Source organism: Culex quinquefasciatus, chromosome 3, assembly GCF_015732765.1.
Source record: "Culex quinquefasciatus strain JHB chromosome 3, VPISU_Cqui_1.0_pri_paternal, whole genome shotgun sequence".
In the NCBI taxonomy this organism is placed as follows: domain Eukaryota; kingdom Metazoa; phylum Arthropoda; class Insecta; order Diptera; family Culicidae; genus Culex; species Culex quinquefasciatus.
In genome coordinates, this window is record NC_051863.1 from 151,203,315 (window position 1) to 151,274,882 (window position 71,568).

The window sequence follows — 71,568 nt, forward strand, 5'->3', positions numbered from 1 at the left end:
ACCATATCTCCAGCGCCTCTCGAACCACTCGCGTCACTTCACGTGTCCTCGCTCACTGTCCCTACCAGACTGATCCTCTCCCGTTCTATCTTCTTGCTCTTACCGTCGTTCCTTTCACACCGCTACACTTGTGCCAAAGGGCGGCACACTCGGAAAGGGTCAGACCCTACAATCCCCCCTTGGTTTTATTTTGAAATATGTGACCGGTATTCATCCTTTAGCAATTAAAGTTATTTTCTCCTAGATGGATTAAATTTAGGACCTAGAATAAAATATACAATCTTTTCAATCCTAAAAATTGAATAACTGCTACTCTGATCGATTATCCTTGGTCTCAAGATGATTTAGGTTTTTGTTAACTTAACTTGCATTGCGGTGACTTGAGACAAACTCATAAATATCATTTTACCGAATAAGGCTAGTACGCTGACCGGAAGGAAAGGGGTCAAGGAACAGCTTTACGAACAGCAGAACAAAAGAGAGGGAGCGACTTCTTGGGGCTTTTCTTTACCCTCTCTGGTTTGCTTACTCTGCCGCTGTTGCCCATTTGAATTTTTCTTGACCGATTCCTTCCGAAGTGCGTAGAGCGCTATACTTGGTAGAACACCAATATTTAGCTTCGATACCTCTTCCTCCCTTTTCACTTTTTTTTTTAATTCACGATTTTAACATTCGTCATGAATCTAAGCTTTGAGTCCTTTTTGTTTATGACTTAACAATCGCAAATATATCCTAATGCGTCTTGATTTTATAAGAGTTCTGTCTTGTTACCTTACTTCAATATCAATTCAATATGCTCGCCCGAATTTTAAATTCATCTTCTCAGCTTGTTGTTCTAATAAATACTAATCCTTTAACATAATCTTTAATACATAAATTACAACTAACAAAGCTTTTTTATGGTTTCTAGAGTATTTTCAAAACAACACATTAGCTGTAAGTGATTTAACTGCTATTTACATTTCAGCTACACAACAATACAGAGGAGAAGCTAGTGAAATAATAATTCATTTATATTGTAACAAACAACGACACAATTCAATGAACAGGAAATTTTGAATTTACTTAACAATATAGTCATGTCACATCGACGTTACCTCGATGTTTGAGACCTTTGTATTCCTTTTGATCTCTAAAGTGCAAATGAATGATATTTTAAATATAATTAAATAACATTTAACTTATCTCAAAACAAGCTTCCTATAAAACAGAACATTTTCATGTATTAACTGAGTCCCTTATCAATTTTGTCTATTAATTTAGCATAACATCCTGAAGCTACTACATTAATTCAAAAGTAAAAGTTTATTATTTCATTCATTTTTTTAGTTTAAGCTACGCTAGCAATCTAACAACAATAAAATAGATTTTTAAAAACACTTAAAAGCTACCATAATATTGTACTTCCAAACTACCGCGATTTTCTGCAAAATTATGTGTATTGTGAATCCACAGCGTATAGCAGCTTCACACTTACGTTTTGTAAATGGTTACTACCAAACTAAATAATGCTTTTGCCTTAATGGGACGGTACACATTAGGTTAAACTCTTACACAAATCCATTATGATTGACTCTTCTGAAAATATGGCTACCTTAAATTGTTCAAGATCGCAGATGATGTCATTCACTCTTGGAGCAATTACTGTCAATAATTCTGAATCAAGATTTTGATGTTGTCTTCTGAAAAACATGACCGCCAATTGGTCGACTTGAATTGGTACCTTTCGAAGCATTAAAATTTATCCTAAAAACTTTTCCTAATCTTTAACAATGAACGGATCTGCTAAATACCCAACTTGCAATTTCATGTGTACCTAACAATAATCACTAATATTTATCATTGCTTAACACCAGTTTTAACTTAAATCTAGGTTGTTCAAAATTTTAGTAAATTGTTAAAAAACATTACGATGCATGAAGTAACAGTAATCATTTAAACTCTCTAATTAAACCCACTAGCGTGTCTTCTAGTAGTAGGAATGACTACTGGATACTGTTGATTTCAGTTCATCTCAACTTCGAATGAATTCAATAACCAATAAATCCACCTTCTTTTTGCAAATATAATATTTCCATCAAATAAATCAATATGTATGGGATGTCTAATAGACAACCAACAATAAACTAATCCGTTCACTCTTATCAGTATAATAAGGACCACACAGTATAGTCCGATCAAATAGTTAACCTTCGAGAAGTTGAGTGTTTGGCCATTCTTACAAGAGTCCTAACAAAGTGTGTATAAAGAACACTCACACAACTGTTGGTGTGTTGATCAAGTGTAACGCAATATCGCCTAATATCAGTCCAACACTCCAAGATAAACCAACGAGAGCTCTCAAAACCTCTTAACAACAGATTCGTTTGACTAAAATGTCTTCCCAAATCTTCCACCTTACTCCAAACTAATGTAACATAACATTACATGAACATTTGTGCCACTCTACTTAAACAATAAACATTTAACAATTAATTCGCTAACTACGATAGTAATTAACTTGACCTCGAAAGAGATACACTCACATATACTCAAATAATGTAGTTGGATTATCTAGGTATGGCAGGCAGGTATGTTTGACATTCACACAGGATTCAACCATTAAAAACTATGTAACATCGTCTGAGCTAAATGATCAAATTTAAATTAAATATATTGCAAGATGTTTGACATTGCTAGAGAGCGATGACTTAATTGTGTCTCATTCCGTCTGATAAGACTACTATATACTGTTCCGCTTGTTACACTAAAATTCACTGCTCTTGCGGCAACACTCTTAACAAGAGCCAAAACAACCATATATCCATTCACCTTTTGTATCACTTGTTATGAGAAAAATATATTCATTACTTGTTAGAAGCTAATGTTCACCATCTTTTACAACAACTACAAATTCTATCTGTAACAAATCCAAGCCTCAAATTTTCATCAACAATATTAGAATTGGTAGCTTCACACACACCCGAGAACGATCTCATAATTCACCATCTCTAAAAATAATTACAGAAACATCATCCATCGAATTTGTAAACCATCATATAACTGAATACCCTCCGTATCAACAGTCAACAACCGCCCATAAAATAGTTGCAGGGACGGTTCCATTTCCATTCGTGCACGGCTAAAAAACTGAACATTAAAACCCCGAACTTCTTCTGATTACCATCTATAACGATAACAACAGGAACAATTACATCTCCATTCGTGAACAGCTAAAAAACTGAACACTTAACCCGTGATCAACTCTTGTGTTCACCACCCATAACAACAGTTATAGGGACATTTCAAATTTAATACGGGAACAGCTAGACAACTGAACACTCAACCCGTGAACATTCCTTGTGTTCACCACCCATAACAATAGTTACAGGGACAATTCAAATTTAATACGGGAACAACTAGTTAATTGAACACTTAACCCGTGAACATCTCTTATGTTTGTTCACCACCTATAACAATTGTTACAGGGACAATCATAACCCATGAACATTTGTTTTATCAATATCTACAACAATAGCTACGAGAACAATATATTTCTTTTAGTGAATAGCTAGATACATAAACATTCAACCCATGAACAATCCTTATGTTCACCACCTATAATAATCGCTATAGTAACCTGTACATTTACCTTGTGTTTAAAACCTAGAGAATAAACACTTTACCCGTGAACAACTTCTTGTTCACCACCTGTAACAACAGGGACATTAACCCGTGAACAACTTCTTGTTCACCACCTGTAACAACAGGGACAATTACCCGTGAACAACCTTTTGTTCACCACCTGTAACAACAGGGACATTAACCCGTGAACAACTTCTTGTTCACCACCTGTAACAACAGGGACAATCACCCGTGAACAACCTTTTGTTCACCACCTGTAACAACAGGGACATTAACCCGTGAACAACTTCTTGTTCACCACCTGTAACAACAGGGACAATTACCCGTGAACAACCTTTTGTTCACCACCTGTAACAACAGGGACATTAACCCGTGAACAACTTCTTGTTCACCACCTGTAACAACAGGGACAATCACCCGTGAACAACCTTTTGTTCACCACCTGTAACAACAGGGACAATCACCCGTGAACAACCTTTTGTTCACCACCTGTAACAACAGGGACATTACCCCGTGAACTACCTCTTGTTCACCACCTGTACAAACAGTGACATTTCACCCGTGAACAACCTCTTGTTCACCACCCGTAACTAGTACAGGGACATTTCACCCGTTAACAGCCTCTTGTTCACCTCCTGTAACAACAGGGACATTACCCCGTGAACTACCTCTTGTTCACCACCCGTAACTAGTACAGGGACATTTCACCCGAAGGCAACCCCTCGATCACTTCTAGCATTGACATCTGTTGGAATCTGAAATATGTTAGCAAATATTAGTAAGTTTTTAAAAGACACAAAAATAAATAAAGTTTATTTTAGGACCACGACTCAGCTCAACTTTAACAATTTAAATTAGATTTGTTCTATAGAAAAATGCAACCCAATGGTGTAGAGACGCACCATGTCTCATTATTCCTTCGTCAGATAATTATATCTATAACTTTACAGTTCATAAATCATCCTTTAACTTATATCACTAATTTTTAACCTTGTACTTAATATTTTTGGAATCATACGTCAAAATCGTTTAAAACTCAACATTCAATAATTTATTTACCACATTTTAAATTTATCCTACGTCATACGACCGAAGTCCTACGTCAACATTATTTGACTTATCGTATAGTTTGGACCACTAAACGCACCCATGTTATTGACATTTCTCTTCTCAACCGACGATCAAACGGCCGAAAGAAGAGGACAAAACAACTCCTTACCGTCTCTCTCCCCCTCCTTTTTTAGTGCACTCACACTCACACACATTTGAATACAAAAAAAAACAACGTCTTCAAACAATGGCCTGCTTAGCACTGTATTCCATCGCAAAAAAATCACTTCATTACCTGAGCTTTATCCTCGTCGCCAATTTTGTAGGGTCTCGGCGCAACGGAGGCAGCTCGGTAGCTGCCGGTCATCCTCCCGACCGCCCTCTGACCTGGTGTCCGTTGCCGAGCCTCCGCCGGTCGCTCCGGGCCATATCTCCAGCGCCTCTCGAACCACTCGCGTCACTTCACGTGTCCTCGCTCACTGTCCCTACCAGACTGATCCTCTCCCGTTCTATCTTCTTGCTCTTACCGTCGTTCCTTTCACACCGCTACACTTGTGCCAAAGGGCGGCACACTCGGAAAGGGTCAGACCCTACAAAATGAAATGAAACAAACCTTCGGATAATCGAACTTCGGTTAATCGAAACTTCGGATACTCGAGGCATTTCTGACACCACGATTATTGTTTATTACATTGTTAATTACTTCAGAAACTGGTGAATTTTAATCAGTTTCTGGTGAATTATAATCAGATTCACCTTTTTTATCCATTTTTAGGTAGAATTACCCAAATAAACGTAATATTCCACCATCCAAATTTTCAACCTTCAAAAGTTCAACTTTTTTTGTTCAGTTTTTTTAAGGTTGTTGCTGATTTAAATAAAATTGTTATTTAATTTTAGAAATGCATCGAGCACAATCGGCTCAGAAACAAAACCTCTTTCTGAAAATTTTTACCGAGAAAATGTTTAAAAATGTGCACTAGATAAAAATTCACCCGTTCCTGATAGTGATGTAATATTACACATTTTGCCTTTCTTACAAATGAAAAGGTTTATGGTTTGCTTTTGGAAAAACGCTTTTCTCAGAAATCTTTAAAAAAAATCGTGCTCGGCGGGGAATCGTCCCACAAAAAAAATCCAATTATATACTAATTTGAAGGTTTTGATGCGCTCTATCGATTGAATTTTGGCTCGAAACCCAGAACTCAAAACCTGACTTTTGAGAGCTCTTTTTCTGAAATACTTGTGCGATGTCTGTATCCACTCTTAAAAAATTGTGTCTTCCATCATTGAAAAACCGCTCGTGAAACCCACAATTTTTGTAGCCGTGGGGTCGGAGACGAACATTTTATTTTTCGATTCACAATTTTCGTCCAGTAAATGTGGCCAAAGCCATTTTTAGAGTTATTTTCGGACTATTTTACAGATAACACTATCAAATTACAAGAATTCAGTTTAAAAAAAGCCGTCCGAAAACAAGCGCCATAAATTGCTTGTGCCCAAAATTTGAAGATTTTCCAAAATTTATTTCTAGGAATATAGCCATTTAAGTGTTTTACGTCATATTTTTACCCTATTTTTCCTATTAATTATTTGGTTTTATACAGAATCATATACTGAACATCAAATTCAAAGTCCCAGCCCGTTCTCAAAGTCCCGGCTCGTTCTTGCTCGAAAGATCGACAAGTCGCCAAGCCGAAGCATAGGTGCCAGCACATTTACGCTTGCGCGTTTTACGCTGCGCGTGAAAATTCTCGCTGGCTTCTCATAATAGATCGACAAAGTGCAATATCGATACATATTTTTTAAAGTTAATAACATCAATGACTGAGTACCCTTTATTTTTTCTATTAATTTCAAACCAATATGTTTTTCCTAATTAAATATAATTATTATTGGGTCCCAATAATGTAACTCCGAAATTAAAAAAAATGTCATTCGAGGTTTAGCCTAAAAAGATTCGAAGTTTTACGCCAAATTCTCACCGGGTGTTATCATTATGTTTCTGAAGAATGTATTGCACCAATATATTTGTCGGTGTTTCATCATTTTGTAAGGAAGCCTCTAGACGGGCTTCGATCTTAAAAACTCGCCAAAAATCAAATTGAGTTCATCTCATGTAGAGACAAACAAACACTGAAAGTTTTATCCAAATCGGAACACTTCGATACGACCTGTTTTACATTGGTGAAAAACTCGCTCTTAACTATTAGTTGTAAGAATCTCCAGAACTCGGCTTTGTGCAACTAGTTAAACAAAATATATAACGATGAGTAAATACAACAAATATATTAAAATGGTTTCGATGTAATATAACAAAAACAATTTACTAAACGAAAATTAATGCTGGGATGAGTCAACTTTTTTCCGTTTTCCGCCATGCTACAAGATAAGTTACTTTGAGATGTTCTTTGGCTCCTACAAATTAAAAAAAAATCAACTCGACCTATTTCCCGCTTCCGGATGTCTCGCAATGTTTTGCTTGTAAAGTACAATGTAACGGAAAAGACTTCAAGAATAAGAAAAAAAGCCGAAAAAATTTCATCTGATAAACGCATTTACGGTCGACAAACAAACCCATAATGCACACACCCCCAGCAGGGCATCCCCTCACGCAGGTAGTTGACTAATTGCTGTTATCGTTTTAGGCTTCCTAAGTCAAGTCTCGCCGTCCGCCAGGCAGGCAGCCACCTAACAATTGCCATAACGGAGACGATCAGCTAATTGATGTCGTTGTCACGTTGTCGGTGGATGGAATCCTTCCGGAATGTTATCGAGTATCATAAAACGGAGGCAGACACGGGAGTTTTGGATCGAATCGATTTATTAGGGCTTTATACGGGGAAGAAGAAAATATAATCGAAAATATATATATTGTGTATCTTATAGTTGGGTAGCGTAAAATATGTTGGTACACGAGCTAATCCTCTCTCCTTCAATTAATCACATTGTTAATAAAATTAAAGCAACAGAATAATAATATTAAGCACGATCGCGTCGTTAAACAAGCTAGTTTTCGTCATCGACTCTACTCAAACTCCACAAAATCGATCTTTTTGCGTTGCGTTCCGCACCAGCTGTTGGAAAAACTATTGTGAGAGAATAATTTTGATAAAGGGTGTGTTTTGCATTTGCGTGAAATTTGTGACTTAAGGCACTCAAATCACAAAATTCGCGTTAGAATTACACCGGAATTTAGTAAAGTGGGAAAAGTGTGTTGGTTCGGCTAGAATATTTTCGTTACGCGCAGAAGGAACGTAGAAATGGATTGCAAACGAGTCGTCCGATGAATATAACATTTCGACTAACAAAATTCGATCTCATGTTCGTTAAATAAATAAATAGAGCTAAACGTTATTAAATATAACAGACCCGATTTTGAGATCAATTACGTGTTGGTATTGTTTTTTTCTGTTTGATGATAAACTCCCAGCTGATACGGACGGCGAACGCGGGTGGGTTGGGTTGGGACTCACACAACGAGATCACAAGATGACATTGTGAATGATTGGTTGAGCGACGAAACAAAAAAAAACGCAAAAAAATCCTGTATTGTCGAATAAAATGGTCAAAGTTCAGCACGATTGAGCTTTGTGTGTATTCTTGTTTTGTTTACACAAACGAGTTAAATTTACAATTAAACGCGCTAAAAGTTAAAGGGGATTGTACAATTCATAATGTTGTATCGTTAAGATGTTGTTTCTGTTTGTCTCCATAATATTATAACGATCGCGATCGTGATTCAACTTATCTACTAACAAAGGAAAGGGTGGAGTGGGGTGGGATAAGGAAGAAGATAAAAAAAACCAAAACAATTATTTAGAATTATCAGCGGTGGCGGCAGCCACCCACTATTGCTGACGGTCCGAGATGAGCCGGTCCAGTTTTGTGTTCTTTCGCCTCGGTTTGATCAAACCGACCGGGGGTTCGTACGACTCCGGGTCGTTCAGGCTGCGCTTGCAGCCGGTAATACTCGCGTTCTTGACGATGCGGTTGATGACGTCCAGGTCCTGGAACGGGGAAAAGGAATTTGGAAATGGAAATTTTAAATCTCACACTTTTTAGAAGAATCTTGGAATTTTGCAAATTTAAAGATTCGTTTAGGCTTTTTGTTCAATGTTATGTCGAACGTTGATAAATTATTAGATCTTCAGTTTCCACAAGGTTTTTGCCAAAATTAATTTGATTTTTGGCGAAATATTGTGTTTCAGAAACTGAACCCTATTATTTCAACCAGTGGAATAAGTATTCGCTCACCTTAATGATCATGTTGACTCAAAGTTAATCAAATACTTCTGTCATTAAAAAAATCATGTTTTGAAATCAACATTGCATTGAATGGTGCATTTCTTGCCAGATTTGGTGAAATGCTCAATTTCGTTGAATTATGTTTGGGAGACCCAAAATAGGTACTAGGCCCAAAACAGGGACAAATACCCTAGTAAGTTTTAATAACTAAATGTAAACTAGAGGTACCCAACCTTTTGCCCTTGCACCGGTCAAGAAGAATTTATGATGAAAATTAAAAAAAAATAAACCGAGTTCGTGAAGTAGTGTTAAAGAAGAAAAATATTGAAAATCTTTAAAAAAAATCATTTTATTCATTCCAATTTCGAATTGCATAAAATTAGGTATGTTGCAATTGTTTCAGTAATTCGCAATGAATTATCCTGTAACCTCTAAATCTCCACACAATATTAATACATCCTAGGTCGCCTGGAAATTTGTATAAAGTTTATATACACAAAAACTTTAAAAAAATGTCAATATGACATGGTAAAAATCCGTGCCTTGTTTAACTATTCATATGAAAGCAATTTCAATCTGATCGTGCTATCTTGACACACCCTGCAACCGATGGCTAATATTGTAGTTAAAAATAAAACTAAAAAAATACATATTTTTTAAGTTGGATACAAATTTTGCAGAAAAGTTTAATCAATTATTCCAGATATTGGGGAAGTGACTAAATGACTGTTTAGTAGCCTGTCCCATTTTGAGGTCATGTCGAGGAACTTTAGGTGCTCACATTTTAAATGATAGATTATGATGTTAGGGACAATGTTTTCTTAGACATGAAAAAATAATAAAATACTTTCTCGCACCCCTCTTCGATTTACTGAAAAAAGTCACTTTTTTGAACAAATTTTCTGAAATCGCTTAGAATCAATAAAAAACTCTTTCGATCAGGTGTGTGTTATCTTCAAACGATAGGTTTTTATCCATAGATTAAGATGAACTATCAACATTGGACCAACATTTAAGTTTTTGGACTCTCCGAGGCGGATTTATGTAGAAAACTAGCTTAATCCACCTATGTAGTTGGAACCTTCCTCACTTATTACCAACATTGGCTAATATGATGGAATTGTAGAAAAATTTCATCTATTTTTTAGATCCGGAATAAAAAAGTACATAAATATCATTTAAGTGGCCATACCTAGAGACAGGGTTGCCAGATCTTCAATGTTTTGAACTCGTTGGAAAAGTCTTTTGATAACCTAACCAACGATGGGTTGGATGGTGGATCCGGACTTAGTTTACATACATTTAAGTGAGATCATGCTTCCAAAAATATCACTTAAGTGTACATATCTCGATATCACTTAAGTGTACATATCTCGAGACAGGGTTGCCAGATCTTCAATGTTTTAGGCTCGCTGGAAAGTTCTTTTGATAACCTAAACAACGATGGGTTGGATGATGGACCCGGACATAGTTTACATACATTTAAGTGAGATCCGGATATATGTGAAAGCACATTTTTATACATAACTTTTGAACTACTTATCAAAACTTCAATCTGTATAAAACTCGATCTATGGGACCCTTAACCAAGTCGAATGCAACAGGTTCGGGTCAAATCAATTCAGCCAGTGCCGAGAAACATGAGCTAGTTTGTTGGTCATATACATACATACACACAAACATACACACAGACATTTGTCCAGTTTTCGATTCTGAGTCGATATGTATACATGAAGGTAGGTCTACGACGTTTTTATACAAAGTTCATTTCTCGGGTGAGTTATCAAGAAGCCGTAAGAGCCACCGTGACCTCCGACACTAATGTTCGTTTTTCTCCAAATTGTAGCAAAATTTCATTTATTTTTAATTTGGGGCACTTGAAAGACGTGTAAATGAACAATCTTAAGCATTTTTGAAAATAGTTTTTCGTAAGTAGGTCAAAAACCGATGCAAAAAAGGCTTTGTTTACCATTGGCTCTTACGTCTATTTGAAAACTAATCCGAGATTTTTAGAACAGGATTATAGGCTTACCTCAGTGAGGAAGGCAAAAAAACGATTTTTTTCAAACATTTTTCAGAAATGCTCATGTATTTTAGGGTAGTAGCCTATTTTTCCCAGTAATTAATTCCCGGATATTTTACAGCGAACATTTTTCTCTCTAAGAAAATGCAATTTTGATCCTCCAGAGCCGAGATATTTCAGTTTCAGTGAAAGAAAAAAAGGCCAATTTTCTAAACTTCTCAGAATTCAGAAGCATGGCCTACTCATTACACGATTTGCAAGCATATATCTTTAAGGTCAAGGTATGCTTCTATAGTAATTTTGGCCGATGAATCCGAATTTGAAATCCAATTCCGTGTAACCAGTGATGTTTTAGAGCTACGCCTTTTTGGAATGTTATTTGTGTGTTTAAATCGCTTGCAAGTTCGGTCATACTTTTCTCGTTTTCCGTTCAACTTTGATCGATATTTTACCCACAGAACTCTTAATGTTCAATGTTTATTACGTTCTGTTTATGTTAAACATTTCAGAAATCGCATATTTTTATTTGGCGAGGCTTAAGCTAATATGGATTTATAAAAAAAAGAAAACAAGAGAAATTTTTAGGAAAAGTGGCTGCATTTGGATTAATTTGTTTGGAAAATTGTATTAAAATAAGTTTTAGAATACATTTCCGAACATTTTTTTTTATAAAAATATATGTAACAACCATCAAAAAAAATTTTTTTTTCAAATCAAATATATGTAACAACCATCAAAAAAAATTTTTTTTTCAAATCAAATTTTTCTGGGGGTTCCTTGGCTAAAATAATTAGACACATATTTTATTGTTTGGCCATTAGGGTGACCTACTCCGTGTTAGGGTGGTCCGAAAAATGGCAATTTTCGTCGATTTTCACAAAAACCCCTTTTTTCAAACTTCGCTTTATTTTAACCGATTTTAGGTTTCTAGGACGCAAATGAAAGGTGACAAGTTTGGCTTTTAAGGAAAAATAGTTTGAGGACCAAAAAATCAAGCCAAACATTTGAAAAAGTCATATGAAAACTTAAAATGCCGTTTTGATGGTGAGCCTATGTCTGTAAATATTTTCAACGGATTCCTCGGAAAATTTTACCTAAATATAAAAAATTAGCGAGGTTTATTAACAGAATTCGGAGATATGATTTTTTGACAGTAAAATCTGGGTTTTTCGACGCGCAAAAACGACAAAATAACAAAAACGGCAAAAAATCAGCCTTTTCACTAAAATTGCGATAACTCCAAAATTTCAGCAATGACCTACATATGTTTAGGTACCAAAAGTTGCGTATTTTAATTACGAAAAATTTAATACCCAAACATGTACAGGTCATAGAAGAAATTTTGGAGTTATCGCAGTTTTAGTGAAAAAAGTTGTTTTTTTTTGTCGTTTTAGTTATTTTCCCGTTTTGGCGCACGGCGCGTCGAAAAACCCAGATTTTATTTTCAAAAAATCATAGCTCCGATTCCCGTTAATGAACCTCTCCCAATTTTTTATATGTTACGTAAAATTTTCCGAGGAATCCATTTTCAGACATATTACTTTTTCAAATGTTTGGCTAAATTTTTTGATCCTCAAACTATTTTTCCTTTAAAAGCCAAACTTATCAGCTTTCATTTGCGTCATAAACACCTAAAATCGGTTAAAATGGAGCGAAGCTATGATTTTTTTGAAAAAAGGGGTTTTTGTGAAAATCGACAAAAATGTCCATTTTTCGGACCACCCTAACACGGCGTAGGTCACCCTAATGGCCAAACCAAAAAAATACCGGTCTAATTATTTTGGCCAAGGAACGGACACATGATTTAGTTAGGCCTTCCTGTCACTTGTCAACATCGTCTGCCAACACAAGCATTGGAGAATTTTGTTGTTTGTTGAATTTACTTGAACAAATTTGATCAAAACTTTTTTTTTTGTTGAAAAATGTTGTAACAAGCTCACTCACCTTCGCCGGGCTCCGATCGATGAGATACGTGACCGAGTTGGGCGACTCCTTCAGGTCGGCGCACTTGCGGTCCATCGGCGTGATGTACAGCGAGATGCGGCCGTCGATCTGCTTCGGCGACTGCATCACGCTCCGGCTGGGCGTCTTCGGCGGCGGCGACAGCATCAACGAGCGCTGCCGAATGGAGTTAAGTATTAGGTTCGGTTGAGGCTTTCAGCTGTAGCGGAGACTCACCTTGTCCCCGTTGCCAAACGGGATGGCAAACTCCTGCATCAGCGGGACGTACACCTTGTTGTAGAACATGATGATGTCGCCCCGTTCCTCCGAGCCGTGCTGCATCGACACTCCGGCCAGATCGATCGGAGCGATCCCCCGGGTTACGGTGACTTCGTCACGCTGAGTCTCGCCATTTTGCTGCTGTTGCTGGTCTGCCGGAGTGGTGCGCGCGATGAAAACGCTCCGGTACACGTGGCTGTTCGATTGTGGCTGGATGCGGTAGAACTTCATGATGTCGGTGAACGTGTTCGGCAGCTTGGTGACCTTGACAAACACGTATATCGCACACATCAGCATTTGGTCCAGGTGCCGATCGCGCATCAACTCCCGCGTGCAGTGCACAATCGAGTGCTCGAAAATGGTCCAGATCTGTTTCTGCTTGTCATCGCTGGTCAGTCCGAGGTTGTTGCACAGATCCTTCATCCGAACGGCGGCCACCCCATAGAACTTTCTGAAGAACAGGTTCAACGAACTCGCTCCGGGGCGCTGCTTCGAGAGAGATCCGTTCGGCACGGGCAGCTTCAGCGGAGAGTTAAAGCCCAGCGTCGACAGAAACGGCTGGTTCAGGTTGGCACGTGGTCCAACCGGTTCTGCAAGAGGTCATACAATTGTTAGGACTCTTCAAAAATACAATTGAAAGCAAAATGTATAAAGCAGCGATATTAATTGCGATTCTACTCTAGAATGAGGTTGGTTTAAAAGTGCTGAAAAAATGCAGTTCAGATGCGTTCTGGGATTAGTAGAGATTAGTGAAGCGAACGATGCGAGCCCCCAGGCCACGATGATGGATGATGAATGTGGAAACATCAGCGACTTCACGAACCTTTCGGTGGGTCTTTCTTATCGGTTTCAGCCTCACAGCTGCTTGTGGTTGGCTTTTGATCGTCCGCGGAAGTGGACGCTTTCGGTTCATCGTCGTCCAGCTTGAACAGACGCTTTTTGGCCGAGTCCGGGTTGGACACCTTTCGGCCCTCCGCGGAGACAACCGCGGCGACCGCAGCGGATGTCGACGGGGTCGCCTCTGGCAACGCCGAGATTAAAGAATGTTCTGAATAAGGGCTAAAAATCAAAATGATCGTTACAAATCAACTCACCCAGCTTGGCTTGGCCGTTCGCCTTGGTGACGCTGTCACCGGGCTTGTGCGGTGTGATTCCGGACAGGTCGGTCGAGGACTCGACGCCGTGGCTCGCCGTTACCTCGTACTTGATGTTGTCCATCACAGTCCACAGGGGGGACGAGCTCTGCCAGCTTAGCGACTCCAGGCACTGCTCTTCGATCTGAAAGATTGGGATTTATTTTTTATATTTTTTTTTTTAGCAGTCAACATTCAGAATACTCACAATCGTCAGGTGCTTGATGAGATCGCGCGACAGCAGATCGTTGTGGTACAGAATGACCATCTCGATGATCCGGTAAAAGATGAACGGCTGCATGTCGAACATCTTCAGAATCCAGGGGAAGTTCTGCTGCAGATTGTGCGCGTAGATGACGATCTCCGCGCAGCACACCAACAGCGTCTTGTTGAACATTTCCTCGCAGCAAACCTGCCGGATGACGTTTCCCCCGCGGCGCCGAATCTCCGCCCGGATGATGTTCTCCAGCAGCCGGTAGTACAGAGCCTCGATCATGTCGAACCGGGCGGTGGTGCTCTTCTGGTTCCAGTTCTGCTCGCGCATCTGTTTGCTGAACTTCTCCCGCTCGGCCGCGATCCGTCCCGTGACGATGGCGATCGGATCCTGGGCACAGAACTTGAGCAGCTCGCGCAGCGACCCGTGCGGTTCTCCGTCGTAGCGCAGCTTCATGCGCAACTTGTTGACCGAGGCATTTGCGGTGGAAATGGGGGTGAATTTATTATTGCACTCATCTTTGCTGATCCGGCTCCGACCGCTCAGCGGCGTTTGCTGGCACAGCGGGATACGTTCCGGCGCATCCCGTTCCGATTTGATCCGGGGGTTCTCCACGATCTTCTGACCGAGCGCGATTCGCTCGTCAAACTCGCCACAGCTCAGGATGAACGTGTCGTAGCGACTGTTGAGCGACTTGAAGTTTTCATCGAAATTGGCGAGGGAAATGAGCCCGGTGAAGCTGTTGGCGTCCCCGCGGAGGACATTCGTCTGGAACAGGGTCTCGATGACGTCCTTCCAGATGGTGTTCTTCGTCACAAGCGCTTCGCTGCTGCAGTTGGCCTCGCTCAGTGCCTCGATGATGCAAAGCGGTTCCAGCGGGATCCGTCCTTCGGCGATAAAGTCCGCTGGCAGCCCCTCAAAGTCCGGATTGACAATGTCTCGGCGGCCGTCGGCGATCGCGTTCGAGTACACCAAATCCAAACAACAGAGCATCATGTTGCACGACGTGACCACGTCCGCGCTCTGCTCCGGGTACTCGTGCTTGGCGTAGATGAACAACGTCCAGCAAAACTCGTGCAGCCGGTTCGTGCTGCACGGCACCGGCTTGGACTTTTTGCTGCGCTTCTGCTCGTCCTGGTTCGGCGGCCGGAACACCAGCGTAAACAGCTCGCAGAACTTGCCGTAGATGACCATCGACACCTTGAAGCTGTGCTGCAGCGTGTTGATCGCGGTGCGGTTCTCCTCCGGCAGCGAGGCCATCTCCACCCATTGGCCGATTTTGGTGAAGAACTCGTGCAGGCTACAAAATAAAGAAAACCAAAAACGCTATCAACGTGCCCAAAAACCTTCCCACAAATAAAACCTTACTTGATTCCGCAAAGGCGCAGCAGCCGCGTCAGCGAGACGCAGTTGCCCTGCAGGACGGCGTTCCGGTTGCCGACGGTTGGCGTGACCGTTTGGCGGCACGTCACAAACACCGTGCAGCACAACCAGTGCAGCAGGTCACCCTAACAGAGTTTAAAGAGAGAACAAAAAAAGCTTGCTTTAGTGTGGGTGTCTGCGCAGGATCGACGCAATTTAAAAGGACACAAAGTGCATCCTGGCTCGGGAGGAGGAGGACGACGGAGTTAAAGGGAAAAGGGCGCAAAAACAAATTCGCGCCAAAAAAAGTTTGCCCTCGAAGAGCGAACAGGCAGCCAGACGGCGACGGCACGGCAGCAGGTACAAAAAGGTGATCTTTCCTCTATAAAAGGATCAGATTGCAAGCATCTGTTCGGAGGCTAGTGCAGCAGCGGCAGAAACGGCATGTGTGAACGGCCAGGATCAGGCATGCGTGTGTGCTACGATTTTATGGAGGAATGTGTCTCAAGATTTTTTTTTTTATTTTAGGTTTTGAAAACATCAAAGGGAAAGGTGCAAGCACGTAGTGATGTTGCTTTGAAGTCTTTAATTTGTGATCACGTAAATGCAAAAATGTTAAATGTTTAGAAATTGGAACATTTGCTCTACTCTGAAGCAATTTAAATAAAGAAATTCATTTTGGGACCATCCATAAACCACGTGGACACTTTGGGGGGGGGGGGGTATGGCGTTTGTCCACGCTCCATACAAAAAAGTTTGTTTTTGTATGGACAATTGTACACGGGGGTTACAGAATCCCAAAAAGTGTCCACGTGGTTTATGGATGGTCCCTTTACGAAAAAGTTATTTGAAAGAATCTGAGTTTTGCCTTCCTCACTTTACTGAGGAAAGGCTATTAAAATCACTCGAAAAACGAACTTTTTAGTTAAACCTCCTAGACTTACCTTCATTTGTACATATCGACTCAGAATCACCAGCTGAGCAAATGCCTGTGTGTTTGGCTGTATGTAGACATGTGTACCGAATCAATGTCACTGGAATAACTCGTCACTGACTGAACCGATTTTGGCCGAAATGGTTTTAATCGATCCGTCTTAACGTCCCCTAAGTTGCTATTTAAATCCATGCAGTTTTATCATGTATTGAAAAAGTTATGTTAAAAAAACTGTTTCATATTAAATTAAAATTATGGTAAAAAGGGTGGTTTTTTCATGAAACCCTCACATGTTTTATTTTTTTAGAAAGCATATGAGAAGACCTTTCTTGTGGATTAAGAATTTCTAAGATCTCACTTACCTATCTAAAGTTACAAGCAGTTTAAAAAATGGTCTGAATTGACATAACCTCAAATGGTCCCGTCTGATCGCCACGAAAAAAGCCTTTTAGAGGGATGCCATTTTCCTGATAGGCGGTGTCTGTATAATCTTGACAAAAAGTCTGTAGCAAGTCTGTATTTTTTTACTCGTCACTTATTTTTATAGGAGGATGGCGTCGCTATTTTTAGACCACGTTTTCCACTTTTTCTCATCGAAACCGACTACTTTATCGACTTCATTTTGCTGGGCGAGATAGGACGCCGTCTATTTTTAGACGATGATTCAGCACTTTTCCACTCTTGCGCTTAAAAAAACCAGATGGCAGCACGATGTAACGCCACGTCCCTATTATGACCTCTTAGGTGCTGCGATAACGTAAGGGGAGATCTATAAACCATGTGGACACTTTAGGGGATTATAATCACTCTATAAATGAGAGGAAGGCACCAACCAGCTAAAGGTGGATTAAGTTACGTTTTTTTTTTTTCTAAAATTACAAATAAATGATTAAAACTTTCCGGGTGGCCACTATATTTCGATTTTCAATTTCCCGGTTTTCTCCCGAAACCAGAACAAATTTTCCGGTATGTTTTTAAACCAAATTTCAATGTTTTTCAGGCTAACGTTAGTATCAACATACTTTTTGAACGCATAAATTTGTTTCAAAGTTTGAATTCCTAAAGAAAGCTTTCGAATATCTTGAGAACAAATTAAGTAAGTTGTAAACGAAGCCGTTTTTATCTGTTTCCAATCCAAACCTCCGATTTCCTTAATGATTGGGATTTTTCATCATCATGCTCTACAGATTTTACAAACTCAAATTAAAAAAAAGTTTTTATTTTTAAGAATAACATAAATTATTATTAGAAAGCAGAAAATGGAATTTACAATAAAAGATTTGCAAAAATACATTGATATCAACATTTATGTAAAGTTTCTTTGATTTTGTGAATTCAAGAAGAAAGATTCTTCCTAGAATTTTCAATTCCTGTGAATTAATTATTATTTTTTGGCTTATATTATGATATATATTATGGCTTATATTATGAGAGTACTTTCTTTTTAAAAGTCTTTTCGTACCATTAGTCCAAACAAAAATTTATGCACTTTGGCAGCAGTGCACAGTGGTCCGAAACCGAAATCTAACGTGACAAAATTGATAGCGCCTACACGTTAAGATATAGAGCTTTGGTGTCTTCGGAACAAATGATCAGGGTCAATTGGGGCATCTTTTGGTATGGTGAACATTAGGGTGGTCCAAATTTTAGGGTGGTTCAGAATTTTTATTTTGACGGGATGACGAGCGCTTTGAAGTCTTGAGAAAAGTTGTAGGAAACACAATTCTGGGCAACTTTGCTGAAGAGCACAAAGCTCTATCTTCAAACTGGAAGTTTCTAGAGCCATTTTTGTAACTTAAGTTGAAGTGTTTATGAAAAAATAGTTTTTTTTTAATTTATCAACTCAAGCTTGTTTCGTAGCGAGTTGGTGTCTTCTAGACATTTTGTAGAGCTTATCAAAACACATATTTATCTTCCAAGAAAGTGAAAATCGGACCTTTTAAACGAAAGTTATAGCCAAAATACGACAAAAAGACGCAATTTTGAAATCTGAATAACTCGAAAAGGTGGTGGAGTTTGACCTCGCTCTTAGAAGCATCTGAAAGTAAACATTTTATAGTACATTTGCTGAAAATATCGCGGAGGTCTTTTTTGTTTAACTTATTTAATCTCAATTTGAAAATGAACATTTTTAAATCGTTTTTTTGCCCATAACTTTTGATAGAATTGACCAAAATTCATTTTTCAAGGCGTCTTTATCGTCGTATTTTGGCTTTCTTGGAAGATAAATGTGTGTTTTCATAAGCTCTACAAATGTCTAGAAGACACCAACTCGCTACAACAAAAGCCTGAGTTGATAAATAAAAAAAAACTATTTTTTTCATAAACACTTCAACTTAAATTACAAAAATGGCTCTAAAAACTTCCAGTTTGAAGATAGAGCTTTGTGCTCTTCAGCAAAGTTGCTCAAAATTGTGTTTTCTACAACATTTCTCAAGACTTCAAAGCGCTATCTCGTCATCCCGTCAAAATAAAAATTCTGAACCACCCTAAAATTTGGACCACCCTAATGACCACCATACCAAAAGATGCCCCAATTGACCCTGATCATTTGTTCCGAAAACACCAAAGCTCTATATCTTAACGTGTGGCCGCTATCAATTTTGTCACGCTGGTTCTGCGATTTTTTCAACAACACATAATGCTGATACGCCCCCCCCCCCCCCCTTGAAATTTGACCCGAAAAATCAGGGGGCAAAAAAATATTTTTTCAAAAAACATCAAAATGGATGAGTTTCCGCCTTTTCGAACGCGGTTTGTCTAAGATTCGGCCTTTTGAGCATTCGATCTTTTGGGATTTGGCCTTTCGTAGGAGACCCGATTAAACTATTGTAAGGGATTACATACATGTAAATATGCAAAAATGTTAGAGGATGGTATGAGCACAAACTTAAGCTTTTTTTAAATGTGTTTTCGGGACATTAAAATATACATTTTCATCTATTAACAAGCAGTTTCAAAAAATGGGTGCCGCGATATCTCAAAACTGATTGGACTAAAATTTTGGTGATAAGTGGTCCCGTGTGCGGTTTCAAAAAGTTTACTTAGAAAAACGATTAAGATATTTTTACAGTATTCCTATAAAAAATCATCAGTTTTGGATTTTTTAAAACCAAATTTAAAGATCGGGCTTCGTCATGCACACTAAGGTACCGTAAACCGGGGTGACTTTGATAGGATTTCAATTTGTTTTTAGAATATTTTCCAACAGGTAAGGTTTTTCTCAAGATTATTATTTTTAAAACATGTACTGGGGTAGACTACACAAAGTCCATGCACTATTTTGGAAAAAAAGTTTTTTCAATAGTGTTTAGAAAAATAGTTACGTTAAAAATTCTTGGTTTTAATTCCGGGGTGACTTTGATAGTCATAGTTTTTCTTGTTAAAATCATATTTAAGATGTTCAAACTTTATTTGTACGTTAAATGTACCATCACTAAAGTAGCTGATATAGTTTGTAAGAAAAAAAATCAATGTTTATATTAAGTTAACTAAGTTTATAAGCTTTTTAACAAAATACATATAAATTTTAGGTAAAATTGTTAAAAAGTCGGAATTTTGCCTGAAATTTGTTAAAAATAGTTTTGTTTATAAAATTATTGATTTATATTGCATTTTAAAATGATTTCGAAGCACGAATCACAAGTTTTCACATTTTACATGAAATTTGTTCAACTGAATTTGCCTATAAATTTGGAGATTTTTTTTAATTGTGTTTCAAAAACACATATTATTTATTATTTACAAACTTATTTAACCTTCTCCTAGTGGAAAATTGTTCAAAGAATCCGAAAATGCATACCGTTTTCCGATTAAAAATCATGTTCATTGAGAAAATCATGACACTTTGAGAAGTTTAAAAAAATGACTTTCATCCACATTTTCTTAACTATAGTTAACTAACTTTATAAACTTTTCAAAAATTTATGAAAAGTTCATGAGGTACTTTGAACACTTCTCTACCACGGTCAGTATGTTTCTGAAACATTCCTTACGTATTTTAATTGTACTCTTCGTTTTGCGGAAAAATCGCAAACCTATCAAAGTCACCCCGGCTATCAAAGTCACCCCGTTTTACGGTAGTCCAAATCTGGGATTTCTATCACCTGAAATCATAGATTGACCCATCACCAGGCTAAATTCCAAATTTGAGCTCATTCTGACCGCGGGAACCCCTCCCCCTAATCGCTTGCTATTTATTTTTTTGTTTTGAAAATATAACGTATTGACGTTCCCCTTGTTATACTTTGTTCACGTTTTCGGCCTTGTTCTCGGCCCAGTTACTGACCAAGTACTGCACTAACAAAATCAATACATCATATAGTTTGTTTGCTGTTTTTTTTGTTTAGTATAAATAATTTTTACAATACTTTTTTATTGCGGGTCGAGGTGATATAGCCAGGATCAAGTCAGTCCAAGTCCAGTTGTGCGACGTGCCAAAACACTTTCAGATCACTCGCACTCCATAAGAAATTCACATAAAAAAATATTTTATTCAATAAAATTGTCTGGAAAGTGTCAAGTTTCTGAAAAAGTTACCAGCGCATGATTAAAGCTGAAAGAATGTAAAATTTCGAGATAAGGGTCGGAAGCTGACTTTTAAAAATATTAAAAGCACGATAAATCAATGGTTTGGTCTCAGTATGTAAACACATGCTGGAAGTTGACGTTATGATCGTTAGATCAAAGATTTCTTCTCCAATAATTTCAATTATTGAAATTTTAGCCTAAATAGATTAAAACAACCGCAATATAAACAAGAACTTAGTAGGCAGCACTAAAGACCACAAACTTCACAACTCATGCCTGAAATTTTGGAAGGTTAGTAAATCAAACAACTCATAAAAGATGATTACTAAAAATCAAACAAATATGTTTTTCAACAGCAGAGATGGAACGGCCCCCGACCGGCTGCTGCACGCCGAAGCGCACGACCTGGTCGCTGGCTCTGCTGCTGCTGGTGGCCATTCTGGTCGCGCTGCTCCTGCTGGGAATCTTCGGCATCGACGCGTCCAAACAACTGGAGCGACGGCTGAAGGCGATCGAGCGGGCAAAATCGCACCAAGTGTGATGAACTTTTAAGTAATTAAAGCATTTTAAGACCAGACGATCGAGTTTCGATGCAGGTTGTGCAATTGCAACGCGCGGGTGTTGCCGGTACCAAGTGGGGGTCGTCATGTACTAAACACACCGCATTATCTCGATGATGATGATACAAGTTGCGACTTTGTATCTCTTAGTATTGGTGGTGACTCTTCGTGTAAACCTCGTAAATCCACGATACGACGACGCCGCTGAGAATCGATCCGAGTTGCATCTCTCTGAGCATAAGGCCGGCCCTCCGGATGATGCAACCTAGAACTTTGACGTCACCGATGGAGCTCGACACAATCCGCTCGAAACAGAGGAGAGGTCGAGCAGTGGCCGAATTGAGTTCGACTACGGAATGGAAAGCTCCGAACAATAGTCAACACCGGGCACAGGGTAGTCCGGAATGCGGACAAGGAGTTCCCATCACTGGGAAGATACTTACGTCCAGGTTGTACGTGTTCCGGATGTCCCGGAACGAGGCCCAGGACTGCTCCTCCGTCGCGGCATCGATGTTGAGCTGCTCGCAGATGCGCCGGTGCTCGGCCCGGGGCGACTCCACGTCGCTGGCGTTTGTCATCTTACTAGGAGCGTAGAACCGGTTTCTTGGCACTGTTTCCGGCCCAAAAAGAGTTCACTAATCACTGGGGTGCAACACAGAACAGCTTCACTTCACTTCTTGCTCGCTGAGTCGCTGGATGGGACAAAGAAAAGTCCCAACACCGAGGACTGATGACCTGGGTAGCTGGTTTAGACACGGACACACTCCCGCGGCCACGACTTCGTACGAACTGGTGCGTGTTTCTGGCGCTTCTCGGAGGGTGTTTCTTCCAAGTTTGACAGCTGAAGTTGGTGGGGTGTTGTGGACAGTGTGTGAAGAGGGAAGGGGAGGAGGACGGTGTGCTAGAAGTAAAATTTTTGCAAGAAAAAATAGTTCTTGAAAAAAATAAAAATATATTTTTTTTGCTGACATTAATGTCAAAACTTATAGTTGTTATATTCAAATAAATAGTAAAAACTTTTTTTGTTCATGAACATTTTCATAAAATTGGTTGAGGAAACAAACCAAGAAAAAAAATCTCCAAAATAAAATTCTGGAGTTTTTTTTTTAAAAGGTCCAATAAACCAAATTTTCATTTTTAGCTTTTTGGGTGTTTTTTAATACCCCTGAATCAAGGCGGTTTCAAAAACACCCAAAAAGCAAAAACTTGAAATTTGGTTTATTGGACCATTTAAAAAAAACTCCAGAATTGGGTACTAAAGCCCTATGCCAATTTTTATGTACAACGGTAAAAAACACGATTAAAAACCATTTCTGATCACTTTTTTTTATTTAAATACAAAATTTTTTTTGACAGGACAACATTTTTACGGTGGATCAACTATGGTCCCCTTGGAACGACCTGTCAAATAGGAGTTTTTCTGTCAAGAAGGACCGCGAGGTTAATTTTTCAAAATTGATTTAAAAATCCATTTTAAGCTCTTTATGGTCGTACAAAGGGTCATTGTACTCAGAAAAATAAGCTTTATCGCTGTGAACAATAATATCAGCAATCTAAGCTTCATTTTAGGACCCAATTGAAGTATCAGGATAGTTTATGAAAACTAGAGTAAATATTTGAACGACCTATCAGTCATGGGTCCTATGCAGATAGGATCTATACATTTTTATTTTTATTTTTGTCAGACTGTATTAATTTTTCACAATTTATGAGAATTTCTATAAAATTCTGGAAGAAATGCAATTAAAAAAATTAAAGCTTGCAGAATTTAGAACCAAATGGCGCGCTAATGTGCGTACGCGAAACGTCATAAAGCTCTAATGGGAAGTGAGCAAGCAAGTTTGGCCCAAAAATTTTGTCAAATAAATATAACAATAGTAGAAATAATCGAATTAGAGGGAATACGACTCTAATCTATTGCTATTACAGAGAATAATGTCTCAAGCCAACCCATGATTTCTAAGCAGAGTGCGGACATTTTTCTCTGAATCGGCTATAATGTTGACGGCGCAATGTCTAATAACAAAAAAGTACAGAAAATACGTTTCAAATTAATAAAAAAAACTTTTTCCTGCCTAAACCCGAATTCTGGAGTTTTTTTTTTAAAAAAAAAGGTCCAATAAACCAAATTTTTCAGTTTTTGCTTTTTGGGTGTTTTTGAGACCGCCTTGAGCCATGGGTATTAAAAAACACATAAAAAGCAAAAACTGGAAATTTGGTTTATTGGACCTTTAAAAAAACTCCAGAATTCAACCCACCGCGGTCTCAGCTAAAAAATAAAAACAACACACCCTCACACGCACGATGAGGGCGAGGTAGAACGAAAAGAAGGGGCAAAAAGGAAAACGCACACAAACAAACAAACGTGAAACGTCATCCGCGCCACTTTCGGCGGGAAAATCTCGGCGTCCCCAGTTTCGACGCCGAGTGCACTGAGGTTGGCTTGGGACGTTCTGAGACGGGACGTACCTTGTTGGAAGACGGCAAATGGTGGCTCCCAAAGCTGGAACGTATCTTATCAGAGGCAGCAAGATAAGGAATTTGGTGGAGGCGTAAAAGTTTTATTTCGTGGAGGGGGTGGCTTGTTCTGAGAGGGTGTGGAGGAACTGTGATTGGCGCGAGAAAGCATTTTTGACAGCGGCGTCGTTGACGATGTTTTTGAGGGGTAGGAAACTTAAAACTGTTGGGTACAGAAAATTTAGAGACATCAGTGCAGACATTTTGGGACAAGATTTTCCTCTGTGAAATTCGACACGAAATCGACAGATATCATTGTTTTATGTTTTAAAATTAAATATGTATCTAGGGAAGGATTTTTTGATCGATTGGATGTCTTCGGCAAAGTTGTAGGTATAACCATTGTTCCGACAACACTGCCACCAGGTCGACATAAGTCACGGCGGCACAGACACGGTCGCAGCAACGCCGCAAATCGTGTCAACGCAACGCGTTGACAACTGTCACGAGAGAGAGATAGGGAGAAAGAGTGAGAGAGAGCGAGGAGAAAGAGCGCAAAAAGCGATGTAAACAAACAAGCACAAGTAGTAGGAAAAAAAGTGAAAAACGTTTACGAGCAGCTAGACGCGCGTGAATAGGGGTTAAAAGGTGCGCTTTTGTGCAGTTTCGCGAGTTTGGTGCATTTTGTGCGTGCAACGAGAAGGTTGACGATCACGTACAGGTAGAAGCTACGATCACGAACAGGTAGGCGAGTAAAACTGCATGCAGACGAAAACAAGAGACTAAAATATGTCCTAACCCTAATAGTACGGTCGCAAGCGGTTGATTAGACGTTCCGACGGGACGTAGAAGGCCAGTTGACCTCGAACAGCACAAGAACGACACAGTACAGGACAGAATTGGATTCCGGCGGAGTCAGCAGGGAATTTCAATTGAACTTGTAAGTTACACTGAACAAAAAGTGCACGATAGATTTAAAACATTAAAATGATGAATTTCGATAGGATTGTGGATAGGACGGTTACAAGGAGCAGGAAAAGATTTCTGGAAAGGATCAAACTAAAAAATGTAAGGAAACACACACACACACACATGTACATTTACAAACATACTAAAAACTGTTCTTAAATACATTCAACAGTTTGATCTGCTGCGAAGCGGCTGATTCACAAAATTTCGTTGGATTATTTCTACACCGTCCGAACAAAATCAAAATTTTTTAAACCGGATTCGGAAATGGTTTCCCGTATGAAGGAAACGAAGTGCATGTTCTGCAAAAAGGCAGACAAGCATGAGCATGGTTGGGAGGAGTGTTCTAAGTGCGGTTCGTGGGCTCATACAAAGTGCTCGGGCGTGGATGAAAAGTCGGAAGAAGAGTGGATCTGTCCGAAGTGTGTCGACTCCGAATTTCTGCTGAAAGTTCCGGGGAATAAGACGAAGAAGTCAGGCGCCATCAGCGATTCGGGAACCGTCCCAGGCGCTAGTTCTGTTGCAGTTCCAACTGAAGAGGAGTTGGCTGAGGAACAGCGTGCCGAGCGGGAGGCTTTCGTGAAGCAAATTGAGCTGCGCAAGAAACGCCTGGCGGAAAAGCTGGCCTGGAGCGAGCAGAGGATGAAGGAGGAGGCGGAGATGCAGGCGCTTGAGTTGAAAACTCAGCGCGAGATCGAGCAGAAGCAGCTGGCGCACGATCAGGAGATGCTGCAGCGTCAGCTGTCTGTAGAGAAGGAGTTTTTAAAGAAACGGTCAGCTCTGAAGAAGCAGATCGATGCTAGCAAGGCCAAGGTCGAAGCGCTGAAAGCCGAGAAGTCCACTGAGCAGAAAGTGACCGACTGGTTGAAGGGCGGCGAAAACTCTGAACTGGAGGGAAACCGAAGCCAAAGCCGAAACCGGCAGTCACTCCGGAGAGCAGCGATCATGAGGACTCTGGAGAAGATAGCGATTCGGTGAAGTCCTCAAAAAGTGGCGTCAAGAACATACTGAAGAAGGGTGGCGGATCGTTTGGCAACACTACTCGCATCACGCGAGAGCAGTTGGCCGCGCGAAAGGTGGTGTCGCATGCCTTGCCGAAGTTCAAGGGCGAACCGGAAGTCTGGCCGCTGTTCATCAGTTGCTTCGAGCACACCACGGCAGCGTGTGGCTTCTCCAACATCGAAAATCTCCACGACTCGTGGAGGCACTTCATGGCGAGGCGCTGGAGAACGTGCGAAGCAGTCTAGTTTTCCCAAGTGCGGTGCCGGGCATCATCCAAGATCTCCGAAACATGTTCGGGAGACCAGAGAAGCTACTAAAGGCGTTGCTGGAGAAGGTGAGGCAGGCGCCGGCACCGCATGCCGATCGTTTGGGTACCTTCATCAACTTCGGGATGGTGGTGAAGCAGTTGTGCGACCACCTTGAAGCTGCAGGTCTGCACGACCACCTGAACAATCCCATGCTGGTGCAGGAGCTGATCGAGAAGTTGCCGCCTAGCTACCAGATGGATTGGGTCAGGTTCAAGCGGGGCAAAAGGAGAATCCACTGCGAAGGTTTGCGAATTTCATGAAAGGGATCGTGGACGACGCTTCGGAGGTGGCGGATTTCTCGCCACAGAATATGAGCGACCACAACAAGCCAGAAAGAGGAAAGCCGCAGGGCAGAGCGTTCGTTCATGTCCATGAAACGGAGCTGAAGCAGGTCGAAGCGCCGCGCATCGAGAGACCCAGCAGGCCCTGCTGGTTCTGCAAGCGGGCGGATCACTTCATCCGATCCTGCGAGGAGTTCAAGCGGATGAACGTCGCGGAACGGCTGAGGGAAGTGGAGAGACTGCAATTGTGTGGCCGGTGTCTGAACAATCACGGATCTAGACCGTGCAACTTCAGGGGCCGGTGTACGGTGCCGAACTGCGTCGGCGACCATCATCCCCTCCTACACCGCGCGGAAGAGACGGTGCAGCTGCAGAAAGCGGAGAACTCAAGTCGCTCGGTGATCTTCCGCATGATGCCAGTAACACTGCACGCCGGAAAGAGACAGTACGACACTGTAGCGTTCCTGGACGAAGGATCGTCGGCGACGCTGGTGGATGACGCCGTGGCCAAGCAGTTGAAGGCAGAGGGAGTTCCAGAGCCGTTGATTGTCAATTGGACCGGAAACATCAACCGGATTGAGGACGGATCGCGTAAGGTGGAGTTGATGCTGTCAGCCAAGGGATCGACAGAGAAGTTTCCACTGTCGACGCGAACCGTTGGAGAGCTGCTTTTGCCGCAGCAGGACGTGAACTACCCAGAAGTGGTAGGAAAGTACACGCATCTGTCCGGCGTGCCGCTGGAAGATCTTCCGTCAGGTGTACCGACGATCCTGATCGGATTGGACAACCTGCATCTGTTCGCGCCATTGGAGTCACGAATCGGCCAGCCTTGTGAGCCGATTGCCGTGCGATCGAAGATCGGATGGACGGTTTACGGAACGGAGAAGCGAAAACCGCGCAGAAGTGTCCATTTGAATGTGCACTTGGTGGTTCCAGTGAGCAGCAGTCAAGCGCCCGAAAAGCGGAAGGTGCCGGACGGTAGAAAGCCGTCTACAGTTCCGGTTAGCGAGCCCAAGGAGACGCAAGCACGAGAGATTCTGGAAGAATCGACGACCACTCTGGGTCGAGAGCCGGAGAAGAACCCGGCACTGAAGGAGAAAAATGAGCCCACGAATCGCCAGCGGAACGAGGACTGCACAATCAAAGATGAGCAGCCGAGAGCGGCCGCGAGCGAACATCGTTCGGACCACGGGGCAGCTCCGAATACCAACGGCCACGAGACGAGCAAGGCTCCAACGAAGATGGTCCGGGAAATCGTCAACAACTGCGTGGCTCAGCTGACGTGGGTGCGGACGACGTGGTCGGTCAATCCTCCCCTGTCATCTCACTTGGGAGATGCTGGGGAGCGACTGATGCGATCGGTCAGTGAAGCGCTCATGGCGCTGGACGATGGACGGCGGCTCATGGACGAGATCCCGAAGACTGCCACCGACGGAGCGGAGAACGCACGTCCGCTTGCGTACTTGTTGCAGCAGTCGGGCGAGGCTGAAGCGATTTTTCCCAACTCTTTTCAGCGATATGCTTCATCAAACCAACCGGGCGGGGCTCTTCCGTCGCCGCATCCGACGGTGGCTCTACGGGACACGTACCAGCGTCCCAAACAGCTGGCCGGCGTAACATGGAAACGACGGAATGACGAGAACCTGCCGAGGCGGACGAGGTTCGGGAAGACGATATCGCGAGAGACCATGGAGGGCAACGAACGGAAGTGCTGGATTCGGGGCCCCGTGGACGAATCGATCGTGGGCAAGGACGAGCGGGTGAGCAAGGCGTGGGTGCGCACCGAAAGCGGCTGGGGCAAACGAGCGGTGGCGAAGCTGGCAGTGTCGGAGATGCGAGTAGGTAACCCTAAACCGGAAGCGGACTCCCAGACCGGGTTACGGGCCGGGGAATGTTCCGACAACACTGCCACCAGGTCGACATAAGTCACGGCGGCACAGACACGGTCGCAGCAACGCCGCAAATCGTGTCAACGCAACGCGTTGACAACTGTCACGAGAGAGATAGGAGAAAGAGTGAGAGAGAGCGAGGAGAAAGAGCGCAAAAAGCGATGTAAACAAACAAGCACAAGTAGTAGGAAAAAAGTGAAAAACGTTTACGAGCAGCTAGACGCGCGTGAATAGGGGTTAAAAGGTGCGCTTTTGTGCAGTTTCGCGAGTTTGGTGCATTTTGTGCGTGCAACGAGAAGGTTGACGATCACGTACAGGTAGAAGCTACGATCACGAACAGGTAGGCGAGTAAAACTGCATGCAGACGAAAACAAGAGACTAAAATATGTCCTAACCCTAATAGTACGGTCGCAAGCGGTTGATTAGACGTTCCGACGGGACGTAGAAGGCCAGTTGACCTCGAACAGCACAAGAACGACACAGTACAGGACAGAATTGGATTCCGGCGGAGTCAGCAGGGAATTTCAATTGAACTTGTAAGTTACACTGAACAAAAAGTGCACGATAGATTTAAAACATTAAAATGATGAATTTCGATAGGATTGTGGATAGGACGGTTACAAGGAGCAGGAAAAGATTTCTGGAAAGGATCAAACTAAAAAATGTAAGGAAACACACACACACACACATGTACATTTACAAACATACTAAAAACTGTTCTTAAATACATTCAACAGTTTGATCTGCTGCGAAGCGGCTGATTCACAAAATTTCGTTGGATTATTTCTACACCGTCCGAACAACCATTTTTTTCAATTTACTTTTTAATTACCAATAGTTGAATTCCAAAAATCCTTATTTTCAGATTTTCAATTTTTTATATGTTGAAGGGGACCAAAAAAGCATATTTTGAACATCAGAGAATGTTTTGAAACAATAGTTTTTAAAAATAATCAAAAGGTAACTTACAACATTTTTGAAAAAGTTTCATGTTAAGCCTTTAAGTTTAATTTAGAGAAAAAATCAACCATTTTTCGATTCGTAAAAATAAATGTTTTAAGTGCCAATTTCAGAACAATATATATATTTGTTTTCCAAATTCTGAGCAATTTTTATGAAATCGACTCTAAAACATTCAAGATTGGAGATGCTAAAATAGAAATTTAGTGTTTTTTTATTAATGTCGTGCAAGTTACTGTGTTTCATAAGTCCATTAAAAAAAAACTCTAGAAATAAGCAATTAAATAATTATAATGTACAGTCCGAACTCGATTAATCAAAGTTTCGATAATCTGAAGTTTTTTTATGAGACTTCGGATAGTTTAATCACGTACAAAAAAATCGTAGAACAAACTTTCTTCTTTTTCTTCATCTTCTGCCCAATCTCCATATGACTTCCAGCCATTTCCGGGGGATTTCTGAAAAGCCTCTCCCCTCCCTCCCTGGCTACGGCACTTTTAACAATAAAAAATAAGACAACGAAAGTTCTTATTTTTTGTGATTCGTGACTGTATTGAAGTATTTTAAGTGCAACCAAACCAGCACTCAATTTTCAAATGCCGATATCTCAGAAACTAATGCTCCATTTTTTAATGTCAAAAATTGAATCATTCGTGAAATGTTCTGATCTTATCGAAACAAACATTTTGAAAATATTTAATTCAAGATTGCAATTTCAAGAGGAGCAAAACTGTTGAAAAATCAGGGATTTTTTGCTTTTCTCACCTTACTGAGGAAAGGTTATACAATCACTCGTAAAAATTGACATCTTATTTCGACCTCCTAGACCCACCTTCACGTTTACATATCTGGAGTTTTTTTTTTTTTTTAAGTTTCAATAAACCAAATTTTCAGTTTTTGCTTATTGGGTGTTTTTTAATACCCCTGACTCAAGGCGGTTTCAAAAACACCCAAAAAGCAAAAACGGGAAATTTGGTTTATTGAACCTTTTCAAAAAAAAAAAAAAAAAAACTCCAGATATCGATTCAAATCAAAATTTTAACAAATTTCGGTGTGTGTGTGTTTGGATGTCACTCAATTATCTTGGCACTTGATAAACCGATTTTAACCGTTTTAGTCTTTCTTGGGGTCCCATAATACCCGATTGAATATTTTGAAGTTTAGTAAAGTACTTCAAAAGTTGTGCTAAATAAAATGAGGAAACTCCGGAAGATTGTAAAAGGGTGGTTTTGTAAAGAAACTTGTCATGTTATATATTTTTAGATAGACTTACCTAGGCTCATTAAAAGACCATAGACTTTGTTGAGGCCGGATCTCAGATATTTTGATGAAAACGTTGTCCGGATCTATTAAGCAACCCATTGGTTAGATGGGTAATCAAAAGTCCTTTCAACGAGTCCAAAAGATTGAACATCTGAAAACCCTATCGAAAGTTACAAGCACTTAAAGGTGGATCGTATTTATCAGTTATATTGAAAGAGCAATAACCATCAAAGTATTCGGATGAATGAATCAATTCAATTTAACATACCTACTTAATAAGTTTTATATTTGATCAAATGAAAAGTATACATTGCTTATTCTATTCACTAGCACTAAATGTTGAAGACTGTAGAAAAAATATGAAAAATGATTAGTTTAAACACTTTTAGAATGTTTTAATTTGTGTGAAAAATGTAACAAGTTGTAATAAATTTTACCACAAATAAAAATGCACATGAAAAATATGTCCTCTCTCCACTGATCACGAGCTACTTGCATGCAAGTTTGAAAGCAAGTCCATTTTCTAGGCGCTTCGAACTCAATGCGCGCCCATTAGAACGCGCGTTGCCACTAGCAACGACTACGCAAACGAAGTTCCGCTTGTTGTTCTGGTTCCGCGTGGCCTCCAAGTAAACAGCATGAAAGAACCTTCCGGCGATGGCGAAAGCTTCTTCCATCTAGCGGTAACGGGCCAACTGGAATCGGCGTACTTTCCAATGGGTCCCGACGGTAGTAGCTTGTTCTGCCGGTATGACATCGTGGCTGGACCGGACTGGGAGTTGGTGTCCGGGATGCGGTCTGGAATTACGCAGAGTGCCCAACCGGAAGACGACTACCGGACGGTGGTGTTCAATATGCCGTTGGAGTTTACGATGAAGTCCACGAATCCGCACGGCTGGCCGCAGGTTGTGTTCAGTTTGTACGGAAACAACTTTTGGAACGTCGAGACGAATCGGGGCTACGCGAGGATACACTGCCCGCTGAGTGGGATGAAGCGAACGGTGAGGGCGCCACTGTTTGTGCCCAAGTTTAGCAACATTTGGTCGGCGGCGATGAGCTGGCTGACGGGCGTTAATCCGGAAATGCGTGATCCCAAGATTTTGGCGGATGGATCGAAGCACAAGGGGCTGGCGTGCGAGAGTTACGGCGAATTGGTGGTCAGTTTGCAGGCGATTTCGCGAGGATGCAGCCGGATGGGCCTCGATTGGGGACAGTCTTACGATTAGGCTGAGTTGTGTAATTCCTTTACCAATAAAGATTATCTTATACTTGCAGTAGAGTTGGTTCATTTTTAGAGTTTCCTATGCAGAAAGATAGAAAGACAAAGAAATGCTAAGTAAAAATCTTACTTTCTACGCTAAAAGGCACATGTTGTCGATATCGAGGATTGATTGTTCAAAAGCGTCAAATCTCAGTGATGTACTGGGACAAACTCCTCATGGCCTGCAATCGGATGTGTATTGTACCGTTTGACGACAATCGGAGGATCCGAGTCCGAGTGATGTTCCTGCTTCTTGTGCTTCTTAGCCAGCTTGTAATAATCGCTCTTCCCGCCCGTCTTCTCCACCAGCATTATATTTTTAATCAAAATTTCGTGCGAAACCGATTTGCACATGTCGTAAACGGTCAGCGCGGCAATCGAGGCCGCCGTCAGCGCTTCCATCTCGACGCCGGTTTTCCCATCGCACTTGACCTTGGTCAAAATGTGAACCTCGTGGGTGGCCGCGTTCAGGCTCGTCTCAACCTTGATCGACGACAGCGGAATGTTGTGGCACAGTGGGACCAGATCGGACGTCTTCTTTGCCGCCACAATGCCGGCCATTTGGGAAATCGACAGGACGTCACCCTTCTTCAGTTCGTTGCTCTCGATCAGCGAGGAGATGGTGGGCCCCACGTAAACCGTTGCTTGGGCCTTGGCTTCGCGTCTGGTGGACACCTTGTCGTCTACGTCGACCATTGTTGCTTTGCCGGTGCGCTCGTCCACGTGGCTGAGTGAGGAGAAGGCGCGTACCCCAAGCAGGGGGTACGATCGGATGGTGGATGAGATGAGAGATGGTTTTGCTAGAAGAGAAGTAGAAAAAAATGTTTAATTGTTTTGTCTACGCCAACAAAATTGAATATACTTAATAATAATTCAATTCAAAATCTTTTTTAACCCTCTACAACGTAAGCTCCTATATTTATTAATTTTATGAAAATTTCCCAAAAAATATTTTTTCATCAAATTTAAGATGTCAGAGTACTTATAAAAAGAGCCGTTACGCAGCCCTTGGCCGTTAACAATGTTTTAACAAATTGTTTGTTTTTAATTTTTATATTCGTAATAGGGGAACCCAAGTAGCACTCATAACTTGTCGACTGTTGAATAATAGTTAGACAATTGTTTTTGATAAACATAAGAAAAAAAATCTGAACATAACATAAATAACAGTTTGTTTCACTGCTTGTATAACTGACTTGTGTAACTATCGTGTTTTGTGCCACAAAAGTGTTAAAACACGGTCAACTTCACTCTTTTCCAACAAAACACAACATAGGAAAAATTCTCACCTATTTGGAGGGTTCCAACCAATTTGCTGATTTACACTATTTAAACATCTTATTTTGGAACACCTTCGATAGAAACTTGCTTGCTCACTTCCGTTTGATGTATTTATCACTTGATTTCAGTCAAAAACGCTTTTTATGAGCTGTAATTTAACTTCAAAATCCTGATATGCCATGATGCTGTTCCCTCATCTGCATTATTTTCCTCGAAAACAGTTTGTTGAATGAGAATAATATTGCACAGTTTGTTTCACTGCTTATCTAACATTGTCATGTGACGGCATCTTCTGAAAAATGGGCGTGGCCAACCATTCTATAAATAACCTTAGGTTTTCTCGCTTTGTTACACAAATGTTATCGGAGAATAGGTTATATAACTGATATTCTACAAACATATTCAACTTGACATTGCGTGTTGTTAGGTGGTGTAAATTTGTACGTGAGGTATTTGTAGTGAATGAGTGTGGCAGGGAAGAGAGAGAGAGTGAGAAGAGAGAGCGTTCATGTAGCGTAATGAGAGAGCAGGTCAGCAGAGAGAGATGTTGAGAATGTGTGCGTGAGAAAACGAGAAATAAATCAGTCGTGTGTTTTGCTTGGGCATGAAAAGACGCGTCTTGTTATTTGAATCCGAAATATTGGTAAATCGTGGAATAAATCGGGTGAAAGTCACGACAATGGCGCAGCAATTGCTCCCATCGCGAGTGCGTAGAGTAATTTTGTGAAAATTAAGTGAATTTTGCGTTTTGCTAGGCGAAACGTATTTGCAGTGCAGCAGCAGCAGCAGCAGCCATGATGGCGTCGGTTTTGTTTGACCATGGTGGTAGCAGAAGATTTGCAGCCGAGCTTTATTGTTTGGAATGACGGAGTGGCGATTTTTCACTTCCTTCAGTTGTGTTTGGATGGTTGAAGAAGAAAATTTACAGCAGCTGTGTTTGTGAGATTGTTTGGCGTGCGGCTATGAGCAGCCGCCATGATGGCGTCTGTGTTTTTCTTGAAGTTGTAGCAGTGTTGAAAATCTGACGCCTGTGACCTTGGTGGCAGTAGAGAGGTTACAAAGGAACTGTGTTGTGGGGAAAGACATAGTGGCGATTTTTGTTTTTTTGTGTGCTGTGTTTGGGTGGTTCTTTTTTGATGAAAGTTTACAGTAGCCCCCGAAAGAAAAAAAGTGAAAAGGAGAAAAAAAAAGATGACATCTATGTGGATGCGTTTCCCCCGCTAAGGTAAGACGAACGAAGTACAGATAAATGTGGGCCGGCCTTTCACGAAGGTTTTTGTGTAGTAATCACGATTTTTCGATTTTTGTAGTACCGGTGCTGGAATTGAAGAGTTATGTACGACTAATACTTTTCTCGAGTGTTGTTGTTTAACAACAAGATAAACGTTGTTGAGATTTAATCATGGGTAATTTAAATGCATAATGTTTGGACTGCTTCTTGTGAGAGCCCCGATTGGTTCGGGTTAGTTTTGCGGTTAAAATTGTTTAATAATTGAAAGGCTGTATAAAAGTTTACAACATTTTGTATGCGATTTTAAGGTTTCCTTGTTTTATCGATCAGCAGAAAAATGTGAACGATCTGTTTGCCGGTCATTGGGCTGGAAGACTCGTGTTAAACTTGCCTGAACATTATCACGTTGAACCTTGAAAACAGCAATGTCGTTGTTTTTTGTGCTTGAGTGCTTGAGTATGCGAGGATAGATTGTTGAAGTTATTGAACTTGAGTCCCCTGTGAGGATAGAGCGTGATATTTTGAGTTTTGAGCTTGGGTCCCCTGTGAGGGTAGAGCGTGATATTTTGAGTTTTGAGCTTGAGTCCCCTGTGAGGGTAGAGCGTGATTGTTGGAGTTTTTGGGCTTGAATTCCCTGAGAGGGTAGAGCGTGATTGCTGGAGTTTTGAGCTTGAGTCCCCTGTGAGGGTAGAGCGTGATTTTTGGAGTTTTGAGCTTGAGTCCCCTGTTAGGGTAGAGCGTGATTTTTGGAGTTTTGAGCTTGAGTCCCCTGTGAGGGTAGAGCGTGATTGTTGGAGTTTTGAGCTTGAGTCCCCTGTGAGGGTAGAGCGTGATTTTTGGAGTTTTGAGCTTGAGTCCCCTGAGAGGGTAGAGCGTGATTGCTGGAGTTTTGAGCTTGAGTCCCCTGTGAGGGTAGAGCGAGATATTTTGAGTTTTGAGCTTGAGTCCCCTGTGAGGGTAGAGCGTGAATGTTGGAGTTTTTGAGCTTGAGTCCCCTGAGAGGGTAGAGCGTGATTGCTGGAGTTTTGAGCTTGAGTCCCCTGTGAGGGTAGAGCGTGATTGTTGGAGTTTTTGGGCTTGAATTCCCTGAGAGGGTAGAGCGTGATTGCTGGAGTTTTGAGCTTGAGTCCCCTGTGAGGGTAGAGCGTGATTTTTGGAGTTTTGAGCTTGAGTCCCCTGTTAGGGTAGAGCGTGATTTTTGGAGTTTTGAGCTTGAGTCCCCTGTGAGGGTAGAGCGTGATTGTTGGAGTTTTGAGCTTGAGTCCCCTGTGAGGGTAGAGCGTGATTTTGGAGTTTTGAGCTTGAGTCCCCTGAGAGGGTAGAGCGTGATTGCTGGAGTTTTGAGCTTGAGTCCCCTGTGAGGGTAGAGCGAGATATTTTGAGTTTTGAGCTTGAGTCCCTGTGAGGGTAGAGCGTGAATGTTGGAGTTTTGAGCTTGAGTCCCTGAGAGGGTAGAGCGTGATTGCTGGAGTTTTGAGCTTGAGTCCCCTGTGAGGGTAGAGCGTGATTGTTGGAGTTTTGAGCTTGAGTCCCCTGTGAGGGTAGAGCGTGATTGTTGGAGTTTTGAGCTTGAGTCCCCTGTGAGGGTAGAGCGTGATTTTTTTCAGTTTTTGAGCTTGAGTCCCCTGTGAGGGTAGAGCGTGATTGTTGGAGTTTTGAGCTTGAGTCCCCTGAGAGGGTAGAGCGTGATTATAAAAACTTTGAGCTTGAGTCCCCTGTGAGGGTAGAGCATGGAAGACGATTGTGATTGTTAGAGTTTTTGGGCTTGAATCCCTGTGAAGGTAGAGCGTGATATTTTGAGTTTTGAGCTTGAGTCCCTGTGAGGGTAGAGCGTGATTGTTGAAGTTTTGAACTTGAGTCCCTTTGAGGGTAGAGCGTGATTGCTAGAGTTTTGAGCTTGAGCCCCTGTGAGGGTAGAGCGTGATTTTGGAGTTTTGAGCTTGAGTCCCCTGTGAGGGTAGAGCATGGAAGACGATTGTGATTGTTAGAGTTTTGGGCTTGAATCCCTGTGAAGGTAGAGCGTGATATTTTGAGTTTTGAGCTTGAGTCCCCTGTGAGGGTAGAGCGTGATTGTTGAAGTTTTGAACTTGAGTCCCCTTTGAGGGTAGAGCGTGATTGTTGGAGTTTTGAGCTTGAGTCCCCTGTGAGGGTAGAGCGTGATTGTTGGAGTTTTGAGCTTGAGTCCCCTGTGAGGGTAGAGCGTGATTGTTGGAGTTTTGAGCTTGAGTCCCCTGTGAGGGTAGAGCGTGATTTTTTTCAGTTTTTGAGCTTGAGTCCCCTGTGAGGGTAGAGCGTGATTGTTGGAGTTTTGAGCTTGAGTCCCCTGAGAGGGTAGACCGTGATTATAAAAACTTTGAGCTTGAGTCCCCTGTGAGGGTAGAGCATGGAAGACGATTGTGATTGTTAGAGTTTTGGGCTTGAATCCCTGTGAAGGTAGAGCGTGATATTTTGAGTTTTGAGCTTGAGTCCCCTGTGAGGGTAGAGCGTGATTGTTGAAGTTTTGAACTTGAGTCCCTTTGAGGGTAGAGCGTGATTGCTAGAGTTTTGAGCTTGAGCCCCCTGTGAGGGTAGAGCGTGATTTTGGAGTTTTGAGCTTGAGTCCCCTGTGAGGGTAGAGCATGGAAGACGATTGTGATTGTTAGAGTTTTGGGCTTGAATCCTGTGAAGGTAGAGCGTGATATTTTGAGTTTTGAGCTTGAGTCCCCTGTGAGGGTAGAGCGTGATTGTTGAAGTTTTGAACTTGAGTCCTTTGAGGGTAGAGCGTGATTGTTGGAGTTTTGAGCTTGAGTCCCTGTGAGGGTAGAGCGTGATTGTTGAAGTTTTGAACTTGAGTCCCTTTGAGGGTAGAGCGTGATTGCTAGAGTTTTGAGCTTGAGTCCCCTGTGAGGGTAGAGCGTGATTGTTGGAGTTTTGAGCTTGAGTCCCCTGAGAGGGTAGAGCGTGATTGTTGGGTTTTTGAGCTTGAGTCCCCTGAGAGGGTAGAGCGTGATTGCTGGAGTTTTGAGCTTGAGTCCCCTGTGAGGGTAGAGCGTGATTTTTGGAGTTTTGAGCTTGAGTCCCCTGTTAGGGTAGAGCGTGATTTTTGGAGTTTTGAGCATGAGTCCCCTGTGAGGGTAGAGCGTGATTGTTGGAGTTTTGAGCTTGAGTCCCCTGTGAGGGTAGAGCGTGATTTTTGGAGTTTTGAGCTTGAGTCCCCTGAGAGGGTAGAGCGTGATTGCTGGAGTTTTGAGCTTGAGTCCCCTGTGAGGGTAGAGCGAGATATTTTGAGTTTTGAGCTTGAGTCCCCTGTGAGGGTAGAGCGTGAATGTTGGAGTTTTGAGCTTGAGTCCCCTGAGAGGGTAGAGCGTGATTGCTGGAGTTTTGAGCTTGAGTCCCCTGTGAGGGTAGAGCGTGATTGTTGGAGTTTTGAGCTTGAGTCCCCTGTGAGGGTAGAGCGTGATTGTTGGAGTTTTGAGCTTGAGTCCCCTGTGAGGGTAGAGCGTGATTTTTCAGTTTTGAGCTTGAGTCCCCTGTGAGGGTAGAGCGTGATTGTTGGAGTTTTGAGCTTGAGTCCCTGAGAGGGTAGAGCGTGATTATAAAAACTTTGAGCTTGAGTCCCTGTGAGGGTAGAGCATGGAAGACGATTGTGATTGTTAGAGTTTTGGGCTTGAATCCCTGTGAAGGTAGAGCGTGATATTTTGAGTTTTGAGCTTGAGTCCCCTGTGAGGGTAGAGCGTGATTGTTGAAGTTTTGAACTTGAGTCCCCTTTGAGGGTAGAGCGTGATTGCTAGAGTTTTGAGCTTGAGCCCCCTGTGAGGGTAGAGCGTGATTTTTGGAGTTTTGAGCTTGAGTCCCCTGTGAGGGTAGAGCATGGAAGACGATTGTGATTGTTAGAGTTTTTGGGCTTGAATCCCCTGTGAAGGTAGAGCGTGATATTTTGAGTTTTGAGCTTGAGTCCCCTGTGAGGGTAGAGCGTGATTGTTGAAGTTTTGAACTTGAGTCCCCTTTGAGGGTAGAGCGTGATTGTTGGAGTTTTGAGCTTGAGTCCCCTGTGAGGGTAGAGCGTGATTGTTGGAGTTTTGAGCTTGAGTCCCCTGTGAGGGTAGAGCGTGATTGTTGGAGTTTTGAGCTTGAGTCCCCTGTGAGGGTAGAGCGTGATTTTTTTCAGTTTTTGAGCTTGAGTCCCCTGTGAGGGTAGAGCGTGATTGTTGGAGTTTTGAGCTTGAGTCCCCTGAGAGGGTAGACCGTGATTATAAAAACTTTGAGCTTGAGTCCCCTGTGAGGGTAGAGCATGGAAGACGATTGTGATTGTTAGAGTTTTTGGGCTTGAATCCCCTGTGAAGGTAGAGCGTGATATTTTGAGTTTTGAGCTTGAGTCCCCTGTGAGGGTAGAGCGTGATTGTTGAAGTTTTGAACTTGAGTCCCCTTTGAGGGTAGAGCGTGATTGCTAGAGTTTTGAGCTTGAGCCCCCTGTGAGGGTAGAGCGTGATTTTTGGAGTTTTGAGCTTGAGTCCCCTGTGAGGGTAGAGCATGGAAGACGATTGTGATTGTTAGAGTTTTTGGGCTTGAATCCCCTGTGAAGGTAGAGCGTGATATTTTGAGTTTTGAGCTTGAGTCCCCTGTGAGGGTAGAGCGTGATTGTTGAAGTTTTGAACTTGAGTCCCCTTTGAGGGTAGAGCGTGATTGCTAGAGTTTTGAGCTTGAGTCCCCTGTGAGGGTAGAGCGTGATTTTTGGAGTTTTGAGCTTGAGTCCCCTGTGAGGGTAGAGCATGGAAGACGATTGTGATTGTTAGAGTTTTTGGGCTTGAATCCCCTGTGAAGGTAGAGCGTGATATTTTGAGTTTTGAGCTTGAGTCCCCTGTGAGGGTAGAGCGTGATTGTTGAAGTTTTGAACTTGAGTCCCCTTTGAGGGTAGAGCGTGATTGTTGGAGTTTTGAGCTTGAGTCCCCTGTGAGGGTAGAGCGTGATTGTTGAAGTTTTGAACTTGAGTCCCCTTTGAGGGTAGAGCGTGATTGCTAGAGTTTTGAGCTTGAGTCCCCTGTGAGGGTAGAGCGTGATTGTTGGAGTTTTGAGCTTGAGTCCCCTGAGAGGGTAGAGCGTGATTGTTGGGTTTTTGAGCTTGAGTCCCCTGAGAGGGTAGAGCGTGATTGCTGGAGTTTTGAGCTTGAGTCCCCTGAGAGGGTAGAGCGTGATTATAAAAACTTTGAGCTTGAGTCCCCTGTGAGGGTAGAGCATGGAAGACGATTGTGATTGTTAGAGTTTTTGGGCTTGAATCTCCTGTGAAGGTAGAGCGTGATATTTTGAGTTTTGAGCTTGAGTCCCCTGTGAGGGTAGAGCGTGATTGTTGATGTTTTGAACTTGAGTCCCCTTTGAGGGTAGAGCGTGATTGCTGGAGTTTTGAGCTTGAGTCCCCTGTGAGGGTAGAGCGTGATTGTTGGAGTTTTGAGCTTGAGTCCCCTGTGAGGGTAGAGCGTGATTTTGGAGTTTTGAGCTTGAGTCCCCTGTGAGGGTAGAGCGTGATTGTTGGAGTTTTGAGCTTGAGTCCCCTGAGAGGGTAGAGCGTGATTATAAAAACTTTGAGCTTGAGTCCCCTGTTAGGGTAGAGCATGGAAGACGATTGTGATTGTTAGAGTTTTTGGGCTTGAATCCCCTGTGAAGATAGAGCGTGATATTTAGAGTTTTGAGCTTGAGTCCCCTGTGAGGGTAGAGCGTGATTGTTGAAGTTTTGAACTTGAGTCCCCTTTGAGGGTAGAGCGTGATTGCTGGAGTTTTGAGCTTGAGTCCCCTGTAAGGGTAGAGCGTGATTTTTGGAGTTTTGAGCTTGAGTCCCCTGTGAGGGTAGAGCGTGATTGTTGGAGTTTTGAGCTTGAGTCCCCTGAGAGGGTAGAGCGTGATTATAAAAACTTTGAGCTTGAGTCCCCTGTTAGGGTAGAGCATGGAAGACGATTGTGATTGTTAGAGTTTTTGGGCTTGAATCCCCTGTGAAGATAGAGCGTGATATTTAGAGTTTTGAGCTTGAGTCCCCTGTGAGGGTAGAGCGTGATTGTTGAAGTTTTGAACTTGAGTCCCCTTTGAGGGTAGAGCGTGATTGCTGGAGTTTTGAGCTTGAGTCCCCTGTAAGGGTAGAGCGTGATTTTTGGAGTTTTGAGCTTGAGTCCCCTGTGAGGGTAGAGCGTGATTGTTGGAGTTTTTGAGCTTGAGTCCCCTGAGAGGGTAGAGCGTGATTATAAAAACTTTGAGCTTGAGTCCCCTGTGAGGGTAGAGCATGGAAGATGATTGTGATTGTTAGAGTTTTTGGGCTTGAATCCCCTGTGAAGGTAGAGCGTGATATTTTGAGTTTTGAGCTTGAGTCCCCTGTGAGGGTAGAGCGTGGATCATAAATATTTAAACTTGAGCCCCCAGCGAGGGTAGAGCATGGAAAATGATTTTTTTTAGCTTGAGTCCCCTGTGAGGGTAGAGCGTGGATATTGAATGTTTTAGCTTTAGTCTCCTGCGAGGTTAGAGCCTGGTAGATGAATCTTTGAGCTTTGATTCCCTTGCGAGGGTAGAGCCTGGATGATGACTTTTTTAGCTTGAGTCTCCTGTGAGGGTAGAGTGTATTTGCTGGAGTTTTGAGCTTGAGTCCCTTGTGAGGATAGAGCATGACTATTGGAGTTTGTGAGCTTAAGTCCTCTGAGAGGGTAAAGCGTGATTGCTGTAGTTTCTTTAGCTTGATTCCCCTGTGAGGGTAGAGCGTAATTTTTTGAGTTTGTGGGCTTGAATCCCCTGCGAGGGTAGAGCATGGAAGATGATATATTTTTTACCTTGAGTCCCATGAGAGGTTAGAGCGTGAAGGACAAATCTCTGAGCTTGAGTACCCTATAGGGTAGCGCGAGGATGTTTGAGCTTTTGGCTTGAGTTTTTGTGATTATAAAGCTTCGATGTGGGAGTCTTTTAGCGTGAATTCCATTAGAGGGTAGAATTTTAAATCACCTTCATGACTTAAATTAGAGCTCATGATTGGATTTCCGGGAAGATAGTATAACATAAATGATATCGATTTATTAAAGTTGGTAAAAGATTATTCACATCTTCAATCTTTTAACGTGATAGTTTTAGAAATGATAGGCTCATAACCTACATTACTTAAATTTGAGCTCATGATTGGATTCAAGGAAGGTATAGTAGAAATAAATATTTTCGATTGTTGGAAAAGTTTTTTTTTTCTTTCTTCAAATTTTCAATACTGTTGAAGTGATGGTTAAAGAATAGATAGGCTCATAACCAGTACGATTTAAATTGACTTTATGATTGGATTTCAGAGAAGATTTAGTAAAAGATAAATTTTATCGATTGTTGGAGAAGTTGGAATTAAAAAAAATCTGATTTTCAATATTGTTGGAGAAATAAATTGAAATCGATTGACTTATAACCTTTACGACCTAAATTTGAGCTAATTTTTTTTGTCCAAAATATTCAAAATAAATAGAAAATCGGGTGAAAGTCACGACAATGATTGGAATTCATATATTGGTATATTATCGGTTGTTGAACAAGCTGGGTAAGAAATTGTTAAGATTTCCAATCTATTGAAGTGGTGATTGCGATAGGCTAAAACTTAAACTTGAGTTAATGATTTGATTCGGGGAGTTATATTGAAAGATAAATATAATCGATTGTTGGAAAAGTATGTAATTTTTAACGAAGTTTCAATCTTTTGAAGCGATGATTTAAGAATCGATAGGCTTATAACCTACACGGCTTAAATTTGAGCTCATGTTTGGATTTTAAAATATAAATATCGATTGTTGGGGATGTTAGGAATGATATTTTCAGATTTTAATATTGTTAAAGTTATGGTTTAAGAATCGATAGGCTCATAACCTACACGACCTAATTTAGAGCTTAATTTTGTGTCCGAAATATTCAAAATTCATGGAAAATTGGGCTCGACAATGATTGGAATTCGTATATTGTTATATTATCGATTGCTGAACAAGCTGAAGTGATGATTTAACAGACAATAGGCTTGTAACCTACACGACTAAAATTTGAGTTTATAATTGGATTCAGGGAAGATCTATTAATAGATAAATATTATCGATTGTTAGAAAAGTTTGAGAAGACTTTTTTTTTAGATATCTTTGAGAAATGATTTATGAATAGACAGGTTTAAATTCGTGCTCATGATTGGAATTCAGGGAAGATTTAATAAGAGGTAAATTTTATCGATGTTTAGGAAGTTGGAAATTTGTTTTCAAATTTCAATATTGTTAAAGTGATGGTTTGAGAATCGATAGGCATCACTTGCAAAACTTAAATGTAAGGTTATGATTGGATTCAGGGAAGATGAAGCAAAACAATTTTAGGAATTTTATAGGAATTGTTTAGATTTTCAATCTTTTTTTTGAAGTGATGATTTAAGAAACGATAGGCTGTAACCAGGGGGGCGACATCTATATCTCACTACATGCAGCTCGCCCGCAGCCAACACAAGTTGTCAACTTCGGCACCAGAACAAAAGGGCAATGTCAACTTCGGCTCCAGCACAAAAGAACAGCTGTTCGTTACGGAACCAAAACAAAGCAACTGCGCACTGTAAAAAAAAAGTACAAAAACGGCAGGCATAAAATGGAAATAAAGTAATTATTGTTTCTATGTAAAATTTTACCGCAATGTACGTTTAAGAGTTAGTGTATGTTTGTGAGGTGATTTTTATCATTTTTTTTGCAAAATAAACTACTAAAGTTGGGACTATTAAGCACACATCGGGCCGATGACCTCATTTAAAGTTGTACTTTTATCACATGAAACGTTTAACTTAACTACTGTGTAATTTGACTTTTACTAAAGTAATTCTTATATCAAAAATTGAATTATTAAAAAAAGAAATATTTTTGTTTTCACTGTGCGCAGTTTTCGCGCGTTATCAATCTCAATCACCCAAGATGGCTGCCGTTAGCATCCCCCTGGCTGTAACCTACACGACTTGAATCAGAGCTCCTAATAGAATTTCTGGGAAGATTGTAGGGTATATTTCCAGGTGTATTATTCAATCAATTAATTACACGATAGCTTTCCAAGTTGTCGTTTTTTATTTCTTTAATTGCAGGTAACCACGTTGACGTTGGGGTTCTGGCTGATATGTGTCACGATCAAGGATACCGGAGAAGCATCTGCTGAAGCCGAATTCTGAGATGAGCTGAATTTTCCGCATAAAAGGATCACCAAGCTGATGTTAATCTGAATAAATGATTGAATTTTTAGAGTAGGAAAGAACGAGGATGTAGTGAATGAGTGTGGCAGGGAAGAGAGAGAGAGTGAGAAGAGAGAGCGTTCATGTAGCGTAATGAGAGAGCAGGTCAGCAGAGAGAGATGTTGAGAATGTGTGCGTGAGAAAACGAGAAATAAATCAGTCGTGTGTTTTGCTTGGGCATGAAAAGACGCGTCTTGTTATTTGAATCCGAAATATTGGTAAATCGTGGAATAAATCGGGTGAAAGTCACGACAGTATTTAGAGTTTCAATAATGTTTATTTATCGAAGATTGCAATAATTTTAATTGTTGACCGATTATAGCATAGCATAGCATTGGTGTCTACCCGTAGCTGCTACTTCGTTATTGACCAGGACCCCCAAACATTGCTCCGTGGACCACAGATGAAAAGTAGGAACCAATCATCACCCCTTCGCAATTTTCAAAGGTCCCTATCGTGCTGATCAATACCGACGCCGGCCACGACCAGTGGTAAGACACGGGGAAGTGGATGGGAATGTTAGCCGATACTTGAGTGATGGGACCGCCAAATCGACTGCGTCTCCGACAAAGTATCACATGAGTTTTGAGGGGTTAGTAAGATGGGTATGAGGTCAGGATTCACTGTGGTAGGTGATGCGACCATGAGCAATTTGTTTATGGGTTGAAATTTTAAAAATCTTAGGCAGCCGGCTGCGGAAAGATACCTATCTAGGGATTTAAATATAGTATTAATTCGACCGCGATTCTCCAGAAATTCTCCGTCGGCGTGCCTTCCGATCAACGGTGATGTAGGAAGGGCTTCATTCATTAAAATTATTTTATATCATAAGCCTTAAAACATATCCGTCGACGTGCCTTCCGATCCTCGATGATATGGAATGGACTTAATCCAGCAATACGACTTGCTTGTCTCAAAAAACAAAAATCGGATCGTTTCTATCGAAAACTATATAAAGAGAACAAAAATAAAATTCATCGGCCAACGAACGCGCGAACAAAAAATAAATGAAAAAAGAAGAAGAAGAAATCCAATCACCCCATGTACACAAATAGTGACACAAAAGAGACGGAAAATAACACGAAAAAAAACAGGACTGCGCGTCCACACTGGCACCGCACTACTCAATTTTAATTGTTGACCGATTATTTATAAAAATATCGCCGGTAAAAGCTACAAAAATATCAGCTTACGGAATTCATGATAGAGAAAACAACAAATTAAAATCACACCAATTTTCAATGTTACTCCGTGGTACGGTAATCGAAATGACAGTTGAAACGGTTTGTTATAACAAAGTTACATAATGGAGTTATAAAAACTGACTTGAAACAAACTTATATAACTTTATTTCCAATGACAGCTTTTCTGGAGTTAAGTTGTATAGCTCACTGCAGTATAACAAAGCTGACAGCAGCCTTCTTATTGACGTTTAGGCCAGCTTGTTTACTATGAAGCCTCGTGGAGAGATGTGGAAGCGCGCCTGGACCTGCCTGGAGATAACAACAAGTCGTCGAAGTCATCGGATCGAATCTTGGGAAAGACGAAGTTCATCAAAAAAATGAAAATCTAAAAGTTCGCCATGAAGAGGGTTTCACATGAATCACAGTTAGAGAGCGCGAAAATATTATTTTATTTATTTTTTCATACAATTTCAATTTTTTCTAAATAAATCGGGCAGAAACAAGCGTACCAAAATAGTCAGAGATACTATTCATATTGGCTTCGTCGTTGATTGAAATTCTGATAAGAACTGTTTGTTTACATGTAAGTTGGGTAACGGTTAGACAACTGTTTTCAATCTATCTTTCCTTTTCAGTGTGCGCTTTGATTTGACAGCACAGCCGTTAACCACGCCCCCTTTTTTTCGTTGAATCTGTTGCTAGCTAGCACAGTGTTGTCAGATACATTTGTACAACTTACTCTGATAACTTGCATCTTATTCTGGCAAGTTATACAACAGAAAAAAGTGCGCTTTTTCCAATGCACAGGAGTTGTAGAACAAGTTGTGGTAACGAGGCCATTCGGTTATACAACCAGTTAGGAAATACGTTTATCTGACAAAGTGTGTTGCTTGGGAAATCTACCCTTTCCAATCAAACACCTATCTTCGTCATATGGAGAGTTTCATGCTCGATTAAAGCTCCAAAAATACTATTTGGGCTATAAACTTACCACCAACAGCACCGCCTCGAGTAAGCATGCAAATGTATGCCACTTACTGGCCAAAAAGATCACATTTAATGCACTTTTGATCATAATTTGTATTTTGCGAGACCACTTCTCATCATTTTGTTGGCACACACAGTGACAAACACGAGAATCCCTCAAACGCTTAATAAATATCGCCAAAATTAACTTTTCACTTTCGCTTACTTTTTCACGGCGCTTAAGATATGAAATTGCTTCCAACTACCGGCAACATGTTCTTTTGATCATTAGTAAGGCACTCACTTGAAGAATAATCCCGAAAAATGTAATAAATTAGCAAGCGCCATCTAAAAAACAAACGCGCCAAGTCGTTTGACGTTTCAATTTTCACTTTGCATTCCAATCGAAGGCTGAAGAAAACCGAGCGAGAGACGAAGGCAAAAAAGAACAAAGGCTGGCCGTAAACACCACCAGCAGCACAGCCAGCGATGCCAGGAAACTTTCCCTATAAATGCCACTTTTCGTGAGTGTTTGTTTGAACTGTCAGCGCAAATGGCAACACTCGACAGAGTGTTGGAAGAAAAAAGAACTAAGCCGATATTAGAAAAAATGGGCGTGGCCCAATGCATTCGCCTCGATTAGAATACCCTTGGGATTTTTTTTTTTGTTAAATGCTTGGTAAAGAAATAGAATAACTTTTAGTGAAAGTGCAAATAAACAGAAATGTTCACAAAAACTTGCTCTACTCGTTGGTGTACTTGGTTTTAGTAAAATTCAAGGGAGACTCTAGATTATCCAGCATCATTCAAACACGACCGCTTATTAGGATTAAAATGGGTAGATTTCCCCTATTATACTTCAATCGATAGATCTGTTATGAATTTCCTATGCAGATTCGTCGAAAAAAAATTGAACCAGTTTTGTGTTTTTCTGCTTTTTTTCAAAAAAAAATCGTATATTAAATTTTATGCACATAATCAAATGCTCAACGATGAAAATTGTGCCTTAACTTGTTGACAAAATTTATACTTTTTAAATAAGCCTGCAGAATTTTATCTGATCTAGCATTCCTTTTAATGTGTTAGCAAAGAACATTCCTTGCAAACAAGAATTTCGTGAGTCATTAACAAAAATTCTGCATTTTTCGGAGATTTTATCTGAAAAAATAATCACAACACTCTTTGATATCTTTTGAAAATTAGTTATTTAAGCCTGGTACAAATATTCGACCCCGCCCAGAGCCGAGGGACAAAAACTTTGAAAAACATTTGCATTGGCTTAATTTATCGATAAAAGAAGTCGACTCTAGTTTTAATTTTTGAGAAGCCTCAGAATACAGTTTCATTGCATCTTTAACCATGACTAAGCAAAATAAACAAGATTTTTTTTCTTGATACCGGCACTCAACATCCGACCATGGCACGCACACCTCAACACATTTTTTTCGCAAATATCGTAAACAAACCCTCGTTCGGATTTGCGTAATAAACGCCGGCTATGAATATCCAGATTTAGCCGGTTTGGCTTGTCTTACTTCGCGTACGAAACCGCGAAACAAAAATAAAAAAACTCGTTCGTTCGTATTTTGATCGCTTGCGCGTTTGGCGAGTACATTCGAGTCACAGGTACAATGCCATTGCCTGGAAATGGGGGACGATTCCCACACAGTTATGGGGACATACATTGAACGAGAGACAATCACACACGATACAATCTTGCGAAAAGTTAGATGGGGTCGTAAATCAATCCTCTTACCTCTTATATTTTACCCGTTTTTGCTATCTATTCTAAGTGTATTGCTATCACGTCCCTGTTTGTAATTGCGCTTGTTTTATTTTGGAGGTCAGCTGCCTTCCATTTGTTCTACCGGGTGATCGTTATCCTCCGATTAAAATCATAGGCCGGTTCTCCATCTGGGACAGGTTCAGCATACCTACGGTAACACGAACGTATTGGTCACTGGGCAGGGTTCTCCAAATATCTCATCAACACTAACCTGCGTGTTGCTTCTTTTTTCGCTTAACTGCCGCCGAAATGAGGCAGCGCAAGTCGTCCTCGGAACATCCGGAGCGCAGTGCATCGCGCAGTGAAACCTCGGTATTGCCAAACAGGCACACCTTCAGGTTACCGTCGGCCGTGATGCGCAAACGGTTGCAACCACCGCAAAAGTGTTCCGTCATCGAGCTGATGAAGCCCAGCTGACCCCGGAAGCCCGGCACGTGGAACGCTTTGGCGGTGTCGTTTGGACCGTTGTCGAGGGCCGTAAAATCCGGGTAGCGCTCGCGAATGGTGGCCAGAGCCTCACGGAACGGTACCATCTCGCTAGTGTCCCACCGATTCCCAGTGAATGGCATGTACTCTATGAATCGAATGTCTACGCAACGATCCCGGGTCATCTCGACAAAGTCGCACAGCTCGTCATCGTTGAAACCTTACAACAAACCAAAGGGCGTGGGTCATCAAAGAAGCAGTGTTACACTTGGATCAATCCTCTACTTACCCTTCATTAGTACGCAGTTGACTTTCGGTTTGTAGCCCAGCTGAATGGCCAGGTCAATTCCGGCGATGACCCGCTCCCAGCCCTTCCGCCGGGTGATGCGTTCATACTTGGCCGCCTTCAGCGTGTCCAGGCTGATATTGAGCCCGTCCAGACCTGCCCGCTGCAGGCCCACCAGCTGTCGGGTCAACATGAGACCGTTCGTTGTGATGCCAACACTTTCCAGTGACGGAATGCGCTTCAACGCAGCGACGATATCGGTCAAATCTTTGCGCACCGTTGGTTCACCCCCGGTAAGTCGTATTTTGCGGACGCCCTCGCGCACGAATAGACCTGCCAGACGGAGCACTTCGTCGGATGTGAGTAGACTGTCCTTTGCCGTTAGGGGGACACCTTCTTCGGGCATGCAATACTTGCAGCGTAAGTTGCACCTCTCCGTCAGCGAGATTCGCAAGTAACTGTGAAATCGGCCAAACTTGTCCGTCAAGGGGCTGGCCTCTTCTTCGTGCTTCCCACTGCTGGTTGTGGTGTTGTTGCTGTTTGCTTTGCTCAATGGAATCTGAACGGGGAGAAGAAGCAGAAAAAATTTATGGAGAATACATGTACAACAGCAGTCAAGTCTCGCTGTCTCTGTGGATTGAGTGAAGTTTTTTTTGTCTGTTTTGTACAGCGAAACAGCGAAGTTCATGAGAGTTCGAACTTGTTTTTGGAATCTGAAGTATGTTGGTACTTGCCTAACCAAAAAACATACTTAAAAAAATACAAAGACCTGCTACCAAGCATCTCCTTTGAAACGATTCTGGTAGGCGAATTTCATGGAGACGCATGATAGCTTGTAACTTTTATGGTAGTATTCAGTATATTCACTAGAGGTCGAAAGTCATGGATTATGAATGTGCCGGACGTTTTTAAGTTGTTAACACCTTACCGAACCGTGCGATTTCATCAAAGGAGTGTATCGTTCTTTAAGCTTTATTTGTATCCCTGTAACTTATACCTTCCCCAATTTTAAAAACCTCGTACCTACACTGTACCGATAGCCGATACCGGAGAGCTCAGCAATATTTACAAACAAAATCACCAACCATTTGAGTGGGTTGCCTCCACACACCAATCGACGACCTGTGCGGCCAGTTAAACGCACAACGTTGTGTGAGTTTGCGTTTTTTTATATGATTGAATCTGTGTTTACTTCTCGACACTGCACTCACACAGAGCTAAATTTAGCCGGCACTTTAGTATTGAAAGCTAAAGCAAGTCTGATACGCAAGTCATCCAATGGTTCAAGGTGGATATGGCGGATTTCTGCGTCACAATCTATGGTGTTTGTTGGAGGTCGAATTTTTTTATTAACATTGCAGCATAATGTGGGACCCAGTGGAAGTTGAGTTCTTTGGGGACACTAAATACATGCATATTTAGTCACCTGAATAATTAATGTTAAACGCTCACTTCGTTGTGTCCAATTTTAACAGTGCATTTGAGTGAGGTCAATAATTCTATACACATATTGAAGATGTTATATAAACAGTAACCAGCAACAAATCACTTGTATCTGAGTTAAGGCAAGTTGTTTTTCGAAACGTTTAGTCCACTAGCTTTCTCGTTCAAGCAAAGGGGGACTCAACAATTTGTTGACACAGCGTGTACTTTTTGCGAGTTCCTGTTAATATTCAGTGCAAATAATTAACTGTCGTTAGCGTGTGCAACAAATGGGGCAGTATTTGTCAGTAAAATTGAGTATGAACTATTGAAATATATGACTGACATGGAACAGCGGGTAGAGATACTTATTAGACTGGCTCGTCGTTATATGGGAAATTTTAAAATTGGTCAAATCAACCCAGAACAAAGTTTTTTCGGTCCCTTTTGGGTCCCTGAACAACCCCCCAAAATTTGGGAGCGATTGGTTCAGCCCACACTTTGCGCAAAGCGATTCAATTTTGTATGGGATTTAGTATGGTAAAACTAACTTTTTTGTATTTTGATTTTTATAATTTTCAGGTTTCACTGAATTTAAAAACCAATACCGTAGGAGTGTAGCCCTGATTGTCCTCTAAAACTTTCCCGAAGAAAGTATGGTCCTATCTCTCTTCTGAAAAAAGATATAGCGATTTCAAAAGTTCGATTGGAAAATAAGTTGAGAAAATTATATTTCCTGACAACACTGACAGTACATTTACGTAATATGAGTACGACATTTGTTTCTAACTCGTTTCAAGTGCATCCTAGGTAAATGGTGTCTTCTGGAAAGTTGTTGTATATACACAGGGTTATCTTTTAAAAATATTGACGTACAGGGTGACACCACTACAGGGTGTCAAACCAACCCTAACTTTTTCTGTTGGCCATTTAGAGGATTGGTGTATTCGGCAAAGTTGTTGAGAAAGTTATTTAACGTAACTTTTTATCATTAGGGGAACAGGGTGACACCACTACAGGGTGTCAACTCAATCCTAACTTTTTCTGTTGGCTATTTGGAGCATTGATGTGTTCGGCAAAGTTGTAGAAAAACATATTTTATGTGTCCTCCAACAATAAGTGACGTGGTGACACCACAACAGGAGGGAGGGGAAGGTTACTCAACTCAACAAATTCTCAAGATGGTCTTTTAAAATATTGATTTTGCAGCAAAAGTGCATAGATATTAATTTTATTTTCTCCAAGCTACATAAATTTATTTCGATGTTTTAGCTTAACTCGTGTTCCGTCATAAGCCCAAGCTGAACCTCCTTCCATCAACAATTTTCCCAGGTTTAGGATTTCCTGGAAAATGGACAACATAAATTTAAATCCTGGCAATTCCAGGGATCTCAGGTTATTTTTTTAAATTGCCACAAAAACTATTTTTTAGTACATATGTTTTAAAACCTTAAAATCATAAAATAAGTTTATTGTCATGATCTGGTGAGAGTCTAGACTACAATCTTCAAGGGGAAAGCAGTTGGTATTGTTAATGTACTTTGTTATGCTTGAAATTTTGAATCAACTGCAATTGTTTATAAAATGTGTTTCAGATTAAATAAGTAAATAGAAGCTTATAAAAAATATGTATTTTATAAGGTATGAGAAAAAGAAAAAAAAGAAACTATGAAAATTACATCCAGTCATTGCTACATTTTTAATAAGTTTAGAATTTTGGTTTTTTTTAAAACTTATATTTTTAATATTATCGATTATCTTCATTTAAGTCCGCCTTTTGGTGCAAATCAGAACTTCAATATAAGTTGGAATAGTAAATTTTACAGCATTTTTTGGTGCATTAGTTTTTTTTGTTTTGTTGTTATGTTAAATTTTAACCAAATCAATCAGAAATATCAAAACACTGTGCAAAAATGTGGGTTCAACATTATTCCCAAAACGATACATTTGTCCCAATTTACAGAAGATGATTGCACCGAAGAAAAAATGGTAAACTATGAAAATTTATTTTGAATTTAAATAACATTAGTTATCTTAAATTATAACCTAACATTTTCACAATGCATAAAATTACATAAAAAATGAACATTTTTTAAATTTGTACTCTAAAATTTCTACAATTTTCCATAAAAAGTAAAATTCACGCTGTCTCAATATCATTTTGAACGCTATAAAAAAAACTAATCAATTACTCAGTATTCAACTGTTCCACTATTTTCACAACAAAATTTAAATTTCCTGACCAAAATATGTATTTTATCAATTTCCGGAAAACCGGAACAAAATATAAAATTACCCGGGATTAGGGAATTCCCAGTTTTCAAAATTTCCCGGTCATTCTGTCCCGGGAAATCTCAGGATTGACACTAGCTGATTAATTCAAAGTGAGGAACAGAGTTTACTGGTATTAAATGGATTTAGTAAGTCACCTAAGGTGAAAATTATCTGATAATTGAGCATAATTATCCCAAATTTAGTGAAGTTTGATGAAACTTGTTTGAATGACTTTGGTTTAAAAGTAAGCCTAATCTCAAAATGAAATTAGATCAAATGAAACAAAAATGATGCAAAGAAAGGTATAAATTTGTCAATTCAACATTAGACCGATTCTTAGCGAAGCTACACTAAAAGTCACTTGATTCAATTTTCAATACGATTTTTAAATTAAAAATTTAATTTTTGTTATGATTTAAAAATTTCTATGTTTTTAAATACGTTTTCTTACCTCAAACGCCAAAAATATTGATCAAATAAGGACTGCAAGCCATTGAATGAGAGATGAGTTTTTCATAAATCTGCTCCTTTCGTTGTCCCGTCTCGCAAAGAAATGGCTGGCAAAAACTCAAATTTCAACTAATTCGTTCAGTTCATGGCGCATAAGATTCGTTTTTAAATTTTTGATAAAGTGTAGAAGAGCAAAATAAAAATAATATATGCTGGCAAAACAGTGGCGATTATCTTACAGTGCCTTTTAAAATTCCAGTTTTACGATGTTGTCCCGTCACACTACTTTTTTCATTCAGGGGTAATTCTCCGCCAACTCACACAGAAGTTGCCCCGACCCCTCTTCGATTTGCGTGAAACTTTGTCCTAAGGGGTAACTTTTGTCTCTGATCACGAATCCGAGGTCCATTTTTTGATAACTCGTGGCGAAGGGACGGTACGACCCCTTTCATTTTTGAACATAGACTGCTCTACAACTTTGTAGAACATTGTTACACTCTTAAAAATAACCCTGCAAATTTAGGAAAAACACGAAATTTTAAAATAAAAATTTTGTTCTAAATGAAAAATAGCCCTTCGAAAAGTACATTAAATTTCCCTTTAAATGACACGTTCCAAAAAAAAAACAGTTGAATAACGGAAAATGGCAGAGTTTTAAAACTTTTTCATTTTTTTGTCGATGAATAATACGTTTTTTAGGAATTCTGTATACGCTATCAAATCGGGCGTACGATTTTACATAAAAGTCTCTTTGAAAACAAATTTCTATCTCATCACCGTTTCAGGCTGCAAATTATTGAAAAATACCACTTTTTTTAGCATGTTCTAAAATGGAAGGGGTCGGGTTAACTATTCCCGATTTTGTGTGAGTTGGTAGAGAATTACCCCCAGGAGAAGCACAGGTACAGTATTGTTCAAAAATATGTTAAAAATATGGGGGGGGGGAGGGTGTTTCTTCTTTTATTTTGCAACTACAGCCAAAACGCTGATACAAACTTTGTTAACTTAATGGCAAAACTGCGAGGAACCCACACGACTTTTAAAACTGAATGGAATTTTTGGGATGTTTGGAAAGAGATCCAATGTCACCCACATTGATTTTATCAAAACAGAGGTTTTAAAACATGTTCGGATTGCTCTTTCAAAACAAGGAGATAAGTCAATGGAATCAATTCAAACATATTTTTAATTCTATTTTATTCATTATTGCAGAGTTGTTTAGCCGAAAAAAATGTATGATTTGAAATGCACTTGAAACTCGTGAAGGATTCTAGCTAATTTTTCATGAATATTTTTATTTTAATTTAGCTTTAAAAGTTTGTAGAACATTATGACATTTTTATTGGAAATAAAAAAATCTAAGTTTTCATTCATCTTCCCTTTAAAATTGCCTTCGAAAATCAGGAGCTTGATAATTTTTCAAAATGATTCCAAATTTTTGATGTAATTATAAGTTGCAACAGTTTAAACACTGCAAAATCCTTTTTATTCGATTACACATTTGAGCAAATTTTAAAAACTTTTGGAAATAGCTTGTTGGCAGAGAATCGTGCAGCAGGCCAAGCTAATGGTGTAGCGCCAATAAAAGTAAAAGTAAGTAAGAAATAGTGATTTTTTGCAGCTCACAACTTTTAAACTAAACAATTTGTTTTCCACAACAACATTATTGGCATGTTTGCAAATATTTAAAAAAACGCCAGATATACTAAATTATTCCGGTCATAAAATAAATTGCGAACGGATTATTTAATTATTGATATCCGCCCAAGGTAACCAATAAATTGTTCGAACATTTTCTAATTGCGTGTAGCGAAATATTTTATTGCTATTGGCTATTGCTTTTTAATATTGCTAGAACTTTACTTAAGGGTACTTTCAAACTTAAGTAAAGTTATTGAAGTTTTAAGATCACTATTTGGACTATTTTAAGTATTGTTTTATTTTTATAACAGTTAATTACCATTGCAAATAAATTTATCTCGCCAATACCAAGTTGAGCTATCGAGAATATTTTTGTCCTCTGCTATTGGATTTTCTTGAAATAATTTTAGATAGCAGAATGAGCTATTTTTAACAAATCTTTGTTTTTAGGTTATTAAATTATTATCGAAGAGTATTGTAGCGTACATTATTCCCGACTGTATTGTACTTTTAAGAATCTTTACCAACTTTGAGCCAGGAATATCAGTGTTATTGATTAAACACCTTTTTATAAAATCATTTCAATTGCGGTTCCCTCGATTTGCATAAAGGAGTATCAAAAGATCTAATGTAATCCGCGTTTTTTCCTCTCAATAATATTCAATTAATCATTCGATCATAATTTAAGTAATTCTGAGCACAATTAACTTATTAACATAAAATTCACACATTAAAATTTTAGAGGTTGTTGAGATACTCTATTTCAAATAAAAATTCTTTAGGGATAGGGTAATTAAAAAATAATTACAGGTTTGAATGAATTCATTAGAAAATATATATTGAAACTCAGTTAGCAATGTTTGCCAAGTAAAAGCACACTTAGAACTGGGACTTTTAACTGGCAAAACAACGTCATACATAAAACCATAAAAAAAAACAATTTTCAAAATTTTCACTCAAGATCAACTTATGTTCGATACCAATACTTGAATTTAACAAAAACGTCTGATTTGTTATGCTTATGATAGATTGGAGATTAGAAGTCATGTTGATTACAGACACATGTATTTTTAAAACATATATCTGGAAACTGTCTGAAGTCATTGGAGATTAGATCATTAGCTCGACCTAGTTATGAAATTACACCCGGTTGTTGTGTAATCCTCTTAACCGAATGTCATGAAATAAGCTTCTTTGCACTTTTGCTGCAAAAATCAATATTTTAAAAGACCATCTTGAGAATTTGTTGAGTTGAGTAACCTTCCCCTCCCTCCTGTTGTGGTGTCACCACGTCACTTATTGTTGGAGGACACATAAAATATGTTTTTCTACAACTTTGCCGAACACATCAATGCTCCAAATAGCCAACAGAAAAAGTTAGGATTGAGTTGACACCCTGTAGTGGTGTCACCCTGTTCCCTAATGATAAAAGTTACGTTAAATAACTTTCTCAACAACTTTGCCGAATACACCAATCCTCTAAATGGCCAACAGAAAAAGTTAGGGTTGGTTTGACACCCTGTAGTGGTGTCACCCTGTACGTCAATATTTTTAAAAGATAGCCCTGTGTATATACAACAACTTTCCAGAAGACACCATTTACCTAGGATGCACTTGAAACGAGTTAGAAACAAATGTCGTACTCATATTACGTAAATGTACTGTCAGTGTTGTCAGGAAATATAATTTTCTCAACTTATTTTCCAATCGAACTTTTGAAATCGCTATATCTTTTTTCAGAAGAGAGATAGGACCATACTTTCTTCGGGAAAGTTTTAGAGGACAATCAGGGCTACACTCCTACGGTATTGGTTTTTAAATTCAGTGAAACCTGAAAATTATAAAAATCAAAATACAAAAAAGTTAGTTTTCCCATACTAAATCCCATACAAAATTGAATCGCTTTGCGCAAAGTGTGGGCTGAACCAATCGCTCCCAAATTTTGGGGGGTTGTTCAGGGACCCAAAAGGGACCGAAAAAACTTTGTTCCGAAAAATCGATCATGTCGAGCCACCCTAATACTTATAGAAACAGAAAATGTAAGCTCTTAATTTTCTTGTTTCTTTAATGATAACACAACTAGGTGTCAGTAAACGCTTCAGTTTACTGAATATGCTCTAATCGATATTATTTAATTTTAGTGATTTCCCGGCCAATAAATATAAAAGTAAATTTCAGCTATTAATGCTATAGAATCAACTTAAACAACCATGCGCACCCACATTTACACCCAAATAAAAGGGTGCGCATGGTTGCTTACAAAATCTCATCTCCACTGACGTGAATTCGAAATTAAAATGCTTTTATCACTGGTTAGTTTGCAAGACGTCGTTGTTTCAATTGATTGCCATTATTATTTTTATTTTATGTTTTGAACATTTTGGTCATCATCATGAATTTAATAAACTCTAAATCATTTTAGTGTAGTTTAGGGGTCATACTTAAGCTCAACAATCAAAAATAAGACAGCGGAACATTTTTTTTTCTTTATTCGATGATCTGAAGTGATTTTTTCCGAGGCCTTCGGATAATCGAGCCTGGACTGTATAACAAGCTACAATTAATACTTTGAAAAAAAAAATAATCGAAAAAACTGTATCCCTTGAATACAATTTATGTTGGTCAATTCTAAACTCAATTTAAACTCTGATTATTGTAGTCAAAACTGGGAATTTATTGAAACTAAATAGAAAATTAACATACCATGCGTCTCCACTGCAATTTACTTCGTCTCATATAAAACGTAAAAGCATGCAAATATTAAATTTATTTCATCTTGTAATTAACAATGAATTGTTACTTTTGTAACGTATTTTTATACATCAAAAAATGCATACCAAAGTTACAAGCAAAAAATGCGAAAATAATAGCGAAAACATAACTAAACAGAAGCCATTTCCTGTTACTATCGAACACCGTAGACTAAATTATCATACCTTATTGCCGTTATCAGCTGCTCCGGTACTAGATGACGACTGTCTATATTGGAGGCTACGGTTGACGACCAGCGAAGTGGCTGTGGCCTTGGCAGATACACTTTTCAGATTCTGCCGTACTGGATCGGCCATCCGAGCTGCAAATTTGCACAAATTGAGCGGAAGACGATGCATTTTCCTCGTTGTATGTTAAACCAATTAATCACAGTATTTAGAGTAAAATCTCCTGCAAAATTACACGAACAAGAACGAAAACATGTTTTGATCGCGCTATTTAGTTTTCTACACTGAATGTGAGTGCCAAACCTGTTGAATGAGTAAAGGAAAATGTCAAAATCAGCAGTAGCGTGCTTGGTAGGGTGCAACAAAAATTACATTTTTTTTTGCGTCGGTGGGCATACTGCGCCTAAATCCCAAATTTGAATTTTTTTTTAAATTTGAAAAACCAGCCCAAAAATGGCGTCGCAGTTGTTGCGAGGTGCTCCGCATATCTTTTTTGCTGAGGCTTATTAAGAATACCATGCTTAGAAGGTCAGTACAGAGCTCCAGAGTACACAAAACATCAATGTTATTTGTACCAAAACATGCGCATGGATCTAACCTACAAGCCAGTGATGTAGAAAAAAAAATCGCATTAGTGGTCAAAGCTCCAAAGTCGACATCATTGAAAAAAATAAAATAAAAAGCTCATTTTTCGTCAAATCAAGCTCAATATTATTTGGAATTTGTCCAATGTAATTTTTGTTACACTCTAGTGCTTACATTTTTTTTTTTTTTTTTTTTTTATTTTTTTTTTTATTTTTTTTTTTTTAAATTTATATTTATTCAAATTTCTTTTCCATGTACATTCATTCAGTTAAAATATTATTGAGTGTCCAATCACAAACGATGACTTTTCACCTCAATTTTAAATACTAGCAACTTTCATTTATTCATGAAATATTGTAGCTTTCGCTATTCAGTGATTTCAAATGTAGGAGGTCCTACATGTACAAAAGGGAAAAGGGATACCTTAAAACTAACTTATAAACTATATAAAGAGCGGATCAATGCAGCTGAAGACTGCAATGATTTTTGTCGAAATGCATCAATTATCTTATTGGACATAACATCCAAAGTGTCAACTTCGGCTAATTGATGAAGTTCACTGGTGCTGAACCAGGGAGGAAGTTTCAGAATCATTTTCAGAATTTTGTTCTGAATCCTCTGAAGTTTTTCTTCCTGGTTAAGCAACAGCTTGTCCAGATCGGCACAGCATAAAGCATGGCAGGTCTGAAAATTTGTTTATAAATTAACAGTTTATTCTTGAGACAAAGTCTAGAATTCCTGTTTATAAGTGGATACAAACATTTAATATATTTGTTACATTTAACCTGGATACTTTCAATGTGATCCTTGTAAGTAAGGTTTTGTCAAAACCAAGTCCAAGATATTTCACTTGATCCTCCCACTTTAAATTTACCTCATTCATCTTTATAATGTGATGACTTTTGGTTTAAGAAAATCAGCCCTTGGTTTGTGAGGGAAAATAATAAGTTGAGTTTTGCAGCATTTGGAGTAATTTTCCATTCTTTCAAATAAGAATTGAAAATATCCAAGCTTTTTGTAATCTTCTTGTGATGACACGAAGGCTTCTGCCTTTGGCGGAGATGCTTGTGTCATCAGCAAAAAGTGATTTCTGACATCCTGGGGGCAAATCAGGCAAGTCAGAAGTAAAAATATTGTATAAAATTGGACCCAAAATGCTTCCTTGAGGGACGCCAGCACGTACAGGTAGTTGATCAGATTTGCTATTCTGATAACATACCTGCAGAGTACGATCCGTCAAATAATTTTGAATAATTTTCACGATATAAATCGGAAAATTAAACCTTTTCAATTTCGCAATCAAACCTTTATGCCAAACACTGTCAAATGCTTTTTCTATGTCTAGAAGAGCAGCGCCAGTAGAATAGCCCTCAGATTTGTTGCTTCGAATTAAATTTGAAACTCTCAACAACTGATGAGTAGTTGAATGCCCAAGGCGAAATCCAAACTGCTCATCAGCGAAAATTGAATTTTCATTAATGTGCGTCATCATTCTATTAAGAATTATTCTTTCGAATAATTTACTAATAGATGAAAGCAAACTAATGGGCCGATAGCTTGAGGCTTCAGCAGGATTTTTATCCGGTTTCAAAATCGGAATTACTTTGGCATTTTTCCAACTACTGGGAAAATATGCCAAATCAAAACATTTGTTGAAAATTTTGACCAAGCAACTTAAAGTTGCTTCTGGTAATTTTTAATTAAAATGTAAAAATGCCATCCTCACCAGGGGCTTTCATATTTTTAAATTTTTGATAATAGATTTTATTTCATTCAGATCCGTATTAAAAACTTCATCTGATGAAAATTCTTGTTCAACAATATTCTGAAATTCTATTGAAATTTGATTTTCAATAGGACTCAAAACATTCAAGTTGAAATTATGAGCACTCTCAAACTGCTGAGCAAGTTTTTGAGCTTTTTCCCATTAGTTAATAGAATATTATCACCATCTTTTAAAGAAGGGATGGGTTTTGAGGTTTCTTAAGAACCTTTGAAAGTTTCCAAAAGGTTTGGAATAAGGTTTAATTTGTTCGACATCTCTTGCGAACTTTTCATTTCGCAGGAGAGTGAATCTGTGGTCAATAACCTTTTGCAAATCTTTTGAATTCGCTTCAGTGCAGGATCACGAGAACGTTGATACTGTCTTCGGCGAACATTTTCAGACGAATCAGAAGCTGAAGATCGTCATCAATAATGGGAGAATCAAATTTGACTTGGACTTTAGGAATAGCAATATTCCTAGCATCCAAAATTGCATTAGTTAAAGATTCCAAGGCTGAATCAATATCAGCTTTGGTTTCTAAAACAAAATCATGATTTAAATTATTCTCAATATGATGCTGATACCTGTCCCAATTAGCTTTGTGGTAATTAAACACAGAACTATTGGGTCTGGTAACTGCTTCATGAGAAAGTGAAAAAGTTACTGGAAGATGATCAGAATCAAAATCAGCATGAGTCACTAAAGGACCACAATACTGACTTTGATTTGTCAACACCAAATCAATTGTTGATGGATTTCTAACAGAAGAAAAGCAAGTTGGCCCATTCGGGTATAAAACCGAATAAAGACCAGAAGTGCAATCTCTGAACAGAATTTTACCATTGGAATTTACTTTTGAATTATTCCAAGATTGGTGTTTGGCATTAAAATCACCGATGATCAAAAATCGAGATCTATGCCGAGTAAGTTTATTCAAATCCCCTTTGAAATAATTTTTATTTTCCCCAGTGCATTGGAATGGCAAATATGCAGCTGCAATCATAATTTTCCCAAAAGAAGTTTCAAGTTCAATGCCCAAACTTTCAATAACTTTTAACTTAAAGTCACGTAACGTGCTATAAGTCATACTACGGTGGATAACTATTGCAACTCCACCGCCATTTCGATTCATTCGGTTATTAGTTATAACTTTATAATCTGGATCACTTTTCAAATAAGTGCCAGTTTTTAAAAATGTTTCGGTTATAACAGCAACATGCACGTTATGAACTCGTAAAAGTTGAAAAATTCATTTTCTTTCGCTTTTAAAGAGCGAGCATTAAAATTCATAATATTGATGGAATTACTTAGATCCATGATTAAACTTCAGGGTAAGAACAACATCATTCGCAAATTTTAATCCAATCTGGATTGCTTCCATCATGGATGTAGCATTACTCATTGTTTGAATCAAACCAAACAGTGAGTTTTGCAAAAAGTCATTTTTCAAACGTAACATCGCCGAGATCAGAAGATCCCAAAGCGTTGCCAGCAGAAAAATTTTCAAATGAAATTTGAGGTACCTGCCCAATTTGAAAATTGGTAGAGGATTTAAAATTCGTGGATGAACCCGAAACGACGTTAGCATAAGAAATGCCATTGTTGTTACCTAACTTTTCCACGGTAGGGGTATTTCTAGAATTGTTCGAGTGAGACAGCACGAACGTTTGATTTAAAGATGCAGGTACAACCTGACTTTGAGAAAATTTCGGTTTGGATTTCGGCTGATGCTTAGCACGAGAATCCAAAACCTTTTTCTGATGGGGCAATCCCAGAAATTTGATTTGTGATTTCCACCACAATTTGCACATTTAAATTGGGTGACTTCTTTCACGGGACAATTGTCCTTGTCGTGAGAAGAATCCCCGCAAACCATGCATTTTGGAACCATGGCGCAATGATCAGTACCGTGACCGAATGCCTGGCAACGCCGGCACTGGGTCAGATTCTGGCCATTACCGCCATGTTTCTTAAATGCTCCCACTTTACCCGTACATGGAACAAAAACTGAACTTTGTCCAAAAGTTTCAAATTGTTGATTTCATTTCTGTTGAAATGAATCAGATAAAATTGTGAAGTCAAACCAAAGCGAGAAATATTCCCGTTTGATTTTTTCTTCATTGGTATTACTTGGGATGGGGCAAAGCCAAGCAACACCTTAAGTTCGTTTTTGATCTCATCCACCGACAAGTCGTTGGAGAGACCTTTCAAGACCGCCTTGAATGGCCGAGCATTCTTGGTCTCATACGTGTAGAAATTGTGTTTGTGGTTTTCAAATAACCAACAAAAGTTTGGTGATCTTGTAAAGATTCCGTCAACAAGCGACATTCTCCTCTTCGACCAAGCTGGAACGAAACTTTCAAATTGCAAGTTTCCTTGCAATTCTTCAGTTGCGTTCGAAAGCTGGCCAAATCGGAGACGGAAGTCACTACAATTGGCGGAGCCTTTACTCGTTTCTCGACGGCAGAAGGCTCAGTACGAGGAGAAGGTTCCTTGTCATCAGTTTCGGATAAAACACCGAAACTGTTTGTCAATGGAATTGGAGGATTGACCTCACATTCAGAATCAGAATCAGACCTCAGAAGAGGCTGTTTTCTTTTTCTGTTTCCGTTAGCCGGTTTAGCGTTCAAACGCTTCACCGACGTAACGACCAAATCTTCAGAAGATTTGCGTTTACCTTTGTTTTGACGCATTTTGCAAGCAAAGTTCTCTTAAAAAGATGGCTTCGTTTGTAAAATACAACAAAATTTCAGGTGGGGTTAGTCTTGAAAAGACTGTTTAGAATTTTGGAAAATAACTCAGGTAGTCTTTAAAAAGACTGTGAATTTTGTTTTGAAATAACTCTGAGCTTAGGTAGTAAAAAATACCGCAGCTCTAGTGTCCGTTCACCACGAAGGTTCGCAAGACACTGTTCTAGTGCTTACATACTGAGCGGCTTTGAGGCGTGAGTTCCTTCCCGTGTGTTGGTTACAACAGTGCAGAGTACATTGACGAAGTCATTCCAATAAGAAAACATGCACCTCAATGGAGACGCTTTGTCGATAAACGTTATCTGGCAAATATCAGTGGTTTGCAATTAATACTAACTTATTTTGCAAATATGTGAACAGGCAATGACTTGAAAATATCGAGTGAAGTAAATTGAATGCTTTGCAATTCAAGCCATAGTTAGATAAGAGTTTAAAGATCCCAATTTAATTCATTTGACTCCACTACAAAACGTTATTGAACAATACCGTATACAAATTTTGCAAAGATTCACGTCCTACTTCTACCAGCCCGGCATTAGAACTAAAGTGCTTTCAGACTGACTAAAACCTTCATTCAGTTTGCCTAAAATATGATTCATCTGACCAATTTAAAAGCGCCTAAATGTTTGCTAAACATTGATGCTCTCAAAACGTTATGCTATATTGAAACGAACCTACTAGCAGAGGAACACGGCAACAAATATGCCAATCAAAAGTTGAAAAACTGTAAAGATCTGTGAAAGCTACTTTTTCATACTGAAGGATGGAACTTATTAAAATTCAGTTATTTTTGTTCAGTTATGATTGAAAAACACTCCTCGCATCTTTTTTTACTAGATTTCAATTTTGTGTTTTCGATTGGCATGAAACTTTCCCTGAATCAATGAAGACATTTTGCATCATTAGTTTAGCATTGTTTTTGGGTCCCATAAGTCGCTATTAAAAATTATGCAGTATAGTTAAGTACTTCAAAAGTTATGCTAGAAAATCGATTTTAACAATAGTTCGGAAGATTGATAATTTTTTGTATGAAAACCCGTCATGTTATACATTTTCAGAAAAATATTTGAAAGACCTTTCGAACGCGACCAAAACATTGAAGATCTGACAACCCTATCAAAAGTTATAAGCACTTAAGTGATATTTAAGCACTCTTTGGATGCCGGATCTCAGATATTTTGATGAAAACATTGTCCAGATATATCATGCGACCTATCTTTGGATAGGTAATTGAAAGACCTTTCCAACAAGCACCAATTGAATTGGAGATTTGACTACTCTATCATAAGTTGTAAGCACATAAGTGCCCTGGAATATGAAGATCTGACTACCCAATCTAATGGTATGAATAATGAGTCAAGGTGAAAGAAATCCTGAAAGGATTGCCCTTTTGTGTCTATTTTGGATAGCATTGCCCCTTAAATTTGAGGAAGGCACCAACCACCTAAGGGTGGATTAAGTAACGTTTTTACTTTTTCTTTTACTGTAGTTTTCAATATCGTTATTTTACATTCTTTTAGAATTTTGCGAAGTTAAGAAATTTTCAATCAATTATCTGTACATCGAAAAATATTGTAATGAACAATATTTAAAAAAAAATAATCTAAATTTGCCTTGCATTTTTGTTTGATTTGGAAATTTGTAAAGCGTTCGAATAAAAAAAATCAATGCATTATTGCTCTGAAAAGTAATTTTTCTAATAACTTAAATTTCACGGCCAGGGGCAAATTTCACGGATTACGCAGCTTCCGCGAAATCGCAAAAAATCACTAGCCCTAAGAATAACCCATAAGGATGGAACAAAGTTTCATCAAATTAAAAAAAATACAGTAAAAAGTCTAAATAAAACGAAACAAACGTTTGTAAACTGAAAAGTCACCATTCGTTCTCACCAAACTTCGAACGCAGGCACCTCTCGGAAGAGGGTGACTCGAAGCGGTGGATCTAACGCGTCTGTCCCTCGCAGCAGGACGTCACCGAGCTAGCTAGTTCGTTGGCGGTCCATCATCGATGTTGGACCCACGGACAAAATATTTTGTCAGCATTACTCCTGCTCGGGCCACTTTTGAAAGATTGAATCGTTTGTAAGCATGCGCATCCGCCGATAGTTGCTGCACAGGGCGTTAGAGTTCTCCGAATTATATTGATTGTTGTACTGAGGACTTCATTTGGCCCGCCGGATATACCTACGTGGAAGAAAGGAATTGTTTGAGCTAAACAAATATTATGATGCTTTCGAGAGCGGCGTCGGAACTCATGCTGAGCTTCATTTATTGGCATTTGAAAAAAAGTAGAATTAACGTTTGTTGGTAAGTTCTCGGGAGGTATTTCTGGACCACACATTAACGAAATTTATCTAGACTGTTAAGAATTGATATATCTTTCTAACAATTGCTTTTTTATAAAGATATTTTTAATTGATTTGATGATAATATTAAATCAAATCCAAATTATCTTGACACAGTACAATCCTTGATTGGAAATGACATAACTAAAGCTACCAAACATTACTGATTTTTTCCTTACCGTACGAATTTTCGACTCTCTCCGCGGATTTTTGATAGGCCGGAATTTTTGTACGGAATTTATTGCATAATACGGATTAGTACGGAATTTTATAACTTTTGAAAAATTTGATTGTTATTTGAAATGGGCCAAAGCTTTTGCTAATTAGACATTTTAATTCAACTTTCAGTTTTATTTTAAAGAGATATCTTGCATAATTTTCCGGAGTTTCTTCTGTTCAAAGTTGGTTACTGATAATAGTTTTTTTTTGCAAATTCCTCGCAAAACATATGTGTCTAATAAAAGATCCAAAGTCTTTCTAAAGCTTGTGAAAACCTGTTAACATATCTAGAGATTTTACTTTTTTGAAAAGGTCCTATAAGCTATTGTGTTTCACATCTTCATAAAAACACTGAGAACGATATTAGTCTTAAAAGAAAACTTGACATTTCGTAAACTTTCAAACGTTTAACAAGAAAGAATATGGGTCATTCCATCTCAACTGTGCACGAAAAAGTGCAAATTTGAAAATTACCCTCTCCGATGCTGCTCAAATTTGGCAGGGCTGTTTATACTATCAAAACATGCAAGAATCCCGAATTTCATCCAAATCGGACCACCCCCTCCATTTTTGTACCTCCCCAAAAAATCGACTTTTTGGCGATTTTTGACCAAACCTCCTAGTTTCAAATGACGATAACTCAGGAACCACAAATCTTAGAGGGTCGGTCTTAGACTCAATTTTGAAGGAAATTGGACGTAGAATCCATTTCCTTGATCAAAATGTCGATTAATTTATTTATTCTACCTGTATTGCGCAATTGAAAACTTTAAATGGCCGTATCTCAAAACACCCCAACTTATTTTTTTTATTTGACCTCACCATCGTGTTCCCCGGCCAATTTTACATAAGAATCACTTATCGACAGAAATGAATATGTTTCGTTCCAGAGATATCGAATTTTAAAGTTCTGTGTTTTCGAGATTACCTACATCAGCTTCATTCGCCGCATCTGCTAGAAGCACACAGACAGGCCGATCAATAACTGCTACCTGGTGTTCTGGGAGATGAATAATTTAATTTAAATTTTAAAAAATGTACGCGTATATTTATTCAAATGGCTGATACCTACCTTGATCAATCTATTTTTGTGAAAGGAATATTTATTGGGTTATTTTGAATGCACCATTTTTTTACGTGTTGCTAACCGTTTCAGAGTACCTCCGAGGCCATGACTAGGGCCTTTATCATGGGCGGTAGCAAAATAGTGCCATTCAGCAAAAACCCCAAAACCTGCTTTATTATTATTATTATCATTATTATAGTTTACTATTGACACTTTACCATAATTTGGCAAATCTGATTTATGGTTTAAAAGATTGTTCATATTAAATCAATTTTTATATTGTTAGCCAGCTCCATTTGATTGAAAGATGATTTTGGTCAAGGTACATTTAATTTTAAAAAATCTTCATACGTGAGGACAGCAGCCGTGATAGAAGAAAAAAAAACACTGTTGTTCGGACGGTGTCGAAATCATCGCAACTAAATTTGGGGAATTAGCCGCTTTGAAGCAGATCAAACTTTGTGATTTGCTTACATTTTTCAATTTTATACTTTCCAGAAATCCTTTTCCTACTCCTTGTGATCGTCCTTCACTAGAGTACAACGTATCAACAAATTTTATTCATTTTAATTCATATTTTTTACTCAATAATGTATCGTGCACTTCAGTGTTACTAACAAGATTAATTGCATTTTCCTGCTCGCTTCGTCGGAATCCAATTCTGCCCTTTACTGTGTGACGTTATTGCTCTGTCCTGTGGGTTAGCACAGAAATTCATTTCATTAATTTTTTTGAGCAGATATTTCGCGATTATTCGCGATTAAACTTCAGTTTCCTACAGTGTTATACAGTTAATTTTTGCCCAATTTGGTAAAGATTATTTATGATGAAATATTATTTCAATAAATGACCAGGTAGCAGTTATTGATAGGCCCGCCTGTGTGCTTCTAGCAGATGCAGCGAATGAAGCTGATGTAGGTAATCTCGAAAACACAAAACTTTAAAATTCGATATCTCTGGAACGAAACATATTCATTTCTGTCGATAAGTGATTCTTATGTAAAATTGGCCGGGGAACACGATGGTGACGTCAAATAAAAAAAATAAGTTGGGGTGTTTTGAGATACGGCCATTTAAAGTTTTCAATTGCGCAATACAGGTAGAATAAATAAATTAATCGACATTTTGATCACGGAAATGGATTCTACGTCCAATTTCCTTCAAAATTGAGTCTAAGACCGACCCTCTAAGATTTGTGGTTCCTGAGTTATCGTCATTTGAAACTAGGAGGTTTGGTCAAAAATCGCCAAAAAGTCGATTTTTTGGGGAGGTACAAAAATGGAGGGGGTGGTCCGATTTGGATGAAATTCGGGATTCTTGCATGTTTTGATAGTATCAACAGCCCTGCCAAATTTGAGCAGGATTGGAAAGGGTAATTTTCAAATGCTGTTCCGCTTCAGATGGAATGACCCATATAAAGATTTGGTTTTGCAAATCACGGTTCATTTTGTGAATATTTTTTAACGTGCAAGTCATAAGCACTCTGATAGGAATGTGATATTTGTAAGCTGCAAAAACAAAACAGTTTTATATTTTTCTTTCTAAAATTTCAAATTTATCTCAATGATTGCTCGACAGTTTTTGTTATACAATGATGTCATATCGGCAAAGTGTACGGATTGTTGTTCAGCAAAAGTTGGTAGCTTTACTGTATGGTCTGTAAAAAAAGTATTTACACCCCTCGGGTACTATGCACATTTTGTGATGAAATTTGTAAAAATGGACAAAAACCTCTACGTTTTGTTCAGAAAATCATGCCAAACATTTTGCTATAAAAAGCTCACGAAAAAATGATTTCTATAAAAAGTTCTATAACAAATACTATTACAAAAATCAAAAAAGCTGCAAAAAAAAAGTTTGTACACGTTTCGAAAAATTAACATAAATAAAGTAATTTGTTGACAAATCACCGAAAATCCAGTCTCCAAACTCCAAATGAGCATTCTTGACTGATCAAAAAAAAATAATTTGGATTGAATATAAAATTTACTAACTTCTAAGTATACAAGTTTATATAACTCTGGAAATTCTATATAAAACTTATCTTAGCTTAATTTTGCAAACTTTTAATTTAACTAAATGTCAATAAATTACCACAGAATTGCTAAATAAACATTTTGGAGTGGATATAACACCGTTTTGGAGGTCTTTGTATCGATAGAATAGATTTTTCATTGCAATTTCGTACCAACCCGGAATTACGTCGTCAGAAAATCCGCCGGTATCCGAACAGGTCCACAATTCACTAGTCAACTTATGTGGCATTGAAAAGAACATAAAATTTCCGATCTTTTGATACAAAAGCATCTAGGTGTTTTATAAAACCCACGCTTCAAAATACCTGAGCAAAAAGTAAGTTTGATCCACGAGAACAAAAATTACGAAAGTCCATACGAGCAATTCTCTACGAAATCGGCTGATTTTGACCATTTTTATTTTTTGTATTTTTTTTATTTGGCTCAAACATTGGGGGGGCCTTCCCTATGACCAAAGAAGCTATTTTGTTTCATTGGTTTACCCATACAAGTCGCCATACAATTTTGGCAGCTGTCCATACAAAAATGGTACGTGAATATTTAAACAGCTGTAACTTTTGATTAAATTTTCTGATCAATTTGGTGTCTTCGGCAAAGTTGTAGGTATTGTTGAAGACTATTGAGAAGTAATGGGTACACGGAAAACAATTTTTGTCGATTTTTTATTTTCATTCTTTTCACAAAAACTCAACTTCCCACAATATTTTTTGTAGTTTTTATATTTTTTGATTTTCGAGCGATAAAAACCCGCAACTTTTGAGCCATACAGAAGTATGGTAAAAAATCTGCCGCCAAATTATGATTTTTTGAAACATAGTGATTTAAAAAACGAAATTTTACCCAAAAAAAATTTACCTCAATTTTTTATGCAAAATTAAATTTGCGATCGAAAAGTTTTTTACAGATTTTTTGATAAAGGGCTCCATTTTCAAGATATAACCACCGAATGTTTGATTTTAACGAAGAAAATAATAAAATAAAAAAAACGAAATTTTTCTATTTTTTAAAATAGTGACCATGAGTAACCATATCTAAAATAATTATTTTTGAAAAGTTCAGAAAATTTGTTATGGAATTGTCTAAGAGACATCGAAGATTGGACCTCTGGTTTTTGAGATACAGCTGCTTAAAGAAAAAGAAACTAACTTAATCCACCTATGTGGTTGATGCCTTCCTCACTTTTTACCAAAAATGGGTAATATGAGTGGTTTAGACACATATTTCAGCTATTTTTTTAGGTCCAGAAAAATAAGTACACAGATATAACTTAAGTGGTCAGAACACGAGACAGAGTTGTCAGATCATCAATTTTGTGGACTCGTTAGAAAGGATTTTCGATTACCTAACCAACAATGGGTTGGCTGATGGATCCGGACATCGTTTACATGCATTTAAGTGAGACCCGGCTTCAAAAAAGTACATAAATATCACTTAAGTGGTCATAACTCGAGACAGGGTTGCCAGATCTTCAATGTTGTGGACTCGTTGGAAAGGTTATTCGATTACCTAACCATCGGATGATGAATCCGGATATAGTTTACATGCATTTAAGTGAGATCCGGTTTCAAAAAAGTACATAAATATCACTTAAGTGGTCATAACTCGAGACAGGGTAGCCAGATCTTCAATGTTTTGAACTCATTGGAAAGGTATTTTGATTACCTAACCAACAATGGGTCGTGTGATGGATCCGTACATAGTTTACATACATTTAAGTGAGATCCGGCATCAAAAAAGTACATAAATATCACTTAAGTGGTCATAACTTGAAACAGGGTTGCCAGATCATCAATATTTTAAAATCATTGGAAAGGTCTTTTGATTACCTAACCAACGATGGGTTGGATGATGGATCTGGACATAGTTTAAATGTATTTAAGTGAGATCCGGCATCAAAATTCCAGCACCCGATTTGCAACTTTGACACTTTTTTATACGTAATTTTTGAACTACTTATCGGATCTTCAAATAATTCAATAGTGCAGTATGGGGCACCAAACCGGACCGAATGCAACTTGTTTGACTCAAATCGGATCAGCCAGTGCCGAGAAAACTTGGCAAGAATTTTGAGCACCAAGGGGAATACGCACACACATACACACACACACACACACACACACACACACACACACACACACACACACACACACACACACACACACACACACACACACACACACACACACACACACACACACACACACACACACACACTCACACACACACACACACACACATTTGTTCAGTTTTCGATTCTGAGTCGATAGGTATACATGAATATAGGTCTATAAGCTGTTTTTCAAAAGTTACTTTTTCGAGCAGGATTATAGCCTTACCTCAGTGAGGATGGCAAAACATGAAAATTGAAGTTGCCCAAGTCTCACTCAAACAACCCACCATTTTCTAATGTCGATATCTCAATAACTAATGGTCCAATTTCCAATGTTAAAAGATGAAACGTTCGTGAAATTTTCCGATCTTTTCGAAAAAGATATTTTGAAAAAAATCAAATCAAGACTAACATTTCAAAATGTCATTTTATTGAATGTGTGTCCCATTATGAAATTCCAACGAAAAATCTATTTTATCAATACAAAGGCCTACAAAACGGTGTTATACCCTTTCCAAAATGAGCATGAGCATGAGCATGAGAGACCACCCATGGTTGTCCTTCTCCGTTGCTGAACAGAACCGTAATATCCTTTCAGCACTACTGATTATAGGCTTCGACGATCTAGTGGTGTTTCCCTTATCAACAGCATGTATGAATGCGCTGAAAAGATAAAACACCATGATTGCTAAAGCTAGATCAGTTGCGAATAGGTAACAGTCATTGGCCACCAACGGCGCCCGCCATGTCAGTTTGTAGACCTCGATTTTAAGGGACGGGAATGTTAGTTAGCGCAGGTTGCTACTAGGGCAGCTGATTTACTCTGTGCTTACACCCCACGAGCGCCAGGAACCTGAAAACTTGTTAGTAGGATAGGGTGTTTGGTCAGGATTCATCATAGAAGATGATGATGCGACCCAAAATCATAGTGTTTGGTGAAAGGTATTATATATTATTCTCAAGGCAAACAATCGGATGCTGCGGATGAGACATTTCCGTTTATCGGTTGTTAAATTTTAAATGAAATGGTCTAGTCTTAGACAGCCGGCTGTGGAAAGATAGAACAAAAATCATTTGTAATTAAAGAATGAAGGATTAAACAATGTAACTTTTAACTTGAGATGATTTTACGAGTTTTAAATGATTGATGTTCAGTGAGGTACTGATTAACGGTGCGAACGACGAGTTTCGATGTGTATCGAGCTGAAATGGTATGATAGGGTGTTGATAGGGTCAAATCAAACTGGCTAGCTGTCATCGGGAGAGCCAAAGCCAGCCGCACCTTCACACGCACGCGAGAAA

At 39.3% G+C, this 71,568-nt stretch overlaps 3 protein-coding genes and 2 long non-coding RNA genes across 9 annotated transcripts; 3 read left to right on the top strand and 2 right to left on the bottom strand.

Annotated features, from left to right (window-relative positions):
- Positions 1–7,480: 7,480 nt before the first annotated feature.
- Positions 7,481–24,504, bottom strand: LOC6051395 (retinoblastoma-like protein 2). Of its 2 annotated transcripts, XM_038262333.1 has the most exons (9): positions 24,368–24,504; positions 22,342–22,799; positions 15,881–16,020; positions 14,507–15,812; positions 14,260–14,443; positions 13,989–14,186; positions 13,124–13,755; positions 12,890–13,063; positions 7,481–8,684 (listed from the first exon to the last, which is right to left on the bottom strand). In XM_038262333.1, exons 2-9 carry the CDS (start codon positions 22,474–22,476, stop codon positions 8,526–8,528), a joined length of 2,928 nt encoding a protein of 975 aa, XP_038118261.1. In that variant the 5' UTR covers positions 22,477–22,799; positions 24,368–24,504; the 3' UTR covers positions 7,481–8,525. The 2 variants fall into 2 exon arrangements, with proteins under 2 accessions (XP_038118261.1, XP_038118262.1); XM_038262334.1 differs by lacking the exon at positions 13,989–14,186.
- Positions 24,505–24,769: 265 nt separating this feature from the next.
- Positions 24,770–25,674, top strand: LOC119769939. The gene is made up of 3 exons (XR_005278587.1): positions 24,770–25,099; positions 25,163–25,295; positions 25,360–25,674. It is a non-coding gene; the product is annotated as an uncharacterized LOC119769939 (long non-coding RNA).
- A 3,257-nt stretch (positions 25,675–28,931) lies between these two features.
- On the top strand, positions 28,932–29,588 carry LOC119770755. Its single transcript, XR_005278982.1, has 3 exons — positions 28,932–29,144; positions 29,208–29,340; positions 29,405–29,588. It is a non-coding gene; the product is annotated as an uncharacterized LOC119770755 (long non-coding RNA).
- A 1,706-nt stretch (positions 29,589–31,294) lies between these two features.
- LOC6038607 (B9 domain-containing protein 1) lies at positions 31,295–32,315 on the top strand. Its single transcript, XM_001848331.2, has one exon. The coding sequence runs from the start codon at positions 31,666–31,668 to the stop codon at positions 32,251–32,253; it is 588 nt and encodes a 195-aa protein (XP_001848383.1). The 5' UTR covers positions 31,295–31,665; the 3' UTR covers positions 32,254–32,315.
- Positions 32,187–57,691, bottom strand: LOC6038608 (molybdenum cofactor biosynthesis protein 1). Of its 4 annotated transcripts, XR_005278316.1 has the most exons (5): positions 57,386–57,691; positions 48,666–49,221; positions 48,162–48,596; positions 47,921–48,098; positions 32,953–33,088 (listed from the first exon to the last, which is right to left on the bottom strand). XR_005278316.1 is itself a non-coding variant. In XM_038261527.1 (4 exons), the coding sequence occupies exons 1-4, from the start codon at positions 57,557–57,559 to the stop codon at positions 32,319–32,321; spliced, it is 1,335 nt and encodes a 444-aa protein (XP_038117455.1). In that variant the 5' UTR covers positions 57,560–57,687; the 3' UTR covers positions 32,187–32,318. The 4 variants fall into 4 exon arrangements, 3 of the variants coding, with proteins under 3 accessions (XP_038117455.1, XP_038117454.1, XP_038117456.1); XM_038261527.1 differs by lacking the exons at positions 47,921–48,098; positions 48,162–48,596 and adding an exon at positions 32,187–32,328 and having other exon boundaries at positions 32,494–33,088; positions 57,386–57,687; XM_038261526.1 differs by lacking the exons at positions 47,921–48,098; positions 48,162–48,596 and having other exon boundaries at positions 32,403–33,088; positions 57,386–57,686.
- Positions 57,692–71,568: the final 13,877 nt, after the last annotated feature.

Coding starts and splice junctions, on each gene's coding strand:
- LOC6051395 (XM_038262333.1), bottom strand. CDS start 22,476: ATGACAAACGCCAGCGACGTGGAGTCGCCCCGGGCCGAGCACCGGCGC. Junction 16,021..22,341: donor GGAACACGTACAACCTGGAC/GTAAGTATCTTC, acceptor AAACTCTGTTAG/GGTGACCTGCTGCACTGGTT. Junction 14,187..14,259: donor GAACGGCCAAGCCAAGCTGG/GTGAGTTGATTT, acceptor CGGCGTTGCCAG/AGGCGACCCCGTCGACATCC.
- LOC6038607 (XM_001848331.2), top strand. CDS start 31,666: ATGAAAGAACCTTCCGGCGATGGCGAAAGCTTCTTCCATCTAGCGGTA.
- LOC6038608 (XM_038261526.1), bottom strand. CDS start 57,559: ATGCATCGTCTTCCGCTCAATTTGTGCAAATTTGCAGCTCGGATGGCC. Junction 49,222..57,385: donor CAGCTGATAACGGCAATAAG/GTATGATAATTT, acceptor CTCCCCGTTCAG/ATTCCATTGAGCAAAGCAAA. Junction 33,089..48,665: donor CAACTGCGTACTAATGAAGG/GTAAGTAGAGGA, acceptor CTTCTCTTCTAG/CAAAACCATCTCTCATCTCA.